Source organism: Salvelinus namaycush, chromosome 6 (assembly GCF_016432855.1).
Source record: "Salvelinus namaycush isolate Seneca chromosome 6, SaNama_1.0, whole genome shotgun sequence".
NCBI classification, from domain to species: domain Eukaryota; kingdom Metazoa; phylum Chordata; class Actinopteri; order Salmoniformes; family Salmonidae; genus Salvelinus; species Salvelinus namaycush.
In genome coordinates this window covers 44635909-44701518 of record NC_052312.1, presented here as the reverse complement: position 1 = coordinate 44701518, position 65610 = coordinate 44635909, and the positions used below count along the sequence as shown (strand labels likewise).

Here is a 65610-nt window from a genome sequence, read left to right as displayed (position 1 = left end):
CATCACCAACAAACTATCATGGTCCAAACACATCAAAACAGTTGTGAAGAGGGCATGACAACACCTTTTCCCCCTCAGGAGACTGAAAAGATTTGGCATGGGTCCCCAGATCCTCGAGACAGCCTATAGGGAGGAGGTCAGAGACATGGCCGTGTGGTGCCAGGACAACAAACTCTACCTCAACGTGATCAAGACATGGGAGATGATTGTGGACTACAGGACCGAGCACGCCCCGATTCTGATTGACGGGGCTGCAGTGGAGCAGGTTGAGAGCTTCAAGTTCCTTAGTGTCCACATCACCAACAAACTAACATGGTCCAAGCACACCAAGACAGTCGTGAAGAGGGCACGACAGCTGCATCATCGAGAGCATCCTGACTTGTTGCATCACTGCCTGGTATGGCAACTGCTCGGCCTCCGACCACAAGGTACTACAGAGGGTAGTGCGAACGGCCCAGATCATCACTAGGGTCATACTACCTGCCATCCAGGACCTCTATATCAGGTGGTGTCAGAGGAATGCCCTAAAAATTGTCAAAGACTCCAGCCACCCTACTCATAGACTGTTCTTTCTGCTACCACACGGCAAGCGGTACCAGAGCGTCAAGTCTAGGTCCAAGAGGCTTCTAAACAGCTTCTACCCCCCCTCTTTTACACCACTACTACTCTCTGTTGTTATCATCTATGCATAGTCACTTTAATAACTCTACCTATATGTACATATTACCTCAACTAACTGGTGCCCCCGCACATATACTCTGTACCGATACCCCCCTGTATATAGTCTAGCTATTGTTATTTTACTGTTGCTCTTTAATTACTTGTTACTTTTATTTCTTATTATTTTCCATATTTTTTAACTGCATTGTTGGTTAGGGGCTAGTAAATAAGCATTTCACTGTAAGGTCTACACCTGTTGTATTTGGCGCATGTGACTAATGTAATTTGATTTGAAAAATCAAATGTTGTCTATCAGCTATGTTTCTTTTAAAGGCAGTAAATGAGGCTGAATAAACTGTTTTGCTCCCAGACAAGGCTCCGCTGTTAGCCAGGTGTAGCAGTGGTAAGGTGTTGGGACTCTGCTGTTGAGACAGCTTTATGTAGGACCTAACAGTTTGTGGGCACCGTTTGTCACTGTCATAGTGCAATTCATATATTGTTTAGTGTTGTGTTGTGTAGTGGCTTTGCTGGCATGCATAATTATTATTATTTTTTTGTCCCATGAAGATTTACATGCAAAAATCACCACTGGAGAGAGGTAGAGAGAGAGAGAGAGAGGATAGAGTGAAGGAGAGAGAAGTAGCGAGAGAGAGGAGAGAATAAGACAGGACAGAGATCGTGCACGCTGACTTGCTTAAACAAATGTGGTTTCTACTCCCAATTGAGATGTACAAACTATGGCATAAGGGTACGATGAGCAAATAAGAGGAAATCTGTAAGTTCGATTAAGACATTCATGCGCGAGCTAGGACGGACGTAGTCAATATAGCTATTTGTTCAGCACCTTTGAAATGTACAGCGACAGAATTCAGAACATGGGCCGTTCATACTTTATTCTCCCTGTACACCAAGTCAGAACCGCAGGATAAATAAAGGGGGCATATAAGCAGACAATGAAAGCTCTTACACTATTCGATGATGACAGGAGCTGATCGTAGACTATCGGAAAAGGTGGGCCGAACAGGCCCCCATTAACATCAACAGGGCTGTAGTGGAGCGGGTTGAGAGTTTCAAGTTCCTTGGTGTCCACATCACCAACAAACTATCATGATCCAAACACATCAAAACAGTTGTGAAGAGGGCATGACAACACCTTTTCCCCCTCAGGAGACTGAAAAGATTTGGCATGGGTCCCCAGATCCTCAAAAAGTTATACTGCTGCACCATCGAGAGCATCCTGACCGGTTGCATCAACACCTGGTATGGTAACTGCTCTGCTTCTGACCGTAAGGCGCTACACAGGGTAGTGTGTATGGCCCAGTAAAACACTGGGGCCAAACTTCCTAAGACTCCAGTCACCCAAGTCATAGACTGTTCTCTCTGCTACCGCACAGCAATTTTGCCCAAAAGGTTCCTTTTGCTGAACAATTAATGAAAAGGCCACCTGGACTATTTACATTGACCCCCCCCCTTGTTTTTACACTGCTGCTAGTCACTGCCTTGTTTTTACACTGCTGCTAGTCACTGCCTTGTTTTTACACTGCTGTTAGTCACTGCCTTGTTTTTACACTGCTGCTAGTCACTGCCTTGCTTTTACACTGCTGCTGGTCACTGCCTTGTTTTTACACTGCTGCTAGTCACTGCCTTGTTTTTACACTGCTGCTAGTCACTGCCTTGTTTTTACACTGCTGCTAGTCACTGCCTTGTTTTTACACTGCTGCTAGTCACTGCCTTGTTTTTACACTGCTGTTAGTCACTGCCTTGTTTTTACACTGCTGCTAGTCACTGCCTTGTTTTTACACTGCTGCTAGTCACTGCCTTGTTTTTACACTGCTGCTAGTCACTGCCTTGTTTTTACACTGCTGCTAGTCACTGCCTTGTTTTTACACTGCTGCTAGTCACTGCCTTGTTTTTACACTGCTGCTAGTCACTGCCTTGTTTTTACACTGCTGCTAGTCACTGCCTTGTTTTTACACTGCTGCTAGTCACTGCCTTGTTTTTACACTGCTGCTAGTCACTGCCTTGTTTTTACACTGCTGCTAGTCACTGTTTATTATCTATGCATAGTCACTTTACCCCTACCTATATGTACAAATTACCTTGACTAACCTGTACCCCCGCACATTGACTCAGTACCCCTTGTATATAGACTCGTTATTGTTTTTGTTTTTTACTTTAGTTTATTTAGTAAATATTTATTGAACTGCATTCTTGGTTAAGGGCTTGTATCTAAGCATTTCACTGTTGCATTCAGTGCATGTGACAAATATAATTGGATTTGATTTCTCTAAAACAGGCTATAGGCTATATGTGCACCACCAACAGCTAACAGCTTACTACACAACATACACTTAGTAGTACTTTCTTAGCTAACGTATACATATCTCCCTGGCATATTACCTGGCGTATACATATCATTTATGCAGCAGCATGCAAGACATTTTTTGACTCACCTTGTTTTGTGGTGACATAGTGTGCCCATTAGTGACAGAACACTGAGACAATCCCAGCGCAACCAGAGAACATTACCAACCCCTACACTCCATATTGTCTGCTAGCTGCCCCACCACCACAGAAAGTACTGAGCTAGGGTGAAACACCTGTATTTTGGAGCTGCCTTACTCAAGAAAGCAAAAAATAGATCAAGTTTGTGTGTGGCTTTATTAATGCAATGATGATTATATATATATATATATATATATATATATATATATATATATATATATATATATATATATATATATATATATATATATATATATATATTATATATATATATATATATATATATATATATACAAATTACATTGTTTGCAAACTGACATGTGACACATATTAATGCCAAAATAACATGCAAAACAGGTGGGGCTCAAAACAGGTGGGGCTCTGCCCCACTTGCCCTGAATGAGGGGTTGCCACTGCCTCTCTCCTTCTCTCTCTGGAGCTCTCTAGAGCTATTTCTTACCGGCTGCCCATTAATGGTCGAAGTGTGGATTTCCTGTCAAATAAAGATGGCGCCCCCCTCCACGGTTTTGTTTCGTGTCCAAAACTCAGGAACACTTACTGGTTAAACAAAAAGCCCGGCTGGCTGGTACCTAAAAATGGGAAGGTTTCCAGCTGTGTTTGTCCCCCTCCCACTCGCTCGCCACACCAAGCGCAAAACGCCATACTGTAGATCCTGTCACTGTCACCCAAAAGTGCTCCCGATGGGATGCCGCCATGAAACCCGAAAGGCAGCCTGAAGCTACTGTCTATCAGCTCTTCATAAGTCGTTATGATGTGGGTCTGGGACTGAAATAACTGGCATGGCATTTTATTACTGACCCAGAAATCTGATGGCAAGCCATTGCTTTGGGGCAGCGTTCCAAGATAAAGGCGGCCTGCCTCCAACATTCCTGCGTTCTCATCTTCTCAGTCCTTACTATGTTCAGTTTTTTCGTATTTTGGGGAATTTCTGATGATTATCTTAGTACATGCTGCGATTTAGAATGTAAGCAAATAACTAAATGATTATTTTCCCCCACTCATATTTTGTCAAAAATATTGCTTTCGCTTGGACATATAAAAAAATAAAAAAAAATGTAATGGGGGAAAATAATAATTTAGTTCATTTGCTTACATTCTAAATGTAGAATACTAGAGAATATTGCAGCAAATGCCACAGATGCCACGAGACAAATACATATGTGGCATTTGCTGCAATATTCTCCAGTAGGCCTATATTATCACTCATCTATACCATTCATGAGCCTACCCTATGAGCACAGACTTTTAAAAAAGTTTGAAAATAGGTTACGTCGTTAAAAATACTTTGAAAATACATATTTCAACTAATTTTGCTCACTGGGTACATTCATTTCACATAAGCTATAGCCAACTACTTTATGGAACTTGCATTCCACAAATTCTCAATTTCATTTTGGGGAAGATAATTTAATGTGTTCAGGATTTTTTTTAAAGCACCGTCTTTGTTTTGGGTCACAGGAGTTACCTAGACTAACCCCCATGCGTTTAGGTGCAAGGCGGTTTTTTGCGCATTTTGCCAGCACTTAGGTCATTAGGGGCCTTAATCAATGCGCTGATTAAAGTTTCTACATGCATGTGCAAATCATCCCAGTTTATTCTGCAACTTCAGCCAAAAGTCGGAAAAGTGTGTAGGGGGGGGGGGGGGAAGGGGACAAAGGGGAGGGTCAAGCCTACTTCTCAAACATTGTTTAATATCTTATCATCAACCCAGTCCCGCTGAAGCATTGGACCCGTACGCGTTCTGTCCAACTGTATTCAAATGTGCCACATGAAACCAAAATGCATAAAATTCTACGTATTAGCTCTCAGTTACAAGGGAAATTACATGTATCCGGTTTGGCATCACCCCCCAGCTGCTTAAAATAAACATATTGACAAACGCACTTTGCGTGAGGCTGTTAGAAACTCTCCTGAAGAAGGGACGAGAGTGCGGTTAAAGTGCTGGTTAATTGCCGTGCAGCTGGGGGAGGGGAACCGGTTTGATAAAGCGGACTGGGGGGTTGAACCAAGGACGGCTTCTTTCCAGTAAAGGGGGGCATCGCTGGCTGCACTGTGGGCTCTTCCTGTTAATCCCAGATCGGACCATATAAACAGGTATAACGCGGAGAGGACGTTCAATCAATCCACGCCGCAAACCTTGGATTAGGATAATACACTCTACTCCATCAAAAATGAAGGCAGATATCATCTGGATTTACAAACTTTTCTTGTGTGTTGTGCTCGCTGTGAATTCAGGTAAATCTTACTAGGCAATATGACCTAACGGTAAACTATGTATAGCCTACATAGCCCGTCATTGATATTCGGTTTAGTGGCTGTGCGTATAGGCTATATCATTTTCATAGGCATGAAAGGGAACGAGTTCTCTAAATATATCACACAGATCAGAAGACTTGTAAGTGAAATGGATTGAAGTGTAGCACTTCCATAGACCATTCATTTATAACCTATGTTTAACTGGCCTACAGACTTACTTTTGCGCAGAAATATTGCATATGTCATGAAGACTAAAAGGTTTATTTGTATTGGTAGCCTAAACGTAAAACATTATTACATTAGTGGTTGATACATTGATACGCTGCAACATCTATCAAAATCCACAGTGGTGATCAATGGTCTGAATTATTTCGAGGAATTTGATACTGGTTGATATTGTAATTGGAATGTGGCGTGGTGGCCATGTCTTTAGTTTGTCCCTATGTGTGCATTAGCAGGCTGGTGCGGCAGGGAATGCGCCTTGCGCTTTGGCATGTAGGCTAAGGTAACACGATGATGCTGCTTAGTAGAGAGGATCATTTGTGCAACACTGATTTTTGGTCAAAATTTAACAGATATTCTCAGTTTCAGAGATTTTCTTTAAAAAAGAGGCATATGTTGAATTGAACAGATATTCTCGGTTTCAAATATTTTCTTTAAAAAAGAGGCCTATATTGATCGTTGCCTATATCAGTGTTAGGCTATATTCATGAAATGGGCCGAGTGGTTCAATTGACTCGTAAGAAAATGTGCATGTCAGTGAGAAATTACTTTATGTTTTCACTGTCATAAATACCTAATGTATGTAGGCCTCATGCATGCGTTATGCGCGGCCATCTGCGTAAAGGTAACTATAGTACACGTCAAAGAGTTAGACCCTCTGCGCTGCAGTCATGTTTTTGAAGTGCGTCTGCTGGCGATATAACTGCTTTGTCATTAACATTTTCTATAGGTCATGGTCATTTATGTAATAGGCCCTTTACTGTCCCTGGAACGATAAATGCAGCTACTGAAATAATTTCGTGCAGCTATCCACGCAACTGATATGTTGATCTAATCAAGCTAGACTGAAAACACCTAAATAGACTTATAACTAACTGCTCAGGGAAAATTACTAATTAACTTTATTTTAATTCCTGAGCTCAGTCAAGGTAAATTGAATTGCTCTGGTTAAACCCAGTGGATGTTGTGCGCATGCCCGAATAGTCAGATTGGGAATCCCGCGTGTGCGCGCAGAGGTGAGCTGCACTATAGCCACATCTGGACGCAGAGCCGAGTTCCATTAACTCCCTCGCAAATTTTCACTTACACAGATGTAATGCGTATGCAAATTCGATACCGAGACGCACCTTTAACCGGTTCCTTTGCTGTTTAAAGAGGATATGCGTTTTATTGGATACAGGTCCTCTCCACTTTGGAAAAAGGAACGGAACCCCTCATCCCACATTGACATGTTTAACGTTATTGCAAAGATAGTGGACTAAAACCTAATCCGCTAATACCAAACCGAAGTTTGTTTTTTGGCATCACTCCCCCAAAAAACTCGGACTATACCTGACCAAGGTTGGTCAACTTAAAAAACGAATACGCCTAAATCTAATATTGTGTTATTGAGAAACGGAATGTTTCTTTCTCTCTATCTGAGGGAGAGGAAGAGTCTAAGTGAAGTGTAATTGCGCGGCGTGAGGAGGGATGCATGTTAGAACAACAGCGTGATGAGTCCCAGATCTAGTATTAATGCCGCCCAGGCATTGTGTCCTCCAGAAACCATTCCGACCACGGCGAGTCCCACAGACAACACAGTGAGCTGCAGAGTTACAGACACAACGAATTGTCTCTGATGTGGGCGCATTAACATGTTTCTTAAATTCAAAACTCCGAAGCACTTTTCAATTGAGAATTTTTCACTCTGGCCACAAATGATGAACGAAAGATTGCACCACTAAAGTATATGCTCTTTAAATACTTTATTTATGGTTTTCAATAATGAGAACTCTGAGAGACCATGTGATAACAAGTTTATTATCTTCAGTCCTATAAACCCCTTCACACCAAAAGTATGTCTAGTTGTAACTTCTCACATGTTCAAATGAGGTCCCTGTAGCTTTCTTATATGTAACTTAATATCTGCCAGGAGACATTAACAACCCTTAAAAGTCTAAGCCGTTGGGGAGGTCTACTAAGCTAACATATGGAATTGTTTTAAGATGGTCATACCATGCATCATTTAGCTATTTGATTTACAATTTTAGGACCCCTATAGGTATCAACAACATATATTCAAATATTTAATTTGGCCTCTACTACTATAGCCCATAGAAAGACATTGAATAACACATTCATAAATGGCAAAACCAACAGTCAAAAAATAAATCATAAGGAATAAGGTTTTGAAGTGTCTGTCATATATCTAAGAGATATAAGAAAGCTCAGGGTGCAGACGCCTGGAGTGTGTGTGTGTGTGTGTGTGTGTGTGTGTGTGTGTGTGTGTGTGTGTGTGTGTGTGTGTGTGTGTGTGTGTGTGTGTGTGTGTGTGTGTGTGTGTGTGTGTGTGTGTGTGTGTGTGTGTGTGTGTGTGAGAAATTGAGGAGATATTGAGAAGGTCAATGATCCCAAAAAACTTAGTGGACTCAGCAGTGCAGTCAAATACATTTGAGGGATGATGGTTCGTTGGTTCTTGCCTATAAACTGCTGACTTCACTTTTTTAATGTTTAATGATGGGGCAGCTCTGGGCTTCATACAAATTGATTGAGGGAAGCGGAGTTAGTGTGAGTGTGTGTGTGATTGATAGCCAAGATTCTGTGTGTGCATGTCTGTCTATTCTCTTTCATGGTCTGTTCACCGACTCTGTCCTGTCTCAGATTGCAGGAAGCAGTCGTTACAGAAGTACCATCTCTGTCCTGTCTCAGAGTGCAGGAAGCAGTCGTTACAGAAGTACCGTCTCTGTCTTGTCTCAGAGTGCAGGAAGCAGTCGTTACAGAAGTACCGTCTCTGTCTTGTCTCAGAGTGCAGGAAGCAGTCGTTACAGAAGTACCGTCTCTGTCCTGTCTCAGAGTGCAGGAAGCAGTCGTTACAGAAGTACCGTCTCTGTCCTGTCTCAGAGTGCAGGAAGCAGTCGTTACAGAAGTACCGTCTCTGTCCTGTCTCAGAGTGCAGGAAGCAGTCGTTACAGAAGTACCGTCTCTGTCCTGTCTCAGAGTGCAGGAAGCAGTCGTTACAGAAGTACCGTCTCTGTCCTGTCTCAGAGTGCAGGAAGCAGTCGTTACAGAAGTACCGTCTCTGTCCTGTCTCAGAGTGCAGGAAGCAGTCGTTACAGAAGTACCGTCTCTGTCCTGTCTCAGAGTGCAGGAAGCAGTCGTTACAGAAGTACCGTCTCTGTCCTGTCTCAGAGTGCAGGAAGCAGTCGTTACAGAAGTACCGTCTCTGTCCTGTCTCAGAGTGCAGGAAGCAGTCGTTACAGAAGTACCGTCTCTGTCCTGTCTCAGAGTGCAGGAAGCAGTCGTTACAGAAGTACCGTCTCTGTCCTGTCTCAGAGTGCAGGAAGCAGTCGTTACAGAAGTACCATCTCTGTCCTGTCTCAGAGTGCAGGAAGCAGTCGTTACAGAAGTACCGTCTCTGTCCTCTCTCAGAGTGCAGGAAGCAGTCGTTACAGAAGTACCGTCTCTGTCCTGTCTCAGAGTGCAGGAAGCAGTCGTTACAGAAGTACCGTCTCTGTCCTGTCTCAGAGTGCAGGAAGCAGTCGTTACAGAAGTACCATCTCTGTCCTGTCTCAGAGTGCAGGAAGCAGTCGTTACAGAAGTACCGTCTCTGTCCTGTCTCAGAGTGCAGGAAGCAGTCGTTACAGAAGTACCGTCTCTGTCTTGTCTCAGAGTGCAGGAAGCAGTCGTTACAGAAGTACCGTCTCTGTCTTGTCTCAGAGTGCAGGAAGCAGTCGTTACAGAAGTACCGTCTCTGTCCTGTCTCAGAGTGCAGGAAGCAGTCGTTACAGAAGTACCGTCTCTGTCCTGTCTCAGAGTGCAGGAAGCAGTCGTTACAGAAGTACCGTCTCTGTCCTGTCTCAGAGTGCAGGAAGCAGTCGTTACAGAAGTACCGTCTCTGTCCTGTCTCAGAGTGCAGGAAGCAGTCGTTACAGAAGTACCGTCTCTGTCCTGTCTCAGAGTGCAGGAAGCAGTCATTACAGAAGTACCGTCTCTGTCCTGTCTCAGAGTGCAGGAAGCAGTCGTTACAGAAGTACCGTCTCTGTCCTGTCTCAGAGTGCAGGAAGCAGTCGTTACAGAAGTACCGTCTCTGTCCTGTCTCAGAGTGCAGGAAGCAGTCGTTACAGAAGTACCGTCTCTGTCCTGTCTCAGAGTGCAGGAAGCAGTCGTTACAGAAGTACCGTCTCTGTCCTGTCTCAGAGTGCAGGAAGCAGTCGTTACAGAAGTACCGTCTCTGTCCTGTCTCAGAGTGCAGGAAGCAGTCGTTACAGAAGTACCGTCTCTGTCCTGTCTCAGAGTGCAGGAAGCAGTCGTTACAGAAGTACCATCTCTGTCCTGTCTCAGAGTGCAGGAAGCAGTCGTTACAGAAGTACCATCTCTGTCCTGTCTCAGAGTGCAGGAAGCAGTCGTTACAGAAGTACCATCTCTGTCCTGTCTCAGAGTGCAGGAAGCAGTCGTTACAGAAGTACCGTCTCTGTCCTGTCTCAGAGTGCAGGAAGCAGTCGTTACAGAAGTACCATCTCTGTCCTGTCTCAGAGTGCAGGAAGCAGTCGTTACAGAAGTACCGTCTCTGTCCTGTCTCAGAGTGCAGGAAGCAGTCGTTACAGAAGTACCATCTCTGTCCTGTCTCAGAGTGCAGGAAGCAGTCGTTACAGAAGTACCATCTCTGTCCTGTCTCAGAGTGCAGGAAGCAGTCGTTACAGAAGTACCGTCTCTGTCCTGTCTCAGAGTGCAGGAAGCAGTCGTTACAGAAGTACCATCTCTGTCCTGTCTCAGAGTGCAGGAAGCAGTCGTTACAGAAGTACCATCTCTGTCCTGTCTCAGAGTGCAGGAAGCAGTCGTTACAGAAGTACCGTCTCTGTCCTGTCTCAGAGTGCAGGAAGCAGTCGTTACAGAAGTACCGTCTCTGTCCTGTCTCAGAGTGCAGGAAGCAGTCGTTACAGAAGTACCGTCTCTGTCCTGTCTCAGAGTGCAGGAAGCAGTCGTTACAGAAGTACCGTCTCTGTCCTGTCTCAGAGTGCAGGAAGCAGTCGTTACAGAAGTACCGTCTCTGTCCTGTCTCAGAGTGCAGGAAGCAGTCGTTACAGAAGTACCGTCTCTGTCCTGTCTCAGAGTGCAGGAAGCAGTCGTTACAGCAGTACCGTCTCTGTCCTGTCTCAGAGTGCAGGAAGCAGTCGTTACAGAAGTACCATCTCTGTCCTGTCTCAGAGTGCAGGAAGCAGTCGTTACAGAAGTACCATCTCTGTCCTGTCTCAGAGTGCAGGAAGCAGTCGTTACAGCAGTACCAGAAGAGTGAGGACACCAGGCTGCTGTGTCCAGACTGCCCCCAGCCCTCCATGGTCAAGAACAGCCGCTCGCTGGAGCACTGTGCTCGCAAGTGCAGCAAGAACAAGAAAACCTTCACCTGCAGGTGCATCTCACACAAACAAAGAAGATGGTCATAGAGACAGATGCATGCAAAACAAAATGCACAACTGTTTCACACACGTCTCACTCACTCACTCACTCACTCACTCACTCACTCACTCACTCACTCACTCACTCACTCACTCACTCACTCACTCACTCACTCACTCACTCACTCACTCACTCACTCACTCACTCACTGTTTCTCCATCTTTCTCTCTCTCCAGTGACCTACATTTTCCCTCTGTCCCCCTCCTCCCTTCATACAGCCTTCATATTTCTTATCACCCAGTGCTCATCTCTCAACTACTTCCTGTCTGTTCTTACAGGGCATTCTACTTCGACCATCAAAACAGGAAATGCCACTTGCTTCCCTTTGACCGCTTCATGGACGGTGCTCACAGGGAACACAGGGTGAACTTTGACCTTTATGAGAAAAAAGGTAAATATAACTGTTGACTTTAGCTCAAACATTACATTTTAGCCTTACGTTGTCGCTTTTCCCCCGCCAAAGCTTCATAAAATGTTGTCTTGGGAAAAACGCTGCATAACCGTTAATGTTGACTTAGCGAGATCTGCCTCAAACGTGGCATTATACACTCTCTATTTTCTCCGAAACGTTCTGAAATGTCAGTGGAAAGTTTATAGAAGTTTATAGCAATGCAGATATGTTTGTTTAGAGTGATGGTTCTTGTGGTGTGACGGATCCTCCGAGGTTGACTTTCTAAGGTTTAAGAGCTCTCGATGTCTGTTGACACAACAACTGCCTTCCCGCTCTAGTTATGTAACTCCAGTGGCCAGAGATGTGCACACAAACATGCGGTGAACCAACCAGAGCATAAACAACATGGCCGCTGTTTACAGTTTGGACCCAAGGGATTGTTTAAGCTGTGGAGTCTCGCGCTTGAGAATTGACAAAACGCCCCAAAGTGACATTTAATTAACTTTAGGGAGCTATATCTTCCATGCGAATAATGACAGTGTTTTGCTAACTTTGACGTGAATGTTTGTGTCTCTCTCTTTCTCTCTCGTCTTGGCATTTTTAGATTATGTGAGGGAGTGTATCATCGGTTCCGGGGTGAACTACAAAGGCAGGAGGGCGGTAACCAAGGACAAGATTCCCTGTCAGTCATGGACTGAATCCTTCCCTCATGAACACACGTAATTTTCTCTATGTTACTTAATTTTTAAATGTTATTTTTCTGTGGGGTATGCACATTTGTCAGTCTGTGGTTTTTCTATGGCTTTGTTAGAGCGTTGGGCATTGTAGGCTAAAGTGGGATTATTGGGTGATATACTCTGATGGTTAATGAGTTGAGCTACTTCAGTGTAAAACTCTTTGAGACAGAATGTCTCCCCCTCTTCTCACATCAGTGAATGGATGAGCCAAACACTTATACATCACTTAAACACTGTAGCGTTATGACACATACACATCTAACACCCACCCACCCACATCCTACCCCCCTGGACCTATCCTGTCTTACATCGCTCTAGTTAAACAATGACCAAATTGTCAGAGAGGGAGGGAGGGCTGGCAGAGAGGAAAGGTCATCAAGTACAGTAGGTACAGCAGGAAAAGCTCTCAGGTTAAGCTAAGCGAGACCAGTGAATATCTAATGATGGTTTGGAGCCAGGTTCTTGTTAGCACTGCTCGTTAGCCACAAGACATTTTACCAGCAATGTTTGGGGTTGGAGAGGAAGGAGAGAGAGAGAGGGGGGAGAGAGGAGATAACGGAGATTACATTAAAGAAGAGTGGAGAGAGAAAGAGGGGGTGAACGAAAGAGAGAAAGCAGACAGGGAAAGAGGGGGAGAGAAACAGATGGAGAGAGATGGAGAGAGAGAGAGAAAAAGAAAGAAACATAAGGAAGGAGAGAGAGAGTGAAGAGAGAGTGTAGAGAGAGTGTAGAGAGAGTGTAGAGAGAGTGTAGAGAGAGTGTAGAGAGAGTGTAGAGAGAGTGTAGAGAGAGTGTAGAGAGAGTGTAGAGAGAGTGTAGAGAGAGTGTAGAGAGAGTGTAGAGAGTGTAGAGAGAGAGAGTAGAGATGTATAGACTGAGGTCATGTTCTATGTGCTCTCCAGCTGAGCTCACTAAGCCACAGACATGAGAAAAATGCAAGCCTCCAACCCAGATGAAAATACAGGGCCCACTCTCACCTCCCCCAGGACACCTTGACTCTCCCCCTCCATATGTGAATGAATCACATATACACAGACAGACAGATATGCACACAGACCCCAGCACAAATGGACAGATGTACAGACACATCTCTCTCTCTCTCACACACACACACACACACACACACACACACACACACACACACACACACACACACACACACACACACACACACAGGGATAGAGTAAGAGACACCGAGAGAGAGAGACACAGAGAGAGAGAGACACAGAGAGCGACAAAGAGAGAGAGACACAGCGAGACACAGTGAGAGAGACGTAGCGGGACAGTGATGGATGTGGAGAGAAATAGGGAGAGGTCCAAAGAGAGAGCCAGACCTATGTGCATAGTGTCTGCCTGCAACACCATAGGGACCCCTCCTTGACAAGGAGATGAATAGTTGGCTAACATCTGTTAGCCCAACATCATTACTTTCTTTCCTCCTCTATACCGTACAGGCAGACAGGCAGACAGGCAGACAGGCAGACAGGCAGACAGGCAGACAGGCAGACAGGCAGACAGGCAGGCTGGCAGTAAATATTATTACTGGCTCCTCTCTCTCCTCATGTGGAGCTGGGGGTGCAGCTCACCAGATAAAGCCTTTAAAAAGCCTTAAAGTGAAATCCTGTATTTTTTTAAATGACATTCTGATAGACTTTTATGACATTAAAGGAACATGTCAATATGTTAATGAGTAGGACTCAACTCATGGTGTATTTGGCTGTTGGCAGGCAGTCGGTCAGGTCCAAGTTGAAGTCTGGCCCTGTCCAAAATAAGCTCCTAGCTCCTTGGTACTACATGTGGATGCAACTTAATGCTATAGGTGCAAGTAATATGGTCAGATCTACAATAGTGTCTAGGGGGCTTCTGGGCTTGTGGTTGTCTCTGGACTGGGCATTGGACTACCACGTGGATGGAAGGGTTTTGGTTCATAGCAGACTGGACTCCCACTATTTCGCTGAAGACTCTCTCGGTCTAAGTTAGATCTCTGCGTTTCCTCTGGCAATGGGATGAGTGATGTTGTGCATTAGTGGAGTTCGATGGAGGCCGGAGGGCACAGGGGGGAGTGCCGAGCCAGCTCTCCCCCAAGAAAGGGCCCTGCCGTTGGGGTTGAGGGCTGAGCCGAGCTGCTGATAGAAAGGCCCCTCTGGTTTTCTTTCTCTTCATTTTTCTCTTTCCTTGTCTCCAGCAACTCTTCTGATGCTCTCCTTCCATGTCTCAGCATCTCTTCTGTTGCTTTCTTTCCATGTCTTAGCATCTCTTCTGTTGCTTTCTTTCCATGTCTCAGCATCTCTTCTGTTGCTTTCTTTCCATGTCTCAGCATCTCTTCTGTTGCTTTCTTTCCATGTCTCAGCATCTCTTCTGTTGCTTTCTTTCCGTCTCAGCATCTCTTCTGTTGCTTTCTTTCCATGTCTCAGCATCTCTTCTGTTGCTTTCTTTCCATGTCTCAGCATCTCTTCTGTTGCTTTCTTTCCATGTCTCAGCATCTCTTCTGTTGCTTTCTTTCCATGTCTCAGCATCTCTTCTGTTACTCTCCTTCCATGTCTCAGCATCTCTTCTGTTGCTCTCTTTCCATGTCTCAGCATCTCTTCTGTTGCTCTCCTTCCATATCTCAGCATCTCTTCTGTTGCTCACTTTCCATGTCTCAGCATATCTTCTGTTGCTCTCTTTCCATGTCTCAGCATCTCTTTTTTTTGTATTTTTATTTCTCCATCTGTTTCACTCTCTTTCTCTCCCTCCATTATCCCTCTGTTTCTCTGTTTCTCTCTATTTTTCTCTCTCTATCTCCCTCCCTCTCTCTCGCTCTCTCACTCTCTTTCTCCCACCTTCTTCTGTTGCTCTCTCTCAGTTGGTGGGAAGACAGTGGCTGTGGTAGGGCTGAATACGGAGGTGTTTAAAATCCAGCTTTTCATCCTCCACGCTTTTCAGAATATATATATTAGTGTCCATTTATCTGGCATGGCCCCATTGTTACAGGCTATATACTTCACATGGTGCTTTTACTCCCAAAAGGTGTGTGTGTGTGTCCATGTGTGTCTCCCCTGACTCTTCTGCTGAACTAGTGTACAAAGCAGAAGAAATAGATTGTTTCAATTTGTGAAGTTGGCGATAATAAGAAATGCTTGAGCTGCTGTTTCTGATTCGTAGTTGTGTGGTGAAATACCTGTTGTGAGACTCTGTGCATGTGTAGCAGTAACTGGCTGACTTACAGGTCAGACTGGAAGCATTTACTGGTAGATTGGCCTGAGGGCATGGAATGAATGTGAAGGGATGATGTACTAGGAGATAATATTTTCCATTTTCCATACATTTTTATTACACTTTGTCTATATTACCATGGTCCAAGATAATGTAGCTAAGTTAGCATGTTACGACTCTACCAACTGTCTTTGTTTTTGGCTCAGTTTTTAGCGTGCTAGCCTTCGGAGCTAAGGGCCCCCAATTCACGTCAATATCTAAGAAACCTACAGAAATCCCATCTTAAACAAAATGAAGTTCTACAACTTTATGAGTCCTAAAACAGCAACTCCTTTCGTGCCTGTCACACACATTTAGTCATTCCCACTTTATGCTTAGTAGTGTTTTTCTCCACACTTTCCCTCAGCTTCCAGCCAGCGAGACTGGGCAAGAAGGACCTGAACGGGAACTTCTGCCGTAACCCCAAGAACGAGAGCAGTGGGCCCTGGTGTTTCACTACAGACCCAGAGGTCAGGCACCAAGAGTGTGGCCTGCCTCAGTGCTCCCAAGGTAACACCTCAACCAGCAGAGTCCAATTACACGTTGGGGCCAGTTTCCCAGACACAGATTAAGCCTAGTGCTGGATTTAAGAGCACTTTCAATGGAGATTATTTTTAGTCTAGGACTAGAATTAATCTGTGCTCGGAAAGCTGGCCCTTTGGTTTGCCCAACATAGACATCTTTGGAATGTATGAGGTGGCCCACATTGATATGTCATTTACTGGAGTGAAGCTGGTTTGTTGGTGAAAAGTAGCCCTGTTTTTGGAAGTTTTTTTCAACTGTACTCTGCTTGCTAATAGTGTACCACTACAGTCTGATAACAACCCTCTGTTATCCTGATAACAACCTAGAAAAACATATCTTGTGCTCTTGTAGCCGAACAACAATGTTGTTTTTGACGCACCAGGGAATCCCAATTCACTACCGTGTCAAGAAATGTTTAGTATGCTAGTATCTTAGTTCTCATTGAATATTGTACAAAGATTGAGAGATAAGCATGTTGCTAACGTTATTAAAGTGATCAACTTTACAATAAGATAAAAGTCAGACTGTTTAGTCATCTTTAATCGTGTTTCCCTCTTTAATATAGTGTCGAAAACATGTTCTATGCCATTGTGGGAAGGTTGTGCTAACGTTGTTTTTGCGTTTGCAGTGGAGTGTATGAGGTGTAACGGGGAAGACTACAAAGGGCCGATGGATCACACAGATAGTGGGAAGGAGTGTCAGAGATGGGATTCATCCAAGCCCCACAGACACCCCTACCAACCTAAAAAGTGAGTAAGGAAACCCATAGCCTTATGTATTTATAGCACAGTAAGTTATGGCTAACGTTACTTACTTTTAAATGAATTATTCCTTTTCATTACTTCAAAGTCAATTGTTTGTGATCTTTGGATTAGCCCACTGCTGTTAGTTAGTCAACCTTATTGTATGCAGTGAATGTGGTGAAGGTCTGTGGATGAAAGCCTGAGTGACTCTCCCCCATTGACGTGTATATGTATAGTCAGACCAACCGCACTGCAGTCCCTCATCAAGTTCTACACACACACACACACACACACACACACACACACACACACACACACACACACACACACACACACACACACACACACACACACACACACACACACACACACACACACACACACACACACACACACATACACAGCTGCACAAACACTCCCTCTATCCTAATACACAGGAGATGAACCCATGTAGCATAACTCTCTCTCTCTGTCTTTTTCCTATTTTTCCCTGTCTTTCTTCACAGGTACCCTGATAAAGGGCTGAATGACAACTACTGTCGGAATCCGGACAACCGTCTGCGTCCGTGGTGTTACACCCTGGACCCACAAACACCCTGGGAGTACTGCAACATCAGTGTGTGTGGTGAGTGTGTGCACTTTCCTACTGTCTTCCTCTTTGTCCCAAACAGTGAAAACTGTCTAATGCTACTGGGATGGCATACCAACGCTGAGAGTGTGGAAGGACAGACATGTTAGATAATCAGTCTGCTTTTGTGTTCTCAGTGTTCTGTTGGGTTGTTTTGGGTTGTGTTGTGTTGTGTTGGGTCGAGGTGGAGAAGGAAGCACTCACATAGTAAAGAAGAATAATGGATGGTACACATTTTCCTACACACACCTCGTCCGGATCCTCATTAATGCGATGTCACAGCTCCCTCTATGAGAGAGGGGCCCCCTGTCCCTCCCAATACTTTACCATTCTCTCACATACATTCCCTATTCCCTTTCAATAAACGATATATTCCCACACAACTTCACTAAACAAACCATCTCCCCATTAGTCCTTCATAGCAGCGGAATACAATACTAGACTCCCACAGAATTCAATAGAACTCTTCAATATTTCGATGTATGTATCTGTATGGGGATTCTACTGTGATCAGAGGGGAAGAGAGTGGACCACACTGAGTCTGTAGCAGGGCTTTCTAACTTTATTTAACCAGGAAAGAGCCTGGAGGTTAGAAACCTCTTTTGCGAGGGCAACCACTGTGATTGAAGTGGTGGTTTTAGGGAGGACCGAGTTGTGGTTTTGGGAGTGCCAAAGTTTTTTTTGGTAGAGGGGCCACAATGGTGGTTTTGGGGGATAACGAGATAAGTATAGGAGCCTTCCAAAGGAGACAGGGAGAGGCTTTGTTTGGGATATTTAGTGTTTCATGTGGCTCTAAGCTGAAAGCTATTTACCTCAGTGAGGACAAGTAGGCTGTGTTTGTCAACTGTAGGGGAGGGAGAGTTTGACGGTTTAAAACGCTTAATTCAGATCACTCAAACACAACAAAGCACTATGAAACTTTTATTATTGGTCAAATCCTAACTTCCACTTCAAATTTGTACTAAGGCTGGGTTTACACAGGCAGCTTAATTCTAATTGGGCAAAAGATCACAATTGGGTTGCTTGTGTAAACTCATCTGTAGTCATGCATTGATGTCAATGGAAGACTAACTAGAAATGTCCCTTTTAAGTGGACATTAGGATTCAGCCTTATGACATATATTAACTGTAGGGGAGTAGCCAAAATGGCTCAATAGCTACTGACACAGATAGTTCCAATAGATTGGGAGGCATTGGGAGTAATGTTCATCATCGTTATCAACAGAACACACAGGCGCCATAGTTGTAACACCATGGATGTTGAAACCATAACAGATTGTCAGAAGTGTTGTAGAAAGCAAGGCCCACTGAAACCCTGGCACTACAACTGAGGACTTGACAAGATGGGAGGATGGGAGGGCGTGCTAGTGTGTTGGGGGGTTCGCTGTGTGTGTGTGATGAAAAAGAGGATAGAAACCACTTTTAGACAGTTTGATATTCTTCATCCAAAGGGATGTTCAACACTGACCTTGAGCCCACGGCCCCGCCCGGCTGAGGACCGTGATTTACAACCGGGGAGTAAAAAATAATTTGTCCAGATGGATTCTGCACTGCCTAACCTGTAGATAACAAAGGTGACCCGACGTTAGATGCCGGCATGCATTACATCAAGCCAAAAGCACATCCTCCTTCTGTCCTCCTCTCCAAACATTCCCTTCCTTTTTGTTCTGACCTCATTTATCAAACAGTATAGAAACACAAATCCCTCAAATCCGGAGGGGTTGCAGAAATTCCAACAAATCCGTCCCTGTACACTGTAACATAAAAAAGCGGAGTTCTGAGATTTTTCGGGATCGTTTTTTGGAGACCAGAGGGCCAGGAAGCCTTGTTAAGCGGGCTGAATGCAGGGTTGTTTTTTGGAGACCAGAGGGCCAGGAAGCCTTGTTTTTTTTTTTTTTTTTTTTTTTTTTTTTTTTATAAATTTTATCCCCTTTTCTCCCCAATTTTCGTGGTATCCAATCGCTAGTAATTACTATCTTGTCTCATCGCTACAACTCCCGTACGGGCTCGGGAGAGACGAAGGTCGAAAGCCATGCGTCCTCCGAAGCACAACCCAACCAAGCCGCACTGCTTCTTTAACACAGCGCGCCTCCAACCCGGAAGCCAGCCGCACCAATGTGTCGGAGGAAACACCGTGCACCTGGCCCCCTTGGTTAGCGCGCACTGCGCCCGGCCCGCCACAGGAGTCGCTGGAGCGCGATGAGACAAGGATATCCCTACCGGCCAAACCCACCCTAACCCGGACGACGCTAGCCCAATTGTGCGTCGCCCCACGGACCTCCCGGTCGCGGCCGGCTGCGACAGAGCCTGGGCGCGAACCCAGAGACTCTGGTGGCGCAGTTAGCACTGCGATGCAGTGCCCTAGACCACTGCGCCACCCGGGAGGCCAGGAAGCCTTGTTAAGCGGGCTGAATGCAGGGTTGTTTTTTGGAGACCAGAGGGCCAGGAAGCCTTGTTAAGCGGGCTGAATGCAGGGTTGTTTTTTGGAGACCAGAGGGCCAGGAAGCCTTGTTAAGCAGGCTGAATGCAGGGTCGTTTTTTGGAGACTCTGTCTGGCCAGGAAGCCTTGTTAAGCGGGCTGAATGCACGGTTGTTTTTTGGAGACCAGAGGGCCAGGAAGCCTTGTTAAGCGGGCTGAATGCAGGGTTGTTTTTTGGAGACCAGAGGGCCAGGAAGCCTTGTTAAGCGGGCTGAATGCAGGGTTGTTTTTTGGAGACCAGAGGGCCAGGAAGCCTTGTTAAGCGGGCTGAATGCAGGGTTGTTTTTTGGAGACCAGAGGGCCAGGAAGCCTTGTTAAGCGGGCTGAATGCAGGGTTGTTTTTTGGAGACCAGAGGGCCAGGAAGCCTTGTTAAGCGGGCTGAATGCAGGGTTGTTTTTTGGAGACCAGAGGGCCAGGAAGCCTTGTTAAGCGGGCTGAATGCAGGGTTGTTTTTTGGAGACCAGAGGGCCAGGAAGCCTTGTTAAGCGGGCTGAATGCAGGCTTGTTTTTTGGAGACCAGAGGGCCAGGAAGCCTTGTTAAGCGGGCTGAATGCAGGGCTGTTTTTTGGAGACCAGAGGGCCAGGAAGCCTTGTTAAGCGGGCTGAATGCAGGCTTGTTTTTTGGAGACCAGAGGGCCAGGAAGCCTTGTTAAGCGGGCTGAATGCAGGGTTGTTTTTTGGAGACCAGAGGGCCAGGAAGCCTTATTAAGCGGGCTGAATGCAGGGTTGTTTTTTGGAGACCAGAGGGCCAGGAAGCCTTGTTAAGCGGGCTGAATGCAGGCTTGTTTTTTGGAGACCAGAGGGTCAGGAAGCCTTGTTAAGCGGGCTGAATGCAGGGTTGTTTTTTGGAGACCAGAGGGCCAGGAAGCCTTGTTAAGCGGGCTGAATGCAGGGTTGTTTTTTGGAGACCAGAGGGCCAGGAAGCCTTATTAAGCAGGCTGAATGCAGGGTTGTTTTTTGGAGACCAGAGGGCCAGGAAGCCTTGTTAAGCGGGCTGAATGCAGGGTTGTTTTTTGGAGACCAGAGGGCCAGGAAGCCTTGTTAAGCAGGCTGAATGCAGGGTCGTTTTTTGGAGACTCTGTCTGGCCAGGAAGCCTTGTTAAGCGGGCTGAATGCAGGGTTGTTTTTTGGAGACTAGAGGGCCAGGAAGCCTTGTTAAGCGGGCTGAATGCAGGGTTGTTTTTTGGAGACTAGAGGGCCAGGAAGCCTTGTTAAGCGGGCTGAATGCAGGGTTGTTTTTTGGAGACCAGAGGGCCAGGAAGCCTTGTTAAGCGGGCTGAATGCAGAGTTGTTTTTTGGAGACCAGAGGGCCAGGAAGCCTTGTTAAGCGGGCTGAATGCAGGGTTGTTTTTTGGAGACCAGAGGGCCAGGAAGCCTTGTTAAGCGGGCTGAATGCAGGCTTGTTTTTTTGAGACCAGAGGGCCAGGAAGCCTTGTTAAGCGGGCTGAATGCAGGGTTGTTTTTTGGAGACCAGAGGGCCAGGAAGCCTTGTTAAGCGGGCTGAATGCAGGGTTGTTTTTTGGAGACCAGAGGGCCAGGAAGCCTTGTTAAGCGGGCTGAATGCAGGCTTGTTTTTTGGAGACCAGAGGGCCAGGAAGCCTTGTTAAGCGGGCTGAATGCAGGGTTGTTTTTTGGAGACCAGAGGGCCAGGAAGCCTTGTTAAGCGGGCTGAATGCAGGGTTGTTTTTTGGAGACCAGAGGGCCAGGAAGCCTTATTAAGCAGGCTGAATGCAGGGTTGTTTTTTGGAGACCAGAGGGCCAGGAAGCCTTGTTAAGCGGGCTGAATGCAGGGTTGTTTTTTGGAGACCAGAGGGCCAGGAAGCCTTATTAAGCAGGCTGAATGCAGGGTTGTTTTTTGGAGACCAGAGGGCCAGGAAGCCTTGTTAAGCGGGCTGAATGCAGGCTTGTTTTTTGGAGACCAGAGGGCCAGGAAGCCTTGTTAAGCGGGCTGAATGCAGGGTTGTTTTTTGGAGACCAGAGGGCCAGGAAGCCTTGTTAAGCGGGCTGAATGCAGGGTTGTTTTTTGGAGACCAGAGGGCCAGGAAGCCTTGTTAAGCGGGCTGAATGCAGGGTTGTTTGGCTTGGCGGTGAGTACCACATCCATCAGGCCTTCGTTATAGTAACCTACCCTTACAGTCACACATGTAAGAGGCCAAGCTACCCAAGCAATAGGGATCTAGCTAGGCTCAACCCACACATGCACGTTCTTCCTGCCAAAACCTGGTATGGTACACTGTACACCATGAATGAGGCCAGTACAGTATAGGATAGAGGGGATTCGCAGATGCTAGATAGTAGAGATTCCCTTTTTGTAGCCCTTTGTAGAGCTTTGAGAGCTATGTTTGAAAAGTACTTAAGTATTTTAGTACTTAACGGATAAAGATATTAGATACCCAAACTAAACCTGTCTAAACTCCCCCAAAAATCTGTTGGATATCAGAAACTCAGATTTTCAGATACTCTTCATCTGTTTTTATACCCACTTTGTCCTGACACTCAGATATGTGATACCCAATACCCTATAACCTACCCTGGCTGTCCAGTCTGTTTGTGCAATTAGCCTACTACTCTCTTTGTTCGTTTATTGAATGGCATGACAGATATAGAAGGGTTGGCTACAGCCCATTCCCATTAGTCTGATAATGGAAGTCTGTGGTCTGTTGTAGTGTTGGTTTCGGTATGTCTCGTGGTGGGGCACCACTGTTTTGGATAAATAGACAGATTATAGACCATACAGTACTACAGATATAGGATGTTAATTTGATCACTCTTATTTTGCTGAGAATTTTCCTGCACCGTGGAAAATGCAGAGGTTTGTGATTTACATAAGTTCAATGAAAACTCGCACACACTGTATATTAACAGTATTGCACTTTTCATTTAGCTAATAGCCTAACCACCGATCAAGCAACATTATGGACTGAACAGGATGATTTTGCTTCGATAATGCTGGTCAAATTAAGATCCTACATCTGGACTGACTGTTTAGGATCATTTGTCTCTAGTCTAAACATGACCGATTCTCTGTGAGATTCATCTTTCTTTTCCCTCTCTCCCTCTTTTCTTTCTCCCTTCTTCCTGCCTCTCTCTCTCCCTCCTGTCTTCTCTGTCTGGTTTCTCTCTATCTCTCCCTCCTGTCTTCTCTGTCTGGTTTCTCTCTCCCTCCTGTCTTCTCTGTCTGGTTTCTCTCTCCCTCCTGTCTTCTCTGTCTGGTTTCTCTCCCCCTCCTGTCTTCTCTGTCTGGTTTCTCTACCCCTCCTGTCTTCTCTGTCTGGTTTCTCTCCCCCTCCTGTCTTCTCTGTCTGGTTTCTCTCCCCCTCCTGTCTTCTCTGTCTGGTTTCTCTCTCCCTCCTGTCTTCTCTGTCTGGTTTCTCTCTTCCTCCTGTCTTCTCTGTCTGGTTTCTCTCTCCCCCTCCTGTCTTCTCTGTCTGGTTTCTCTCTCTTCCTCCTGTCTTCTCTGTCTGGTTTCTCCCTCTCTCTCCCTCCTGTCTTCTCTGTCTGGTTTCTCCCTCTCTCTCCCTCCTGTCTTCTCTGTATGGTTTCTCCCTCTCTCTCCCTCCTGTCTTCTCTGTATGGTTTCTCCCTCTCTCTCCCTCCTGTCTTCTCTGTCTGGTTTCTCTCTCCCTCCTGCCTTCTCTGTCTGGTTTCTCTCTCCCTCCTGCCTTCTCTGTCTGGTTTCTCTCTCTTCCTCCTGTCTTCTCTGTATGGTTTCTCCCTCTCTCTCCCTCCTGTCTACTCTGTATGGTTTCTCCCTCTCTCTCCCTCCTGTCTTCTCTGCATGGTTTCTCCCTCTCTCTCCCTCCTGTTTTCTCTGCATGGTTTCTCCCTCTCTCTCCCTCCTGTCTTCTCTGTATGGTTTCTCCCTCTCTCTCCCTCCTGTCTTCTCTGTATGGTTTCTCCCTCTCTCTCCCTCCTGTCTTCTCTGTATGGTTTCTCCCTCTCTCTCCCTCCTGTCTTCTCTGTCTGGTTTCTCTCTCCCTCCTGTCTTCTCTGTCTGGTTTCTTCCTCTCTCTCCCTCCTGTCTTCTCTGTCTGGTTTCTCCCTCTCTCTCCCTCCTGTCTTCTCTGTCTGGTTTCTCCCTCTCTCTCCCTCCTGTCTTCTCTGTCTGGTTTCTCCCTCTCTCTTCCTCCTGTCTTCTCTGTATGGTTTCTCCCTCTCTCTCCCTCCTGTCTTCTCTGTATGGTTTCTCCCTCTCTCTCCCTCCTGTCTTCTCTGTATGGTTTCTCCCTCTCTCTCCCTCCTGTCTTCTCTGTATGGTTTCTCCCTCTCTCTCCCTCCTGTCTTCTCTGTCTGGTTTCTCTCTCCCTCCTGCCTTCTCTGTCTGGTTTCTCTCTCTCTCTCCCTCCTGTCTTCTCTGTATGGTTTCTCCCTCTCTCTCCCTCCTGTCTTCTCTGTCTGGTTTCTCTCTCCCTCCTGCCTTCTCTGTCTGGTTTCTCCCCTGTCAACGTCTTTACATTCTTCTTTCTGTCTATCATCTCCCCTCATCTTATCTATTGCTCATCTCTCATCCTAAATCCTCTTTCTCCCTCTCTCTGTTTTCATACCTCTCTCTCAACTTCCTTCTTCTCCCCCTCTCTGTCTCAGACCCAGGTAATGACTCTGATGTGGATGCTACATCGTCGTGTTTCAGGGAGCAGGGACAGAGTTACCACGGTACTGTGAGCGTCACCCCGTCGGGCGTCACATGTCAACGCTGGGACTCCCAGTTCCCCCATAACCACACCTACAGCCCGCAGAATTACAAGTGCAAGTGAGTGATGATGTCATTCAATACCCACATGGGTTTTCTTTTGTTTCTGTCACTGGTACGAGAAATATAGGGAAACGGACACATACAGTCATATTATTACGTATGTCCACGTGGGAAGCAGCTATTTAACCAGTGTGTACGTATCTCTCTCTTACATCACAGAGACCTGAGAGAGAACTACTGTCGGAACCCAGATGGTGCAGAGATCCCATGGTGCTTCACTACAGATCCTAACCAGAGACTAGCCTTCTGCACCAATATACCCCGGTGTGAGACAGAGAACATCGACACAGAAGGTGAGACACAGTTTTGTTTTCCAGTTGACATGATCCTCCAACCCGGCACCCAAAGACTTTGATGGAAGGACTATTGTGTTGAGCATGCCAATTATTGATTCTACTGAGACACAACACCACACAGCACACTGGCCCCATACAATACATCAGAATCACCACCACCTTTATTCACTTAGTACACCCAGAATTACATGTTGCATTATGGTTCTCCCACAGTAAACAGACTGAATAGGCAGCTTCATTTACATGAATAATAATATTGAATTTACAAAAATCCACATGCAGTATGTACACATTAATCAGCAAAAAATGTATATACATTTGAGGTCGGAAGTTTACATATACCTTAGCAAAATACATTTAAACTCAGTTTTTCACAATTCCTGACAATTAATCCCTGTTTTAGGTCAGTTATGATCACCACTTTATTTTAAGAATGTGAAACGTCAGAATAATAGTAGAGAGAATGATTTATTTCAGCTTTTATTTCTTTCATCACATTCCCAGTGGGTCAGAAGTTTACATACTGAATTAGTTTTTGGTAGCATTGCCTTTAAATTGTTTAACTTTGGTCAAACTTTTTAGGTAGCCTTCCACAACCTTCCCACAAAAAGTTGGGTGAATTTTGGCCCATTTCTCCTGACAGAGCTGGTGTAACTGAGTCAGGTTTGTAGGCCTCCTTGCTCGCACATGCTTTTTCAGTTCTGCCCACAAATGTTTTATGGGATTGAGGTCAGGGCTTTGTGATGGCCACTCCAATACCTTGACTTTGTTGTCCTTAAGCCAATTTGCCACAACTTTGGAAGTGTGCTTGGGGTCATTGTCCATTTGGAAGACTCATTTGCGACCAAGCTTTAACTTCCTGACTGATGTCTTGAGATGTTGCTTCAATATATCCACAGGATTTTCCTTCCTTATGATGCCCTCTATTTTGTGAAGTGCACCAGTCCCTCCTGCAGCAAAGCACCCCCACAACATGATGCTGCCAGCCCCGTGCTTCACGGTTGGGATGGTGTTCTTCGGCTTGCAAGCATCCCCCTTTTTCCTCTAAACATAACGATGGTCATTATGGCCAAACAGTTCTATTTTTGTTTCATCAGGCAAGAGGACATTTCTCCAAAAAGTACGATGTTTGTCCCCATGTGCAGTTGCAAACCGTAGTCTGGCTTTTTCATGGTGGTTTTGGAGCAGTGGCTTCTTCCTTGCTGAGCGGCCTTTCAGGTTATGTCGATAGGTACAAAAGTATCTATATCCACAGTAAAACGAGTCCTATGTTTCCTCCAGCATCTTCACAAGGTCCTTTGCTGTTGTTCTGGGATTGATTTGCACTTTTCGCACCAAAGAACGTTCATCTCTGGGAGACAGAACGCGTCTCCTTCCTGAGCGGTATGACGGCTGCTTGGTCCCATGGTGTTTATACTTGCGTACTGTTGTTTGTACAGATGAACGTGGTACCTTCAGGCGTTTGTAAATTGCTCCCAAGGATGAACCAGACTTGAGGAGGTCTAAAAAAAAAAAATCTGAGGTCTTGGCTGATTTCTTTTGATTTTCCATGATGTCAAGCAAAGAGGCACTGAGTTTGAAGGTAGGCCTTGAAATGCATCCACAGGTACACCTCCAATTGACTCAAATGATGTAAATTAGCCTATCAGAAGCTTCTAAAGCCATGACATAATTTTCTGGAATTTTTCAAGCTGTTTAAAGAAACAGTCAACTTAGTGTATGTAAACTTCTGACCCACTAGAATTGTGATAGAGGGAAATAATCTGTATGTAAACAATTTTTGGAAAAATGACAAAGTAGATGTCCTAACCGACTTGCCAAAACTATAGTTTGTTAACAAGAAATTTGTGGAGTGGTTGAAAAACGAGTTGTAATGATTCCAACCTAAGTGTATGTAAAGTTCCGACTTCAACTGTATGTGCATGGTGCGGATGTTTAAACAATATACTGTATGCTATTTGAATGACTACATATGTGGTGTAATCGGGTGTATGGCTTGCTATGTACTGTATTTGCAATTGACCTCTAAACTTCAGCTGCAATATATTGAGAATGAGCTGTGGTCGCTTACTGAAACAGACTACTGGCAGTCTTTTGGGCATGGTTGGTTTTGGTTTGGTTGCCCTTCAAATTCATTTTCCTCAAATTACAAAAAGAAACAACAAATGGTCAGACAGCAATTCCACGTTTGCTGGAATTTTCTCTCTCATACATGTCTATGCTTTGCATTTCAAAAGAGCTTTCTGGAGGAAGAGAGAGTGCTTTGGTCACTACAGGTACCTCTGGTTCTGCTTAGCAACAGTCGATATGGGGGAGAAATCTTCCTGTCTCTTTTATTCCATTTGGGAACCACCAATTCTAGATTGGCCCAACATGTTAAATTGATCCAAACCACAAATTGAGCCCAGTTTCAACATGCCTTTTTTACGACGGCATCAATATCAGAATGTTGTCTCTCAGTGGACCTACGCACACAAAAACATGTTGATTCAATGTACAATTGTAAGGCAACCGGCTGCAATAGGATTGTGAGTTTTGCTCAACAACATTTCTGTTGAACAAACTAACAATCCTATTGCAGCTGGTAGCCTAACAATTTTACGTTGAATCAACATCTTTTGTTCTACACTGTGGGTATAGCTGTGTTCTACACTGTGGGTATAGCTGTGTTCTACACTGTGGGTATAGCTGTGTTCTACACTGTGGGTATAGCTGTGTTCTACACTGTGGATTTAGCTGTGTTCTACACTGTGGCTATAGCTGTGAGCATAGCTGTGTTCTACACTGTGGGTATAGCTGTGTGTGTGTGCATGCGTTCGTGTCTGTGAGAGAGAGCGAGAGAGACTGTAGATGGTAATCTCAATAAGACACATATAGGGTCGGTTTAAGACTACTCAGTGTTTTATTTTCTCCTTCTCTCTATCTCTGTCTGTCCCAGATTGTTATGAGGACAATGGAGGGAATTACACAGGCAATTTATCCAAGACCAGATCAGGAATTCCCTGCGGACTGTGGGCAAATCATAGCAACAGGTAAGGTAAACCTCATACATTACACACACTTACCAGCCATACACAACTGGAACTTACCTCTCAATCCATATTCACATGAGAAAAAGTAGAACTATGGGTTCAAGAAATGTATGTGAAGGTTTCTTTGACATTTTCAAATTCTCTGTCTTTTTTGAATAACTGTTTATTGACGAGGTATTTCCCGTCGCTTAGAGAAAATCCCCTTGTAAATGAATAAAGCCACGCCGTGAAAACAAACAACGACAGGAAATCAGGGGCCCCACCCGGGTCAGTCCTGGGCCTGCTATTATTTGTCTAGCTGACAGAGAGGAAGCCTTACGGTGCTTTCAGAACTTCCAGAACAAGCCACCCTGGAGGGGCGCATAGTCTGCCCCTCTCTCCACATCCGTGTGTCCCCATGCTAAAGTACCGTAGCTAACGTTGGCCCTGGCTGTTAGAATTACTTCATTTAAAGGAATTTAAAAGCCAAAATGGCAGCGACAGATGGACATGTGCCAGAGCTGACCCGTGACCCCAGGAAGTGCTTTCTCGGCCCGGCAGATCAAAGCCAATCAGCTTCCCTCATGTGGCCCGCAGCCAGTGAGTCTGCCCCTCGCACAAGGTCAAGGGGTCGGCGCAGAAAAATGGCGGAAAGGTTACGGCTTGTTTAACATTGGCGGGGGAAGTGAAATGATCTTCACACTGGCTGACAAATCGGTTTCCCCCTCTCCTCACATTGTGTTTTTCTGAATCCTGATCCAAGCCCTCCAACAAATTGATCATATCTAAAGATATTCCAAATATTTTGAATGTATGAAGGATTGGAATTGCTGTTTAAACAAGACTTCTGAAGGCATCTGTTTAGGCTCGGTTTAGTCTATGTGCAGTGAAGTATACGACCAGATCTTGAGTCCACGTTTACAGTGTTTGGACTGTATCTTTGAGTTGAGTCTGTAGCTTCTTCCTTGTCTGAACCGTGGTGATTGCTGGGATTGCATATTTTCATATTCCCCGGAGCACTCTTCACAAAACTCCTTTGCTTCCTTGTAAGGCCTCTGCATAGCTGGAACTCTGAGGATTCACTGCCCCGATAATAACAGCTGAGTCAAAGTTTCCAACCTGAATGCAGTTATGGTGTCAGACTTTTCCATGTGTATGTATGCATGTGTGTGTGCCTACGTACAGTATATGTGTATCTACAGTATGTGTCTCTGTGTGTATGTGCTTATGCATGTGTCCTCATATATGTTGTGTTTTCCAGTGGAGAATCCAGCGTGGGTTTGGAGAGGAACCTGTGCAGGAATCCAGACCAGGATAAGCACGGTCCCTGGTGTCACACTACGGACCCCTCTATCCCATGGGACTACTGCAAGCTCAAACGCTGTAAGAATACAAAACACTGTCTTCATCCAATCTCTGTCTCATCCCCTATACACTCCTACATCTACCCTTCACATACCCTTCATCGACCCTACATCTACTCTTCATCTAACCTACATCTACCCGTCATCCACCCTACATCTTCCTACATCTACCCTACATCCACCCGTCATCTACCCGTCATCTACCCGTCATCTACCCTTCATCTACCCGTCATCTACCCTACATCGACCCTACATCTTCCTACATCTACCCTTCATCCACCCGTCATCCACCCGTCATCTTCCTACATCTACCCTATACCTACCCTACATCTTCCTACATCTACCCTACATCTACCCTGCATCTACCCTGCATCTACCCTTCATCTACCCTACATCGACCCTACATCGACCCTACATCTACCCTACATCTACCCTACATCTACCCTTCATCGACCCTACATCGACCCTACATCGACCCTACATCGACCCTACATCTACCCTACATCTACCCTACATCTACCCTACATCTACCCTACATGCTTAGTAATCAATAATGGAGATGGTTGAGTCAGCCATGCTCGTGTGGTGAGTAACCTCGTCTTGTGTTAGCTCCCTGAGCTAGTGCCTAGGCTTTAGCTCAGACGGTTAACATAGTATTGTCGTGCACAGGAGACCTGAGTTCCGACCCAGTAGGTCTCATCAGCGGCCCAATCATCAGATGATGCTTCGTCTTCAATTACATTTCATTTGCTGAATGTCATTGAAGAAAAGTCCAGTGAAAAGTCCAGCTACACTCATAACTTTCATAGTGTTGTTCAATCGATCTCATGTGACATCAACAACACAGCAATGATCTTAGTTCCATGAGTAATACAGCTATCGCTTTGTTTGTGACGTTTCCGTTGACGTGATTATTGCACATTTGTAATACTACAATGAATTACGTAGTCTAACGACTGAAATTTGCCGCAAAGCTTCACTTAGATCACTTGTTACAGTTATGTTATGGCTTAGTGCAGTGGTTTCGCTGAGCTAACTGGCACAGAACGGACACACTCTAACTCCAAACAGATGTCCAATCTCATCCAGACCGCTTTTATTATTTGCAAAGCCATTCACTGATTCAGAGTTTAGTGATTTGTTTTTGTTGTACCCTATATCATCTTTGGCGGACTGTAATCGGTTCACATTGATGGGGAGCTTTTTCAAGTGGCCTCGCGGTTATATCTCCGTAATGTAAAACATGTCGATCTGTGAAGTTTTTGGGTGCTTGGCTGGAGGAAATGTATTTGCTGTGGGTTCAATTCAATATAGCCGCCCAACTGCAATGCAAATAGATGCAGAGATCATTTGAGCTAGGACTAAATGGTAGGAATAGTTTTGAAGAGGGGAGTTGAGGTTGCATGCTTTGTATGTTAATGTTGAGTGGGTTCATGTGAAATATGTCATATCCTGTCTTTGTGAGGTCCGTGTGTTGAATTGTTGAATTGTTTTGTTTCAGGTGATAAGTCTCCGAACATCTCTGCCCACCCAAGAAGTGAGTGTCATATTAATGTGTCTCTTACTTACTATTCACCTTCTCTTTCTGTTTCTCTTTCTGTTTCTGTTTCTCTCTTTCTCTCTCTCTTTTTCTCTCTCTCTCTCTCTCGCTCTCTCGCTCTCTCGCGCTCTCGCGCTCTCTCTCTCGCGCTCTCTCTCTCTCGCTCTCTCTTTCTCTCTCTCTTTCCCTCTCTCTCTCTCTTCCTCTCTCTCTCTTCCCCTCTCTCTCTTCCCCTCTCTCTCTTTGTATATCTCCCTCTATTCCTAACTTTCTTTTATAGCTGTACAGTTTATTTATTCCCTGAGTTCATGCTTGGCTGGACAACTGATCACTCCCGCTGCCATTCAATGAAGTTGAACCTGGACCAAGCATACTCTATTCTTTAGTAATAATAGAAAGTTAAAATATTTCACCAGAGTCTAACCCAGATGAGTTGTCTTCTCTCTTACCCCAAGGCATCTCTCTCGTGTCTAAGACATCCTGTTTCATCCACAAGACCACCCGGATTGTTGGAGGAGCCCAGGTCCACAAGGCTAAGGATGGTAGTTGGGTTGTCAGCATCCAGAAAGGGTAGGAGCCCTCCTCACAGGAACACCACTGCTGACGGCACAGGAACACCCCTACTAAATGCACAGGAACACCCCTACTAAATGCACAGGGACACCCCTACTAAATGCACAGGAACACCCCTACTAAATGCACAGGGACACCCCTACTAAATGCACAGGAACACCCCTACTAAATGCACAGGGACACCCCTACTAAATGCACAGGAACACCCCTACTAAATGCACAGGAACACCCCTACTAAATGCACAGGAACACCCCTACTAAATGCACAGGGACACCCCTACTAAATGCACAGGAACACCCCTACTAAATGCACAGGGACACCCCTACTAAATGCACAGGGACACCCCTACTAAATGCACAGGGACACCCCTACTAAATGCACAGGAACACCCCTACTAAATGCACAGGAACACCCCTACTAAATGCACAGGGACACCCCTACTAAATGCACAGGGACACCCCTACTAAATGCACAGGAACACCCCTACTAAATGCACAGGGACACCCCTACTAAATGCACAGGAACACCCCTACTAAATGCACAGGGACACCCCTACTAAATGCACAGGGACACCCCTACTAAATGCACAGGAACACCCCTACTAAATGCACAGGGACACCCCTACTAAATGCACAGGAACACCCCTACTAAATGCACAGGGACACCCCTACTAAATGCACAGGGACACCCCTACTAAATGCACAGGGACACCCCTACTAAATGCACAGGGACACCCCTACTAAATGCACAGGGACACCCCTACTAAATGCACAGGGACACCCCTACTAAATGCACAGGGACACCCCTACTAAATGCACAGGGACACCCCTACTAAATGCACAGGGACACCCCTACTAAATGCACAGGGACACCCCTACTAAATGCACAGGGACACCCCTACTAAATGCACAGGGACACCCCTACTAAATGCACAGGAACACCCCTACTAAATGCACAGGAACACCCCTACTAAATGCACAGGGACACCCCTACTAAATGCACAGGGACACCCCTACTAAATGCACAGGAACACCCCTACTAAATGCACAGGAACACCCCTACTGAATGCACAGGAACACCCCTACTGAATGCACAGGAACACCACCACTGAATGCACAGGAACACCACTACTGAATGCACAGGAACACCACTACTGAATGCGTGACTGACCTGGGTTTGAACCCACATCTCTTGCGCAGGACAGTGTTAGCCAATAGAGCTAAAATGCATTAGGTATGGGAGCTAACATAAGTCTTAGGTTAGCCAGCTGAGCTGAAGTCTAGGCATTGAGGTCTCAGGCCAAGTGACTCATCACATAAGCATGGTACACCTAGTTTGATTCTTCTGTTGGTTTGCAAGGCAAACAAGTGCTCCTGCTATATCATTTTACGCTAAACACTTTTCAGCAAAGTGCCATTTTGTTATTGCTCTGAAGAGGAAGTCCTTAAAGGGTATTAGTTTTGGCAGCTCTATGTTTGTGCTAGAACACAGCTGTACATTCTTAGAAAAAATGGTTCCAAAAAGGTTATTCGGCTGTCCCCGTAGGAGCACCCTTTTTGGTCCCAGGTACAACCCCTTTGGGTTCCATGTAGAACCCTCTGTGGAAAGGGTTCTACCTGGAACCAAAAGGGTTCTACCTGGAACCAAAAAGGGTTCTGCTTCTGAAGAACCCTTTTAGGTTTTAGATTGCACCTTTTTTTTCTAAGAGTGTACTGAACTTTGTTGTATGAAAGACTTGACATGCCCATGTGTTTTATGTGCTGTATCTGCATCCTTCTGTTCAAAGACAAATAGAGGGAAGACATTAATATAAAAACATTGATGGAAGTTGAAGACTCACGTAACATAGGCAGGTTAAACTTGGACTCACTTGAAAAAAATGAAATAATAACAAAAAATAAACCACAGAGACAAAATGATTGGCTGCTGAGCAAATGCATGTTTCCACGTTCAAACTACCCATTTTACCGGATACTTCAACATCAATCAAAATACTTCTGCTGCTGTTTCATTAGCTTTTTGCTCTGGAACCCTTTTCCACCTCTCATTACTTAGAGTCATACTCTATGTCAGTGGTGACCAAACTTTATTGAGCCGAGATCACTTTCTGAGTCAAAATGCAGGCTGAGATCTACCGCTCAGATTCAGTTTTAAACATGACTTTAAAAAACGAAACGCTATTCAACATGAACCTATTAAAAACAGTCCAAGGAATGCCTTGGAGATCGACCAGTCCAGGGGCGAATTGGCCATCTGGCAATTCTGGCAAATGCCAGATGGCCTGAACCAGTTTTTGGTCGAAATGGACACATATTATCAAAAACAAAAACTGAAAAAGTGACATGGCCACCGGCCCATGGGCCTGTTAAGATTTTTTTTTTAAGATTTTTGTGCAATTTCTTTTTTATACAGTGGCCACTTTACCAAGATGGGCCGGCCCGGTTTTCTGATAGGCTGTGCTACGGTCACAAAAACTCACATTCAAAGTCAAACGCGGCATCAACAAAGAGACCTGCTCCTCCCCGGGTGAACATTTTGTTTTTTTCCCTAGCACTACCAACTCATCATAACGCTGTGATTATTTGAACCAGCTGTGCAAAAACCAAAATGTTCCACAGGACCGAGTGGGAAACCATGAGGTAGACAGCCAAGGTCATGGATCATAAAAAACAAAAAGGGTGCTTAAAAACGTAGAAAGAACATATTCTACATTCTACATTCTACATATTCCTCACTCAAAATGTCCTATTTTTTGGGGCGTCTAAAACCATGATTTGGTCAAACAGTAAAGTGCTTTACATTATCCTCATGATTCCTGTAGTAAAAGTATCTGCCATGTGTCTGTTTTGCTGTGATGAGCGAGCCATCAGAGGAACAGTTATAGTGGTGAGTTGTATCTCCAGACAGAGGAACAGTTATAGTGGTTAGTTGTATCTCCAGACAGAGGAACAGTTATAGTGGTTAGTTTTATCTCCAGACAGAGGAACAGTTATAGTGGTTAGTTTTATCTCCAGTGGTATTTTTTACATACAGTTGAAGTCGGAAGTTTACATACACTTATGTTGGAGTCATTAAAACTCGTTTTTCAAGCACTCCACAAATTTCTTGTTAACAAACTATAGTTTTGGCAAATCTACTTTGTGCATGACACAAGTCATTTTTCCAACAATTGTTTACAGACAGATTATTTCACTTGTAATTCACTGTATCACAATTCCAGTGGGTCAGAAGTTTACATACATTAAGTTGACTGTGCCTTTAAACAGCTTGGAAAATTCCAGAAAATTATGTCATGGCTTTAGAAGCTTCTGATAGGCTAATTGACATAATTTGAGTCAATTGGAGATGTACCTGTGGATATATTTCAAAGCCTACCTTCAAACTCAGTGCCTCTTTGCTTGACATCATGGGAAAATCAAAAGAAATCACCCAAGACCTCAGATAAAATATTGTAGACCTCCACAAGTCTGGTTCATCCTTGGGAGCAATTTCCAAACGCCTGAAGGTACCACGTTCCTCTGTACAAACAATAGTACGCAGGTATAAACAACATGGGACCATGCAGCCGTCATACCGCTCAGGAAGGAGATGCATTCTCTCTCTTAGAGATGAACGTTCTTTGGTGCGAAAAGTGCAAATCAATCCCAGAACAACAGCAAAGGACCTTGTGAAGATGCTGGAGGAAACAGGTACAAAAGTATCTATATCCACAGTAAAATTAGTCTTTTATCGACATAACCTGAAAGGCCGCTCAGCAAGGAAGAAGCCACTGCTCCAAAACAGGCATAAAAAAGCCAGACTACGGTTTGCAACTGCACATGGGGACAAAGATCGTACTTTTGGGAGAAATGTCCTCTATTAAACAAAAATAGAACTGTTTGGCCATAATGACCATCGTTATGTTTGGAGGAGAAAGGGGGAGGCTTGCAAGCCGAATAACACCATCCCAACTGTGAAGCATGGGGATGGCAGCATCATGTTGTTGGGGTGCTTTACTGCAGGTGGGACTGGTGCACTTCACAAAATAGAAAATTCTGTGGATATATTGAAGCAACATCTCAAGACATCAGTCAGGAAGTTAAAGCTTGGTTGCAAATGGCTCTTCCAAATAGACAATGACCCCAAGCATACTTCCAAAGTTGTGGCAAAATGGCTTAAGGACAACAAAGTCAAGGTATTGGAGTGGCCATCACAAAGCCCTGACCTCAATCCCATAAAACATTTGTGGGCATAACTGAAAAAGCATGTGCGAGCAAGGAGGCCTAGAAACCTGACTCAGTTACACCAGCTCTGTCAGGAGGAATGGGCCAAAATTCACCCAACTTATTGTGGGAAGCTTGTGGAAGGCTACCTGAAAAGTTTGACCCAAGTTAAACAATTTAAAGACATTGCTACCAAATACTAATTGAGTGTATGTAAACTTCTGACCCAGTGGGAATGTGATGAAAGAAATAAAAGCTGAAAAAGATCATTCTCTCTACTATTATTCTGACGTTTCACATTCTTAAAATAAAGTGACATTTCACATTCAAAGTGGTGATCCTAACTGACCTAAGAGTGCATTTTTACTGGGATTAAATGTCAGGAATTGTGACAAACTGAGTTTAAATGTATTTGGCTAAGGTGTATGTAAACTTCCGACTTCAACTGTACGTGTCAGTGCTACTGCCTGTGTCTAAGTAGGGTGTGTTGGGTCAGGGTGTAGGGGGTATGGTGTGTTTGTGCATAGCTGGTGGCCCACCGGGGAGGGGCTGAGTCGGTGGCATGCGCTGTGATGTGGGCTGCTGTAGATAAAATACCAGAGACAAATTCTTGTTCCTGTCCGGCCCCTGGACCTGTCGATCACGATCAACCTTTTGGTGACCTCTGCTCTGTGTGTATGCCAACTTTTCTATTGGTGCCATGCAGGATAACGATCCATCTACTCCTCACAAGTTTCGTTCCAAACGGCAGCCTAGTTGCGCTACTTTTGACCAGAGTCCTATTGGCCCTAATCAAAGGTAGTGCACTAAATAGGGAATGGGGTGCTGTTTGAGACAGATCCATACGCATTATGAAAGAATGTCCAGACGTTGAGGAGGACCGCAAGATTTGACTGTATGACTTGACATGGATGGAAGAGGGCGGCAGGTAGCCTAACCGAAACGTCAATGTGGACAATCTGTTGACGTGTCGTTAAGCAAGGCATCTAACCCTAATTTCTCTAGGTTGCTTTACTACTTTGGCTGACCCTGTAAAACAACACATTTCACTGCACCTGTGTGACCGTAAAACATATGTATTTTTTTCTTAAGAGTTGGATACAGTACAGACTGTCTATAGAGCATGGGACTAAGCTCATGATGATGTCCTGTGTTCCCTACCCAGGAACACTCACTGGTGCGGGGGCTCGCTGATCCGAGAGGAATGGGTGCTGACGGATCAGCAGTGCTTCTCCTCCTGGTAATCTCTCCATCCATCTTTTTCTCACTTTCTTTTTTCCCTCATTCAAAGCAGAGGTGAAAGACAGCAGGAGGCATAGGGAGAAGAAGAGAGAGAGGAGAGAGGAGAGCAAGTGTTGAATGGAAGTTGAAACAAAGACCTGGGGAGTCTGTATAATACGTTCTCTCTGCTTCTCTATCAGTTGCTTATTCTTTCTCTTCCTCCTACTCTGTCTCCATCTTTCCCTCTCCCTACTACTCTCTCCATCCCTCTGTTGATCTCTCTCTCCCTCTATCTGTCTATCTCTAACTCCATCCCTCCCACCCTCTTCCCATATTTCTCCTACCCTCTTCCCTTCCTCTCTTTTCCCCCAATCTAATTGTAAGTGAAGATGCAGCCTGCCCGTATCCTGTTTATGATAGAGCTAGTGACAGACCCTCTGCCCCAGCAGAGCTGAGATATGGCCCAGGATGCTCCAGCCTCTACAGATCTGTTTATCGTCTGGACCCGGACAGTGTCACTGTGTCCAGATCTGCAATAGCAGTTTGAATGAAAAGCTCCTTGATCCATGTAGTGTATTAATGGATGTATGGGCTTTACATTATGTTTTTGCTTTTCACCCATTTTTTCAATAGGTTTTTGTTACTTTTTGCCGTTATTTCAATCATAGTACACCAGAAATATGAGGTTGGGCCAGGAGTTTTTTTTTCATACAGGCAGTCAGAATGTTTTTGAGCCCGAGTTATAGGCCATAACAAAGAATTGGCAAGTAATAATAATAATTATTAAAAACATGTGATTTGTATAGCGCTTTTCAAGAACCTAAAGACACTTTACAAAGGAACAGGGTCTGTGGTTAATAATATTATGGTCAGGAAAACTCCTGTGCCTTATGATGACACACTGGAATAAGAGGGTCATTTAGAAGGAGCTTTAATTCAGTGAACTTACAATCACTTCATAGTCGTTTGAGAGACATTTTGGCAACAAATCAAGCCAGGCCTCATCCACAGAAAATGAAAAGGCTTAGTTGCAGGAATCCAACTTTAAGATGAGTCTGTCAATCGGATAAGACCTGGACTGTTTCCTCCCCATCTAGACTGTGTTAAACTCCTAATGCATTCTTATCGTTCATGCTTGGTATTCTAGTAGTGAGTGGTTTAGTTGTACTCCTAGTGAGTGGTTTAGTTGTACTCCTAGTGAGTGGTTTAGTTGTACTCCTAGTGAGTGGTTTAGTTGTACTCCTAGTGAGTGGTTTAGTTGTACTCCTAGTGAGTGGTTTAGTTGTACTCCTAGTGAGTGGTTTAGTTGTACTCTAGTGAGTGGTTTAGTTGTACTCCTAGTGAGTGGTTTAGTTGTACTCCTAGTGAGTGGTTTAGTTGTACTCCTAGTGAGTGGTTTAGTTGTACTCCTAGTGAGTGGTTTAGTTGTACTCTAGTGAGTGGTTTAGTTGTACTCCTAGTGAGTGGTTTAGTTGTACTCCCAGTGAGTGGTTTAGTTGTACTCCTAGTGAGTGGTTTAGTTGTACTCCTAGTGAGTGGTTTAGTTGTACTCTAGTGAGTGGCTTAGTTGTACTCTAGTGAGTGGTTTAGTTGTACTCTAGTGAGTGGTTTAGTTGTACTCCTAGTGAGTGGTTTAGTTGTACTCCAAGTGAGTGGTTTAGTTGTACTCCTAGTGAGTGGTTTAGTTGTACTCCTAGTGAGTGGTTTAGTTGTACTCTAGTGAGTGGTTTAGTTGTACTCCTAGTGAGTGGTTTAGTTGTACTCTAGTGAGTGGTTTAGTTGCACTCTAGTGAGTGGTTTAGTTGTACTCTAGTGAGTGGTTTAGTTGTACTCTAGTGAGTGGTTTAGTTGTACTCTAGTGAGTGGTTTAGTTGTACTCTAGTGAGTGGTTTAGTTGTACTCCTAGTGAGTGGTTTAGTTGTACTCTAGTGAGTGGTTTAGTTGTACTCTAGTGAGTGGTTTAGTTGTACTCCTAGTGAGTGGTTTAGTTGTACTCCTAGTCAGTGGTTTAGTTGTACTCCTAGTCAGTGGTTTAGTTGTACTCCTAGTGAGTCGTTTAGTTGTACTCCTAGTCAGTGGTTTAGTTGTACTCCTAGTGAGTGGTTTAGTTGTACTCCTAGTGAGTGGTTTAGTTGTACTCCTAGTCAGTGGTTTAGTTGTACTCCTAGTGAGTGGTTTAGTTGTACTCCTAGTGAGTGGTTTAGTTGTACTCTAGTGAGTGGTTTAGTTGTACTCCTAGTGAGTGGTTTAGTTGTACTCCTAGTGAGTGGTTTAGTTGTACTCTTAGTGAGTGGTTTAGTTGTACTCCTAGTGAGTGGTTTAGTTGTACTCCTAGTGAGTGGTTTAGTTGTACTCCTAGTGAGTGGTTTAGTTGTACTCCTAGTGAGTCGTTTAGTTGTACTCCTAGTGAGTGGTTTAGTTGTACTCCTAGTGAGTCGTTTAGTTGTACTCCTAGTGAGTCGTTTAGTTGTACTCCTAGTGAGTCGTTTAGTTGTACTCTTGTGAGTGGTTTAGTTGTACTCCTAGTGAGTTGTTTAGTTGTACTCTAGTGAGTGGTTTAGTTGTACTCCTAGTGAGTCGTTTAGTTGTACTCCTAGTGAGTCGTTTAGTTGTACTCTTGTGAGTGGTTTAGTTGTACTCCTAGTGAGTGGTTTAGTTGTACTCCTAGTGAGTCGTTTAGTTGTACTCCTAGTGAGTCGTTTAGTTGTACTCTTGTGAGTCGTTTAGTTGTACTCCTAGTGAGTGGTTTAGTTGTATTCCTAGTGAGTCGTTTAGTTGTACTCCTAGTGAGTGGTTTAGTTGTACTCTTGTGAGTGGTTTAGTTGTACTCCTAGTGAGTCGTTTAGTTGTACTCTTGTGAGTGGTTTAGTTGTACTCCTAGTGAGTGGTTTAGTTGTACTCCTAGTGAGTGGTTTAGTTGTACTCCTAGTGAGTCGTTTAGTTGTACTCTAGTGAGTCGTTTAGTTGTACTCTAGTGAGTGGTTTAGTTGTACTCCTAGTGAGTCGTTTAGTTGTACTCCTCATGCCGACATCACAGAACCTTGCTTCCATCAAGACTGTGGCCATTGGCATCAGCATTAGTTCAGTAGCTTGTTGCTGACTATGCAATGTGCTGTATATAGGTCATTGAACACAGTTAGTTGAGGAGCCAGATTGAGTGAGTTTGTAGAGTGCATGCTGAGGCGTTCTATAGTCTATTGTCAGTTTAGTGATGCTGGTAGCTGTGGTTAGTATGTGGCCAATGATAAGTGTTCATACAGAGAATAGAGTAGAATACTGCAGTACTGTATTTTACTGTATTGTATTATAGTGTTTATACAAGCTGTGGCCAATCTTTTCTTCAGCTTATACCTCTTATACTATGTTCAGTTTATACTGACTGGTCAATGTGTGGTCAACCCTATTTGGAGTGTGTCTGACAGTAGTCTCTGTGGTCCTCAGTGTTCCAGACCTGAGTGAGTACAGTGTACAGGTGGGCCTCCTTCACCTCAACTCGTCCTTGGACCACCCCAGGCTCCGCATCGCACACGTGGTCTGTGGCCCGGAGGGATCCAACCTGGCCCTGCTCAAACTGGCCAAGTAAGAATAGCATTCATTCATTCAGTGAGACAGTCAGTCAGCCATTTTACTTACCTGGTAAAATACATTTTAAAAATATAATCAATCCATCCATTAATTCATTCTCAATCATGCATTATAGGCACAGCAACCATTTATTTATTCATTCATGTGTTTATGTGTCCACGCCTAGGCCTGCCCCTCTCTCTGAGCATGCCTTCACCATCCAGCTCCCAGTAGCAGGCTGTGGTGTCACAGACGGAACCAACTGTCTCATGTACGGCTGGGGAGAGACCAAAGGTACTGCCCTACATGACTGTTCCTGTGTTGTGTCTTATCCCTGGGTTGTGTCTTATCCCTGTGTTATGTCTTATCCCTGTGTGGTGTCTTATCCCTGTATGGTGTCTTATCCCTGTGTGGTGTTTTATCCCTGTGTGGTGTCTTATGTATTATCTATATACACTCAGTGGCCAGTTTATTAGGTACACCACCCCATTCACAAAAATGGTTTGCTCCTACAGACAGTGAGTCACGTGGCCGTGGCTTGCTATATAAAGTTACTATTCGACTGAACGTTAGAATGGGCAAAACGAGTGACCAAAGCGACTTTGAGTATAGTATGATTGTTGGTGCCAGGCGTGCCAATTCCAGTATCTCAGAAACGGCTGGCCTCCTGGGCTTTTAACCCACAACAGTGTTTACTGAGAACGGTGCAACAAACAAAAAACATCCAGTCAGCGGCAGTCCTGTGGGCGAAAACAGGTCGTTGATGAGAGATCGAAGGACAATGGCAAGAATTGTGCAATCTAACAGGCGGGCCACAAACAGGCAAATAACGGCACAATGGTGTGCATAACACCATCTCGGAAGGCACAACTCGTCGGTCCTTGTCACGGATGGGCTATTTGCAGCAGACGACCACACCAGGTTCCACTCCTATCAGCTAAAACCAAGAAGAAACGGCTCCAGTGAGCACGCGATCACCAACACTGGTGAATAAGGAGTGGAAAAACATCATCTGGTCAGATGAATCCTGGTTCCTGTTGAGTCATGCTAATGGCAGAGTCAGGTTTTGGCGTAAGCAGCATGAGTCCATGGCCCCATCCTGCCTGGTGTCAACGGTACAGGCTGGTGGTGGTGGTGTAATGGTGTGGAGACCGTTTTCCTGGCACACTTTAGGTCCCTTGATACCAATTGAGCAATGTTTCCAATTCCCCGAAGAATTGATACAGTTCTGGAGGCAAAGGGGGTCTGACTCGGTACTAGATGGGTGTACCTAGTAAACTGGCCACTGAGTGTATTCTGTATGACCTCTGTTTCATGCTATGGTGTGGTGAAGATCTGGGGGGATATTGGATCGAGAGATCCTTGATATTGTAAGAAAAGAGACCTTAGGATATCATGTATCGAATGTGTGAATAAAGTCCCCCACAATGACATCATATAGACAAACATGTTATCCAGGATTATAGGTTTGGAATATGGTGTTTGGACAGTAGACTGACTGTTTCCTGCTTTATTTCCGGCTACTTCCTGTCCAGGGACAGGATATGAGGGGGCACTGAAAGCTGTGAGTCTGCCCATGGTCAGTAACGACTGGTGTTCTGAGCTCCACGACAAAACCCTGCCTGTCACCGACAGCAAAGTGTGCGCCGGGGGCAAGACAGACCAGGGAGTGTGTGAGGTGAGCTTCATAAACATTACTCTACATTATCTGAAACATGCATTGACTCGACATTGCGTGACTCAGTTATTACTTCAAACTATTCGTATAACTACCATAATGCCTTTTGATTGGCTGCATGAGCACCACGCTAACCTGCTATTGGTTCGTCCCTCACAGAGAGACTACGGTGGCCCGTTGGTGTGCCAGGAACGAGAGAGCAAAGTCATCGTGGGCGTGAGCATCCACGGCCGGGGCTGTGCCCTGGCCCGGCGGCCCGCCATCTTCGTCAATGTGGCCTACTACTCGGGGTGGATCCATAAAGTCTTCATACACTACTCCAGGTTGGAGGAAAAACTACTGGAAGAAGCACAGACCAAACCACTCCATTCAGGACTGTACCACTAGCATGCAAGAGGAGGGATGGAGCATTCAGGACTGTACCACTAGCCTGCAAGAGGAGGGGTGGAGCATTCAGGACTGTACTACAGCACTGTAAGAGGAGGGGTGGAATATTTAGGACTGTACCACAAGCCGGTAGGATGGAGAATGATCTGTCCAACAGAGGATGCCTAACTAACAAGACGGTTGGGATATGTAAGAATGAGGAAACTGACTTTATGGGAAGCAGCCATTTTGGGGCTTCGTGGCTGGACGTCGCTTCAGTTTTTGGAGGGAAAAAACACCATGAATGGAAGAGATATTTTGGGATGTTCAGAGGCTGGGAATACATTGACATGTTCAGAGAGGCTGAAAAGGATAAGAAGGATTCTTATAATATGCAAATTGATTAATGCAGGACCAGGTTGTTACGCCTTGATCACACTGATAGCGTCATTGCGCAAAGTAGTACCTAGCATCATTTGGATTGTGTGCAACAAAAGTTCAACATTCACCTTCTGCTACCATTTCTGTCAAGCTGTCTACGCATACAATGTGATGCATACCTTGATAAATCCAAGGTATGCACCACAAAGAACACACTGCAACTGCTTCTGCAACGCAATGCTGCAAGGCAAATGCAGCATTCCATTGGAAATGAATGTATTTCTGGTGTACCAAAATGTATTGACGCTGTCTTTGTGATTGAGGCATTAGCTTTAATAACATTTCTAAACAATAGTTTCTGGCACATGGACAGCTTTTTTTTTGGTGAAATATATGAATACTCTTAAGCCATAAAGAGGGGTGAATTGTTTCGTTCTCTCACTCTGCCCACAAGACAATAGGAATGGTATGGATGACTCAGTATTGTCTCCTGGAAAATACTTGAATTTGATCAGAACCAAAACCAGAGCCATGCGAGGAGGGATCCAGACAGGACTTGGTACGATCCGTGGCTACTGGGTCACGTTGAGGGCACATGATGTAATGGCTAAAGGTTCAGTCATTCAGAAGTTACCACTTGGTGAGTGGTGGGAATTAAAACCTGTCTAGAAACAACCTCTAGCTCATAGCCGTAAGCTCATAGCCCTACTCCCCAGGTACTGGTGTAGAGCACTGTATACCAACTCCAGTCCTCCAGTACCCCCAACAGCACACACTTCTGTTGTAGTCCCGCAAAAGCACACCTGATTCAATTTGTCAGCTAATCATCAAGCCCACCTCGAGTTGAATCAGGTTTGTCCAGAGTTACAACACAAATGTATGCTGTTGTGGATACTGGAGGACTGGAGTTGGTATACACTGCTCTACACCAGTACCTGGGGAGTAGGGCTATGAGCTTGAGGCTATGAGCTAGAGGTTGTTTCTAGACAGGTCCTAACTCTCACCATTCACCAAGTGGTTGTTTTTGGAAAGACTATTCAGTAACTGTTCCCTAACTAATGCTAATGCTAACAGTTACTTAGCCAAACGTTAGCAGTTAGCCTACATGGCTAACATGTCTCCAGTTTTGGAGGGAACTCTACACTAGCCCCTGGTGGGCTGCGTGTGCGTTATGTGGTCAGAGTACACATTTAGAAGTTTCTTATTGAGTGTATTTCTGTCACTCTGTGTTATTTAATAGGTCTTATAGATCTGGGCCTTTCCTTGGCTCACTCACACCAGACGTCAGTGGAGTTGCTTCCTCTCTACTCTCTGTGTTTTATATTTAAACGGATTAGAACGTAGTGTGCAGTCTTATTTATTTGTATACATCTGGCCCTCGCGAGAGGGCGCCAGCGATTGATGTCGACAAAGCGACACGTCTCGCTAATAGAAGAGGTGAAGATTATGACGTCTTTTTATTTGATACATGTTCTAAACTCAGTGTGTCAATCATTATTATTGGAGGTACACTGAATGGCAATACGGATTACATGAAAAGTATGGGTTGTGTTCCAAAACATACCACTTTGTCAGTCATTTGTCTTTTAACAATACTGACATGCAGTAAGTGTAATGACATAGGAGAATGTAATAATAGCTTTCTTTCAGTGCTGAAAACCAGTCATGACATCAGTTTTATCATCACAGAAAGCAGATGTGTATGTATGACTAATGATCTCTTCAAACTGGGCCCCTAAGAAGACTTATAATTTCACCCAATTTCTATATCCTAAAATATTGCGTGTGATAGTTTAACACTATGTCACAGTATTTGACCTGTTCAGTGCCTTTTTTGTAGGTGGACAGGAATCAATAGTGTACAATAGAATTGGCGCAGAGAGCGGTGAGTGTATTTTACTGTTATGTAAATAAGTGTGTGTAAAACTATTTTCCACTTCCAATGTCTTATTTACATAGTTTTTTTTAACTTTATATGGTCACTCTGTTTATAAACTTGTATACTGTAAACTCTATATCAGCTGCTATTTTTAAAGGGTCAGGTTGGGTCTTAATATTATATACTATATGATTTTGTTATATTCACGTTTTAATATTACATTTACAGTGTACATTACAGCTTGTTTCACTCTTTTCATACGTCTGTCTGTCTGGCACTCTCTCCTAAAGTAAACCTTCAGACAAAGATTCTTGCAGCAATACAATTTTCTGCAACGCATACTCTCTCAACACAATTCAAGATACTCTGGGTCAAGTTCTTACTCTGGGTATTATTTTCCCACTTCCCATGTCAATTATATCAATAAGACCTCAGTCTATGGGTTTTGGATGGCCACTGTCCACCATGACCCAGTTCCTGACCAGAGGATGAGCGGAAACGTTCGGTTAACGTTTGGGCAGCGCTAGAGATGTTAAGATTACGCTTAGACAGCAATTGGGCAACACTAGACACCGTGGCATGCTTCCTCCGTCATGTGGGGTTCTCATTTGATACATGACTCCTCAGTGCTGAGGAGAAAATGGCCGACCTGTCAGCGCTGACCTCAGCCTCATCCACGGTGGCTTGTCACGAACCAACCCCAATGCTTTGTGCCTCATCGTAAACGGGGCATGAAATAGCTTTCTTCCCCGCTTTTGCCGGACTAACAGCCCAACAGTCAATAGGTCACGTCTGGTGCTTCTGGGAAATAAATCCATTTAAAAGATTTGTCTGTTGGGGAAATTCACAGTGGAGTAAAGTATTTAAATTACTACTTAAGTATATTTTTGACAACTTTTACTTTTACTTCACTACATTCCGAAAGAAAATAATGTACTTTTTACGCCATACATTTTCAGATTACGGTATGAATGACACCCAAAAGTACTTGTTACATTTTGAATGCTTAGCAGGACAGGAAAATTGTCTAATTCATGTCCTTTTCTAGAGAACATCCCTGGTCATCCCTGCTGCCTCTGATCTGGAGGACTCACTAAACACACATGCTTCATTCGTAAATGATGTCTGAGTGTTGGAGTGTGCCCCTGGCTATCCGTAAATAAATAAAAATACAAGAAAATGGTTTGCTTAATATAAATAATTTAGACTTTTAATTTTACTTCTTATACTTAAGTATATTTGAGCAATTACGTTTACTTTTGATACTTAAGCATATTTAAAACCAAATACTTTTACTCAAGTAGCATTTTACTGGGTGTCTTTCACTTTTACTTGGGTCATTTTCTATTAAGGTATCTTTACTTTGACAATTGGGTACTTTTTCCACTACTGGGAAAAAAAACAACGGAAAAATCTTAATGAGAAATTATTCGGAAAAGGAATTTGTGAACCTTGCGCTGGACTATTCCCAAAGGCAAGAGCAACATTGTAGACACAATGGGATCCTCTTGCAAAAACCTTAATCAAACAATCAATCATGATGATTTATGTCATTTAAAAGCTTGTTGCAGTGACCTCAGAAATATGTAAGTGGTGCTATGGAGTTTATGCTCAGACCCTGTGTTGTGTTTATGTGTTGATCCTGCTCAGTCACCGTGCTGAAGTATGCATGCTCCCTTCCAAAGCCTACAAGAGAAGGCCATCTTAAAAACTGAACTTGGATCGCTCTCTGAGCTAATGGTTCTATCTCAACTCGTCTTTCTGCCATTCCTCAGGTATCTCCTCGCCTGCTCAACCTCAATACATTTTCAGAGAGGGTGTGGGTAATCAAGGAAAGATTCATTCTTAAAGAGCCACTGGAAAACCTCACAGAACTACAACGGTCTCTTGGCTTTGAGTGTTTTTGGGCAACTCTTTTGATTCACGGTTCCAGTGGAGGGGATGCAGTACAGCAGAGGTGCCCAATCTTCCTCCTGTAGAACTACCCTCCTTCAGACTCTCGCTCCAACGATCATTTAACCCACCTGACTCTACCAATTAGCTGCTCACTAGGACCTTGATTAGCAGAATCACTGTTGTAACATCTTAGTCGGAGCAACAGACATTCATACCGTAATCTGGGCCCCAGGGTATACCATAGTCTTGGCCCCCAGGGATACCGTAGTCTGGGCCCCAGTGTACACAATAGACTTGGTACCCAGGGATACCTTAGTCTGGGCCCCAGGGATACCTTAGTCTGGGCCCCCAGGGATACGTTAGTCTGGGCCCCCAGGGATACCGTAGTCTAGGCCCCCAGGGATATCGTAGTCTGGGCCCCCAGGGATACCTTAGTCTGGGCCCCCAAGGATACCGTAGTCTAGGCCCACAGAGATATCATAGTCTGGGCCCCCAGGGATACCTTAGTCTTGGCCCCCAGGGATACCGTAGTCTGGGCCCCCAGGGATACCGTAGTCTGGGCCCCCAGGGATACCGTAGTCTGGGCCCCCAGGGATACCTTAGTCTGGGTCTCAGGGTATGACTATTTCTGGTGGAGATACTGAGCACTGACAGAAAATAGATACCCCACTGCACTGTCAGCATTCTTCTTTCTGTCAGAGAGATTGTGTGTTTGAGATGGATTTAATTGCAGAATCACTGATCTACCAAGCACCTTGCATCCAAAATAACTTTGCATTATGTGATCAAGATTAGCAATTCTGTGTCCGCTCAAACTGATCCCCCTCAAACAAGCTGATTAATTTATCTGGCAGCGAGAGAAAGAATGTATCCATAGGACTCTGTCGCCCTCTCCTGCCTAAAGATGGTAGTCTCAACTCTTCAAAGATGATGATATGGTACAATTCAGTGGGTATATCAAGAAAGAACTAATAACAACTAATACAAACTCGCTTTTTATTACTGAAAATACTTTTCAAAACAGAACAACTCATCAATTTCACTGAGATATGTTCCAATAGCCTGTAGACATGTCATTTTAAACACAGGTCATGATTGGAATGTCTCTGTACTGACTCTGTTGCATACCCTGCCCAGTAGTAATCAGCAGAGCCATAGAGGTGTGTGTGTGTGTGTGTGTGTGTGTGTGTGTGTGTGTGTGTGTGTGTGTGTGTGTGTGTGTGTGTGTGTGTGTGTGTGTGTGTGTGTGTGTGTGTGTGTGTGTGTGTGTGTGTGTGTGTGTGTGTGTGTGTGTGTGTGTGTGTGTGTGTATGTTTGGCTCTGACATTCACTGATGCGAGAAAAGGGGAGACACATTCTGTCAAATAAGCGATGGACCACCAGTCCTCTCCCTGTGATGAGCCAATAGAAACCTTTCATCTGTTTGGTGATGAGCCAATGGGAAATCTGACCCATCATCCCAATGATAGTTCAGTGAATGTCCCATCCTCTCAGTCTGATGAGCCAATGGGAAGACTGTCCTCACGTCTGTGTAATGATGAGCCAATGGGAAAATGAACCTCTCTGCATGGTGAGTCGATGGAGTCCTCTCGTCCTGGAGATGGACCAATGGGAACATGGTGCTGCCTGAGTATTGAGATGCTGAGGATGGAAGTGGAATGGAGATGCCTCTATAGCCCAACACTTCTGTTCCTCCTATACCTGTAGGTGAGGTAGTACATTCATTCACTCTTCACATTGTGTTTTATAGGTACATCTCTGAAATGGTTACAGCAGGGTTGGCCAATTATCCTGGAGCTCTGGTGATTGTGCAGGATTTTGCTTCGGCCCTCCCCTAACACACCAGATTTTGCTAGGTTCTCTTTGAGAAACGGAGCAGTTGATTTGTGGAGTTGGCTGAGTTAGGGCAGGGCTGGAGCATAAACCTGCATGGTAAGTGGCTCTCCAGAAGAAGGGCTTTGCCCCCTTCTTATAAAAAAACATAATAAACGCTTAATCACCTCTCTCTGTTGTAGTAGCTGGACCATATCTCTGGGAGATTTCTGAGCATGAAGTGTCAAACTGTACTCCCAAACTCTCCCTCTGACTCCAGTGAGTCTAAACACAGTTGAAATGACACCACAAACAAGATAAACATACCATTTAGTTAGTCAGCTGGTAACTTGCTACAAGGGTATTAACACTGAACTACACATGAATTGTTTTCAATTGTAGCGGTGTATATACTCAATTTGCATAACAATATGGTGTTAAAACTCCTGAAATGCAGTATGTTTCAGGGGGCTTAGCTTGTTTATGTACCTGTTGAGTCATTGAGTTGGTTGTTGTCATCGAATTCACTGAAGGGAAATCTTTGTTCTTTTGGTTCATCAGAAATGGAGCTTTTAAAAGAAAAGTGAACTGTTATTCTCTCTCTCTCAAGCTGCTATAGACCACCAAGTGCTAACAGTCAGTATCTGGATAACGTGTGAAATGCTTGATAATGTATGTGATATCAACAGAGGTATATTTTCTGGGTGATTTAAATACTGACTGGCTTTCATCACACTGCCCACTCAAGAAAAAGCTTCAAACTGCAACCAGTGCCTGCAACCTGGTTCAGGTTATCAGTTAACCTTCCATGGTAGTTACAAACAGCACAGGAATGAAATCATCAACATGTATTGATCACATCTTAACTAACGCTGCAGAGATTTGCTTTAAAGCAGTATCCAAATCCATTGGATGTAGTGATCACAATATAGTAGCCATATCTAGGAAAACCAAAGTTCTGAAGGCTGGGCCTAATATACTTTATGAGAGGTCATACAAGAAGTGTTGTAGTGATTCCTATGTTGTTGAGAAGAATATTTGTTGGTCTATGGTGTGTAATTATTTTACCTTTGTTTAACTAGGCAAGTCAGCCATTATTTTCAATGATGGCTTAGGAACAGTGGGTTAACTGTCTTGTACAGCGGCAGAACAACAGATTTTTACCTTGTCAGCTCAGGGATTCAAACTTGCAACCTTTCGGTTACTAGTCCAACGCTCTAACCACTAGGCTACCTGCCGCCCCAGTGTAATGCCAGTGTATTGAGGAGCAACCAGACGCTGCACTTGACACATTTATGAACTGGATTTTTCCAGTTACTGATAAGCATGGACCCATTAAGAAAGTGACTGTAAAAACAGTTAAATCCCTGTGGATTGATGAATTGAAACATTTTATGGTTGAGAGGGATGAGGCAAAAGGAATGGCAAATACGTCTGGATGCACAACCATTTGACAAACGTGGAATTCGATTCCACATCAGGTAACGTATGCAAGCAGAATAATCTTCTTCTTTTTTAAACAGATAAAAATACACCTTATGGAACAGCGGGGACTGTGAATAGACACACACAGACACACACACACATGATAAGACACGCACTCTACACACACATACACATGGATTTTGTACTGTAGAGATGTGATCGTAGAGTAGTGGCTTGAGGGAACACACTTAATGTCTTGTGAAAAGTGTTATTAAATATAATGTCATATATTTTAAATAGTATACAACTGCCTTAATATTGCTGGACCCCAGGAAGAGTAGCTGTTTCCTTGGCAGCAGCAAATGGGGATCCATAATAAACAAAAATACACACACTCACTATGTGCTCCGTGGACACTGCTCTTATACTTGGCTTCCCTCCTCCATTTTGCTCTTCTGTTTGAGAACCACACCTTCAAAGGGGAATGGCAATTAACACAGATGTAGCTCAGTGTTACAGGTCATTTTACAGGAAATGACATAGGTTGCATGCATAGTTTGTGTCATGTAACCTTGATGGTGTCCTCTGGAAGTTGGATCTCAGATGCCAGTTTTTCCCTGGTGAACATGTCTGCGTAGTGGCTCCGTGTGAATTCTGCTCAGTTTGGGAGGAAAAAATAGAATGAGAGAGCACTCAAAGGTCAGCTTGAAAGGATAACAACTTTTCCAACTGTTCTAAAACAAGCCTTGTTGAAATAGGAATAAGTCCAATCAAACTAAGTCGTTTAAGGCTAATCATTAATGTATCCACTCCACATAAACACACAGCCTACATGTACATAAACAGTTGTCGTAGTAAAAGTAGGACATTGTTCTGCCTAAAGTCCACTACTGTACAGGCCTACCTTGCTCTAACACTCTGCTCTGTTCCAAGGTGAAGGTGGTGCGGTTGCGATGCTGGGGCCCAGGAGGCTGGAGCTCATTCACCTCAACTGTCTCCATCTCCTCCCTCTCCTTCACTACTGACTGCGTTGGGGTCTCCACTAGAAGACCTGGAACGCATACAAGTAGACTATATGGCTTTGTTTTTCAAATTGCGCACAGTGTATGTGGCATAAATGTGTGTATTTCTCCCAGATCAAGATGTACGATGTGTAGCCTACCTGGGTATCTGGGGCGGTGCCCAGAAATCTCCACACTCAACATCGCAGAGTCGAGTTGAATCTTCCTGAGAATTCGGTTTACAGAGGACACCTTTTGACAAGGAGAAATTAATACTCAAATGAATCGAAAAATATAGTTATTTCCCTCACAGTTGTACACACTTTGTATCATTCTGGTGTAGCTTGTGATCTCACTTACACTGGGAACTTTGGCCGATTTACAGATTCTTTCGGCCGCGAGCTTTTTTCTGATTTCCCAGGCGAATATTGTTGGGTTTTTCGTCTTGCATTCGATTATTTTCGAGATGACTTCGGGGGTGAGGAGTCGAGGTCTACTACCTCCGGTCGCCTTCGGGTCCAGGAGGCCGGTTTTGTGGTACCTGCTCAAAATCTTGCTGACGCAGCCATTTGACACCTGCCAGCGTGGAGTGCACATTTGGGTTTTCATGAATTGACGCACGATTCATATCCACCATCAGAGCACAATAACAGAAGTACTACTAGATCATTGAAAGCACACCATTTAACAACTATTTAATGTATTAAATTAATAATAAAACAAATTATGCTTTTCATGTATCGAATAATATCGAATAGGGCGCAAACACGAGCTCCTATAAGCGTGCTGATACGCACCTGCAGAATTCTGGAGATCTCGCATGGGCGCACACCTTCCGATGCCAGTTCGATCATCTTCCTCCTTTTATATGCTGGAAGCGGCCTCCCGTTCAGAAACACCCCACCAAGCTGATTGACACACCCGCTCCCTTAGAATAGAACAGAATAAAATAACTTTTATAAGATTTAAACCTATTTTACCGCTTCATGCATCAACATTTCTTTGAATATTGTTGGAAAAAATGTCTCCACTCAATTCAATGATATAAGTAATATAAGTAATCTTCTAACACATTATAGTTAGTCCTTCGTTTGCATATAGACCTACCTTCGTTTGACAGGTCCACATTTGTTCCACACATGTCAATTGGTTCTTCAGAGCCGTATCAAATGAAACAACAAGATCATTCCTGTATACAGTGCTGATGTTCCTTTGATAAACAAGAGAATAAACTGTTATATGAGGAACTTCATCCCCAAAATGCACTGACCTGATTGTAAAGTGCATAAAACACCTTACCTGTAAAATGTGAATATTCGGAGTCTGAGGGGATGCCAATTCACACCTGTCTGTTGCACAGGTCGCCACTGACAGGAATCACGCGCGACTTCACAAATATATACCCTATTAGCCTTTTCTAGATGACGTAGTGGTCTGATAGGAGAAATGTCAATATTGCATGTAGGCCTACTGTACCTGACTCTCAAGTAACCCAGTCTATTCAGACTCGATTGTCTGGAAGTCAAGCTGCGAACCACAATATTTAACCCCACACATTATAGGATATAAATATGGATGACCCTTATAAAGTGCCAATGTAAAATTTGTTTTCAACGTTGTGGTCAAAATTATTGCCCCAAGATTTTTGTAAAAAAAAGTTTATTATGGGTTAACTAGACCTATTAAAACAGCTTTTGCAATTGTGAACTTGAAGCAGAAGAATGCAATGCCATGTAATAAACTGTAGGGCCAAAAGGGGACATTTTTATCTCACATGCAGTGTATTTACAGTGGACTACAGTGGCTTACATCTAGACGGGTTTCAAGTATAGTCCGTTAGGCTATTCAATTTCTGATAACTATTTGGTAAGGTACATAATATAAGGGAATAGGAAGCTCGCATCCACTGCTCTCTCTAGACAATTATGCGCATAATACAGTATTGTATCCTGAAGATGGACCATATGCTGTGTCAAGAACAATCTACATGTTTTCTGTTGGGCTAATGAATATACTCATTTGGCCTTTCAAAATCGAATTTCACACGTGACACCAAAGGTAAGTTAATTCCATTTACTGTATTCCATCTCCAAGCGACACGTCTCGGGTCACGTGACTTGAGCATCCTTTCCCAAGTCAGTGTTTAAGATTAGTCCGATCGAGTCTCCTTTTTTTAAAGCTAACATTTGAAAATCTGTCCCGATGTCGACTGCCATATGGTAAAGTGCTTCTGATAAATCATAAATCCATCATCCAGACTCTTTTATTACATTTTCTTTCAAGCATGAACAAATAGTCGGATAGGGCGAATGTGGGGGGACCAATTGGGACTTTCATTTAGAAAAAAAGGACGAGGAAAACCCTCGCAGATGTCTCTTGACCAGCCAGCAGATAAAATGCGCTGTAAACGTTTCAAAGGAAATATTTGACGAGCAAATATTAGCAAATGTGAAACCACACAAGGCTCGTCTTTTGGTCCTGTTTAATGACTAATTGGGCATCATTAGCTAGGTCCACACAGATCGAAGTGCCACTGAAATAAAGGGTGGATTTTAAAATGCCATATGGTCCAAATTATATATTAACCCACGAGTTAGCGCACGGTTATATTTTCTGTAGAGGACGCATTGTATATAGCTGATAAACAGCTCTGGACACCAGGGTCTCCTTGCCAACAGACAGAGAAGACAAATAACATATTTATTTATTACTGCACAGAGTTCATGCCCCGATTGATTTGGAGTACTTTATTGCATATTTTGTGTGTACAACCCAAGGTTAATAAAACAGTCACGCTGCGTGCACGGAAATGGTTAAACATTCTTGGTGCGTAAATATTCGCTGGGCTCACCAAAGGCGTCGGCTAACCTTTTCGGCCTAAGGAAGAATTCTAAACATAGATCGACCATATCTCAATGACACACAACATTGTATTTGGTTCTATCGACGTGAGTTTGTGCTTTATTGTGTCCCTAGGTGTAGAGAAACATTCACATTTTACCCGCGTAAAAGGGTACCATAAACCTATCCAAAGCGCACAGAGCTCCCTCATGCGTCTCAACGTGGGGTCATATAGCCTTCATTCTAGCGCATTTCTACACACTGAAGTATGACAAGAATCAATTTACCCTCACTTGGAAGGACTGTTAAAATTGAATATGCAATTCGATAAATATTAGCACAAAAGCACATTTAATGGTTTCCATGGTAGCCAACATCAGGCAGCGTTGAGCCCCAAATAATGCTTATTTAAGAAGTAGCCTATCATTTGTGTGAACAAAACTGTGCGTCTGAGACCACATCATCATATAGTTCAAATGCCAGTATGACTGAATCATTTGATCTGATTTGTGTACCCTACATTTGCTATATAACATATTTATCCTATATATTCTATATATTGCTGATGTATTATGAAGTTATTGTAATTCTTTGTTTGTAATATTATACTTGATTTACTGTATGCTTCTCTGTATCCTACAGACAACCAATTTGGGATGGAGAGGGCAGGCAACATGAGTTTGCTTGTGGATGGTTTTGTGAAATGATTAGCAAAATAAAAATAAAACAACTTGTAAATGTGTTCCTTGTCAAAGTCAATAAAAAACTATTTCAAATTCCCGAGTTTAAGGACCAGACATGGAAATGAGTTTAGAATATTTATTGAGGAAATTGAATGGATGTGAGAATGGACGGGATGAAGCCACGGGCTGCAGGTGAAGGATCCAGGGGATGGACTCCGTAGAGTTTGGCTTGGAGTCTCAGGTAGACATCATCATCAGGCCGTGGTAGATAGGCTGCTGTGGTGACGCCAATCCCCCCAGGAGATCTTTGGAAGAACGTAAGAGATCCTATAGAGAAGGTGGAGAAGGTGAGGGATGCAACACTTGATAAGGCTAGTAAGGCAATGTGGTGCAACAGACATGCACTGCAGAACAAAGAGGCAGAATGTTAGTTTGGTCAGGTTTAAAGGGAAACTTCGCCATTTTTCAACTTCATATTCATAATTTCTAGCATCACACCAACATCAACATGTGTGAAAATGGTGCGTTTCTATGTTTTGTAGAGGAAGATAAGTGTTTCCAAATACATCATCAATGTGCGTCATGTGATTTTGACCAATTGTGAGTAGATATTGACTACTTATTATCTACTAATCGGTTGATTCTATCATTGGAAACACTTATCTTTATCTTATTTTTTTTTACAAAACATAGAAACCTGCCATTTTTACATATGTTGGTGTTGCAAACAGGCGTGGAGGCTGATTGGCAACGAGTAGAAGCTGGTGCTTGTTGAGTTGCAAGGGAGTTGCGTTCAAGTCTGGTCCTCTCTCCTGAATTCTTGTTCATTCTTAACACCATTAAGAGTATGAACGTGGTATGAATCTGGATTGCTACAATGGGACCCACGTTGTTATAATAGTAGAAGCACACACTCTTCATGCCACACATAAGCTTGAAAAGACTTTCCACATAATATTCATATCATCATCACTTCAGGCACAAAGGTATTTCATCCATCATATTCAAACAGTCAATTATATCTTACACTAAACTAATGTGTCAGAAAAGGTTTTGAACCAAAATTGCATTGCATTCACATCATCGACAGACGCAAGATGTTAACAATGAAAGAATTACCCCCATTGTAGAACACATTATACAACTGCTGGGCAGTGTATGTCAGCTTTTACCCAATGAGCCAAAAGCCAAATTCTTAATCTATTACAGTACAACAATATCAATAATGACTGAGAAAGAGAAAGTGAGTGAATGAGTACACCGTTTCGTTATGACAGGAAGCAACCTTGTGAGTCATATCCTGTTTGCTTGACCTGTTTTCCTCATTACAGTTCATAATCATTTGGTTGGTGTCTATTGCTGGGACAGTGAAGATTGAACCCATGAGTCCTGATCCATTAACATCACCCTCAGAGTCATCCAGGTGTTCTGAAACGGCTTGTTCAACCAATGCATTGATGTAACAGAGTTCATATTGGGTATTCAATTCTGCTAACAGGAAAACTAGGCAGGTAGCCTAGTGGTTAAGTGCATTGGGCCAGTAACTGAAAGGTTGTGGGTTTGAATCCCTGAGCTGATTAGGTGAAAAATCTGTTGATGTGCCCTTGAGCAAGGCACTTCACCCAAGTTGCTCTGTATAAGAGTGTGTGTGACTAAAATGTAAATGTCTTGTCATTATTGTGCTTGATTGCGTAAGTCAAGTGTAGTGTCTACTTTTGAGCAGATCTTTATTAGCCCTTGTGAAAAATGCACAACAAAGGGCCATTTGGGATGGGCATATGGTGTATAGATCCCAGTGAGAAGGAGAGACAGTTGTTGCTGCTGCAGTTACAGATCAGCTGGAGAAAATATCTTTAATTAGCTAAACTAAATGAAGATGAGATAAACTTGTATTAGTCCTTATGAGATGGAAGTGCTTTTTTATCCAACCTCTCCGATATACACACACAGACGCACGATCACACATTGGGTTGGAGAGGCACCTGAGATATTGATGCCAGCAACCCTCAGGCTCCCTCCCACATGATTTCCCCCTCTGTCAGCACTGGGATGGAAACCATTCACATTGTCATACATAAATGAAATCAGTCACATTGTCATACATAAATGAAGAAAAGGATTTCAGTCAAGATTCTTGGATATAGGCTAGGGATACTCTCAACGGTGGAGGCTGGTGAGGGGAGGACAACTCATAACAATGTCCGTAATGGAGTAAATGGAATGGTATTAAACACATGGTTTTTCAGTACAAACTGTTCCACAACATAGCAAACATTCAAGCGAACAGAACGCACCTCAGGGCCTTGGTGATGTTAAGACTAATGACAGTGGCTCCTTTGAATAATTAATGCAAAGCATCATGGGTATATCATTTAAAATGGGTGTTATTTGGCTACAACACAGAGAGAGGCCTCTTGTGGCCTTATCAGCATGAGCAGCGCCATTGAGGGCTTCCAACATTTTAATGCAGTCAACTGGGTGGGACTTCCAACGTCACTGGCTGATCCCTTCTGGTGACCCTGTTGGAGTCATGTCCAACCGGGTCATCAGGAGGGATCAGCACTTGTGAAGAAAACTGACTACTTCAAAATGGAGATAGCCTCAATGGTGCTGCCCATGCTGTCACGGACACTATAATTGCAAAGAAGAGTCCTCTAGCTCTATGTGCTACCATGACTGTAAACACTAGTCATCACTATACATGAGTGTTTTAGAAAGCTATTATGTATTGAAATATAAGTTATGCCATGCAAAACATATTGACATTGGACAATTTCTACAAGAACATTTTAATATTACTGCCACGACTCCCACCGAAGGTGATTCCTCTCCTTGTTCGGGCGGTGCTCGGCGGTCGGCGTCGCCGGCCTACTAGCCATCACCGATCCATTTTTCCTTTTCCATTGGTTTTGTCTTTGGTTCATTCACACCTGGTTTTCATTTGCTTTAATTTCTGCGTGTTTATTTACCCCTGTTCCCCCCGCTTAGGTTTGTGCAGGGTTATTTTCTTGTTGCTCGTGGAGGTTTGTTCCTCAGTTTATTCACATGTGTAACGTGTGTTAAGTATAGTAAGGAGCGTTGTTTTACTCCTTCCGTGAGTAACTGTGTGTTCTATTTTGTCTTGGGTGTTTATGGACATTGTACCTGTACCGTTTTGGTACTTGCCTAGTAAAGACGCTACATTGACATCTCTGCTCTCCTGCGCCGGACTCCTTACCTACCTTCAGTACGATTACGCAACAGAACCCCGCACCCGAATTATGGAGTCAGCAGGAGCAGATATCTATGGAGGAGCGGGTTCAACAACACACGGCAGTACTGCAACGTCTGGGAACAGCGATGGATCAGGTGATGGCGACGATGGATAGGTGGGAGAGAGGTGGCCTTCCTACACCTCCACCAGCCACACTACAACCACCCCCACAATCCTCTCATTCGTCGCCTGGATCCAGTGGTATTCGGCTCGGGCTCCCGAGGGAGTACCGGGTGCCAGGGGTTCCTACTCCAGCTGGAGCTCTACCTGGCAACCGTTCACCTGGCTCCTTCGGGACGTGAGAGCATGAACGCCCTCGTCTCCTGCCTCTCAGGCAAAGCCCTGGAGTGGGCCAACGCGGTGTGGAATGAGGCCGACTCGGCGAGGGACCACTACCCAGAGTTCACCCGCCGCTTTCGGGCAGTGTTCGATCACCCACCTGAGGGCCGAGCGGCGGGTGAACGTCTGTTCCATCTGAGGCAGGAGACGAGGAGCCCGCAGGACTTCGCACTGGAGTTCCGGACCTTGGCTGCCGGTGCGAGATGGAACGACAGGGCCCAGATCGATCACTATAGGTGCAGTTTGCGCGAGGACATCCGTCGGGAGACAGCGTTTAGTACCACATCCGGCCCTTATGAGTACCTCGTCATGCCGTACGGATTGAAGAATGCTCCAGCAGTCTTCCAATCCTTTGTAGACGAGATTCTCAGGGACCTGCACGGGCAGGGTGTGGTGGTTTATGTCGATGACATTCTGATATATTCCGCTACACGCGCCGCACATGTGTCCCTTGTGTGCGCAGAGTACTTGGGCGACTGTTGGAGCATAACCTGTACGTCAAGGCTGAGAAATGCTTGTTCTTCAAACAGGCCGTCTCCTTCCTAGGATATCGCATTTCAACATCAGGGTTGGTGATGGAGTGTGACCGCATTGCAGCCGAGCGTAATTGGCCGACTCCCACCACGGTAAAGGAAGTGCAGCGGTTTTTATGGTTTGCCAACTACTACCGGAGGTTAATCCGGGGTTTTGGGCAGGTGGCTGCTCCCATTACCTCACTGCTGAAGGGGGGGACCGGTGCGTCTGCGGTGGTCGGCTGAGGCGGACAGAGCTTTTGGTCGCCTGAAGGCTCTGTTTACCTCGGCTCCCGTGCTGGCGCATCCGGATCCCTCTTTGGTATTCATAGTGGAGGTGGACGCGTACGAGGCTGGGATTGGAGCCGTGCTCTCACAGTGCTCCGGTATGCCACTGAAGCTCCGCCCCTGTGCTTTCTTTTTGAGGAAGCTCAGCCCGGCGGAGCGAAACTACGACGTGGGGGACCGGGAGTTGTTGGCTGTCGTCAGGGCTCTGAAGGTGTGGAGAGATTGGCTTGATGGGGCTAAACACCCTTTTCTCATCTGGACTGACCACCGTAATCTGGAGTACATCCGGGCGGCGAGGAGACTGAACCCTCGCCAGGCAAGGTGGGCTATGTTTTTCACCCGGTTTAAGTTTACTATGACATATATACCAGGTTCCCAGAACACTAAGGCAGACGCACTGTCACGACTGTATGATACAGAGGAGCGGTCCATCGATCCCACTCCCATACTTCCGGCCTCTTGTCTGGTGGCACCGGTGGTATGGGAGGTGGACGCGGACATCGAGCAGGCGTCACATTCAGAGCCTACTCCACCACAGTGTCCAGCTGGACCGGTGTACGTTCCGTTCGATGTTCGCGACAGATTGATCTGGTGGGCTCACACGTCACCCTCCTCTGGTCATCCGGGCATCGGTAGGACAGTGCAAAGTCTTAGTGGGAAGTACTGGTGGTCCACTTTGGCCAAGGACGTGAGGGTTTATGTTTCCTCCTGCTCGGTGTGCGCTCAGTGCAAGGCTCCTAGGCACCTGCCCAGAGGGAAATTACAACCACTTCCCGTTCCACAGCGGCCTTGGTCACACCTGTTGGTGGACTTCCTGACCGATCTTCCGCCGTCACAGGGCAACACCACGATCCTGGTCGTTGTGGATCGTTTTTCTAAGTCCTGTCGTCTCCTCCTGTTGCCCGGTCTCCCTATGGCCCTACAGACCGCAGAGGCCCTCTTTACACATGTCTTCTGGCACTACGGGGTGCCTGAGGACATTTCTGATCGGGTCCCCAGTTCATGTCCAGGGTTTGGAAGGCGATCATGGAGCGTCTGGGGGTCTCGGTCAGCCTTACCTCAGGTTTTCATCCCGAGAGTAATGGGCAGGTGGAGAGAGTAAACCAGGATGTGGGTAGGTTTCTGCGGTTGTATTGCCAGGACTGGCCAGGGGAGTGAGCGACGTTCCTTCCATGGGCAGAGATGGCCCAGAACTCACTCCGCCACTCCTCTACTAACCTATCGCCCTTCCAGTGTGTGTTAGGGTATCAGCCGGTTCTGGTATCGTGGCATCAGAGCCAGACCGAGGCTCCTGTGGTGGACGAATGGGTGAGGCACTCGAAGGAGACCTGGGAGGCCGCCCACGGGTACCTGAAACGGGCCGAAGGGCGGCAGAAGGCAAGCGCTGACTGTCACCGCAATGAGGCCCCGGTGTTCACACCGGGGGACCGGGTCTGGCTCTCGACCCGAAACCTGCCCCTCCGCCTTCCCTGCCGGAAGCTGGGTCCGCGGTTTGTGGGGCCATTTAAAGTCCTTAGGAGAATAAACAAGGTGTGTTACAGGTTACAGCTCCCCTGATTATTGTATTAATCCCTTGTTTCATGTGTCTCTCCTCAGGCCGGTGGTGGCTGGTCCACTTCAAGAAGCTGAGGTGCGGGAGGTTCCTCCGCCCCCTCTGGACATCGAGGGGGCCCCGGCGTATGCAGTTCGGTCCGTACTGGACTCGAGGCGTCGGGTGAGGGGCCTTCAGTACCTCGCGGATTGGGAGGGGTACGGCCCGGAGGAGAGATGCTGGGTGCCGGTGGAGGACGTATTAGACCCATCGATGCTGAGGGAGTTTCACCGCCTCCATCCGGATCGCCCTGCACCTCGTCCTCCGGGTCGTCCTCGAGGCCGGCGTTAGCACGCTGCGGGAGCCACGCGTCAGGGGGGGCACTGTCACGACTCCCACCGAAGGTGGTTCCTCTCCTTGTTCGGGCGGTGCTCGGCGGTCGGCTTCGCCGGCCTACTAGCCATCACCGATCCATTTTTCCTTTTCCGTTGGTTTTGTCTTTGGTTCATTCACACCTGGTTTTCATTTGCTTTAATTTCTGCGTGTTTATTTACCCCTGTTCCCCCCGCTTAGGTTTGTGCAGGGTTATTTTCTTGTTGCTCATGGAGGTTTGTTCCTCAGTTTATTCACATGTGTAACGTGTGTTAAGTATAGTAAGGAGCGTTGTTTTCCTCCTTCCGTGAGTAACTGTGTGTTCTATTTTGTCTTGGGCGTTTATGGACATTGTACCTGTACCGTTTTGGGACTTGCCTAGTAAAGACGCTACATTGACATCTCTGCTCTCCTGCGCCTGACTCCTTACCTACCTTCAGTACAATTACGCAACAATTACTAATATACGAAATTGTTAGCTGTGATTGTCTGTCATAAATCTGCTATCTAGATTTGAAAATGTGTACATTGTCGTTTGTAGCAATTAATGTACTCCAGCAATGATATCAATTTGAAATTTAAACGTAATTTCCGATTGAGTCGAGATATGCAGCGTTTACCGTGAGTGCACGATCTGCTAACGCAAAAACATTGCCTTTAAATTTTAATCGCGCTATAGCTCTGAACTTCGGCGATACCGATTCAATCGAGTCCAAAGTTTAATAAAACTCCTCGGGTCCATACTCCCGAACGTTAGAAAAAGTTTACACATATGGCTGGATTCAATCTGTATCGCAAAAGTATCGCGTGTTATAGTGCAATTTAAAGGCAATGTTCCGCGTTTGGGGAGACTGCATTCACGGTAAACGCTGCATATGTCGGCTCAATCGTAAATTACCTTTTAATTTTTACGCAGATCTTCCACAATACTTTTACGATACGGATTGAATCAAGCTCTTAAACCTTTTCTCCATCTCAAAATCCGCATCAGCCAATTACTATTGTCAACATAGTTGCACGTGATAAAACACTACATGTAGCTTTTCCCATCAGGTAACCTAGCACACTAGTGGTGAGTATATCGCTAGCTAGACCATAGACTGATGGTTAAGTACTGTATATTTTGATAATCATAACTGATATTACATAGATAGCAGCAACTTCAATACATTTGATAACCGAATTGTGAAAAATCATTTATGTAGTAAACTGACATTATTTGTTGGTTATTTTTTACTTCTTAAACATATATTTACATTTAGCAGACACTCTTATTCAGAGTGATTTACAGGAGCAATTAGGATTAAGTGCCTTGCTCAAGAGTACATCAACACTTTTTTTACCTAGTCAGCAGGGGAATTTGAACCAGCAACCTTTTGATTACTGGATCAACACTCTTAACTGCTAGGCTACCTGCCACCCCATATAAAGTCCAGGGCATAACCTAGCCTTGTGGAACCAGCCTGACTGCTGTGTTCACCATTCTATTTCACGATATGAAATAGAAAGGTGAACGCAGAGATCAGGTTGGTTCCACAAGGTGTGTGTGTGTTTATGTTTGTGTGTGACCAACCAGTACCTTTGAGGGGCCAAGAGCTGGTCTATGCTGCTATGGCCATCATTGGGGCTCTGGCAAAGATCTCACCTCCAGCTTCACCTCTTGCCTGCTAACCAACAGTCGTCGATATGGAGAACAGAATTAGGTAGGTATACTTCAAACTTCAACATATACTGAGCAAAAATATAAACTCAACATACAACAATTTCAAAGATTTTACTGAGTTACAGTTCATAAAAAGAAATCAGTCAATTGAAATAAATTAATTAGGCCCTAATCTGTGGATTTCACATGATTGGGAATACAGATATGCATCTGTTGGTCACAGATTCCTTAAAAAAAGGTGATGGCAATGGAGAAATGGCACGGCAGTGGGCCTCAAGACAATGTGCCTCAGGCCGTCACAATATCTCTGTGCATTCAAATTGCCATTGATAAAATGCAATTGTGTTCGTTGTCCTTAGCTTGTCTGCCCATACCATAACCATGGGGTCGTGTGGGCGAGCGGTTTGCTGATGTCAACGTTGTGAAAAGAGTGCCCCATTGAGGCAGTGGTGTCACCATGGGGCACTCTGTTCACAACGTTGACATCATCAAACCACTTGCCCACACAACGCAAACTTCTCAAGCATGCCAGTGGCCAGGTGAACATTTGTCTACTGAAGTCAGTTACAACGTCGAACAGCAGTCAGGTCAAGACCCCTGGTGAGGACGACGAGAACGCAGATGAACTTCCCTGAGAAGGTTGCTGACAGTTTGTGCAGCAATTCTTCGGTTTTGCAAACCCACAGATTCATCAGCTGTCCGGGTGGCTGGTCTCAGACGATCAACAACTGCGTAGTTGAAGAAGCCAGATGTGGAGGTCCTGGGCTGGAGTGGTTACACATAGTCTGAGGTTGTGAAGCCGGTTGGACATACAGCCAAATTCTCAAAAATTACTTTGGAGGCAGCTTATGGTAGAGAAATGAAAATTTAATTCTCTGGCAACTGCTCTGGTGGACATTCCTGCAGTCAGCAGGCCAATTGAACTCTCCCTCAAAACTTGAGACAGTGTGGCATTGTGTTGTTGAACATTTTAGTGGCCTTTTATTGTCCCCAGCACAAGGTGCACCTGTGTAATGATCATGTTGTTTAATCAGCTTCTTGATATGCCACACGTGTCAGGTGGATGGATTATCTTGGCAAAGGAGAAAGGCTCACTAACAGGGGTAAGGTTATAAGGTTTTTTTGCATATTGAAAATGTCTGGGATTTTTTATTTCAGCTCATGAAACATGGGACCAACACTTTACATGTTGCGTTTATATTTTTGTTCAATGTAGTATATGTTTGTGTGCCAGATATCACCTAACTGCCATTGGTAATAGAACAGTGACTGTGTGTATTTGTGAGAGCCGGAATTCTTACTGGTTGGTAGGTGATCAAATACTTATGTCATGCAATAAAATGCAAATGAATTACTTAAAAATCATACAATGTGATTTTCTGGATTTTTGTTTTAGATTCCGTCTCTCACAGTTGAAGTGTACCTATGATAAAAATGACAGACCTCTACATGCTTTGTAAGTAGGAAAACCTGCAAAATCGGCAGTGTATCAAATACTTGTTCTCCCCACTGTATGAGAAAATCCCACGTTTTTGCTTATCAATTTTACACACATCAATGCGCATTTACGGAAACGTAGATAAAGGAGGTCTATACAACATTTAAGTTTATTATACAGCGTAAAATAAACCTTGTGGTCTTGTCCAATAGCTGTCATGTACCTCTATTAGTATTGTACTACTCAGTTGGTTAATTAGGAATCCACAGGGTACACTAATCGTGGGTTCGAGTCTCCCTTGTTTCAAGCTTCTTTGTTAAGGAAAAAACTGGAAGAGGTCGGTGTCCCAGGGCCCCAAATGCAGTAGATCCGGCCCTGTGCTTGACGGCAATTTGACAACAAAAAAAGATTATTTTTCTTATCCATAATAATCTAATCATGTAGTAGGCTATACCCACACTGTATCTGCTAGAGCAATGGTTCCCAAACGTTTTATAGTCCCATACCCCTTCAAACATTCAACCTCCAGCTGCATACCCCCTCTAGCACCAGGGTCAGCGAACTCTCAAGTGTTGTTTTTTGCCATCATTGTAAGCCTGCAACACACACACTATATGATGCCTTTATTAAACATGAGTGTGAGTTTTTGTCACAACCCGGCTCGTAGGAAGTGACAAAGAGTTCTTATAGGACCAGGGCACAAGTAATAATATAATCAATAATTTTGCTCTTTATTTAACCATCTTACATTGAGACCGTGTCTGTGCCTCGACCTAGGTTGGGCAAAACTAAACATGGCGGTGTTCGCCTTAGCAATCTCACTAGAATAAAGACCTCCATTCCTGCCATTATTGAACGAGATCGTGATACCTCACATCTCAAAATAGGGCTACTTAATGTTAGATCCCTCACTTCAAAGGCAGTTATAGTCAATTAACTAATCACTGATCATAATCTTGATGTGATTGGCCTGACTGAAACATGGCTTAAGCCTGATGAATTTACTGTGTTAAATGAGGCCTCACCTCCTGGTTACACTAGTGACCATATCCCCCACGCATCCCACAAAGGCGGAGGTGTTGCTAACATTTACAATAGCAAATTTCAATTTACAAAAAAAAAACAGACGTTTTCGTCTTTTGAGCTTCTAGTCATGAAATCTATGCAGCCTACTCAATCACTTTTTATAGCTACTGTTTACAGGCCTCCTGGGCCATATACAGCGTTCCTCACTGAGTTCCCTGAATTCCTATCGGACCTTGTAGTCATAGCAGATAATATTCTAATTTTTGGTGATTTTAATATTCACATGGAAAAGTCCACAGACCCACTCCAAAAGGCTTTCGGAGCCATCATCGACTCAGTGGGTTTTGTCCAACATGTCTCTGGACCTACTCACCGTCACAGTCATACTCTGGACCTAGTTTTGTCCCATAGAATAAATGTGGATCTTAATGTTTTTCCCCATAATCCTGGACTATCGGACCACCATTTTATTACGTTTGCAATCGCAACAAATAATCTGCTCAGACCCCAACCAAGGAGCATCAAAAGTCGTGCTATTAATTCTCAGACAACCCAAAGATACCTTGATGCCCTTCCAGACTCCCTCTGCCTACCCAAGGACGTCACAGGACAAAAATCAGTTAACCACCAAACTGAGGAACTCAATTTAACCTTGCGCAATACCCTAGATGCAGTTGCACCCCTAAAAACATTTGTCATAAGAAACTAGCTCCCTGGTATAAAGAAAATACCCGAGCTCTGAAGCAAGCTTCCAGAAAATTGGAACGGAAATGGCACCACACCAAACTGGAAGTCTTCCAACTAGCTTGGAAAGACAGTACCGTGCAGTATCGAAGAGCCCTCACTGCTGCTCGATCAACCTATTT

The 65610-nt window shown here is 44.5% G+C and overlaps 2 protein-coding genes across 4 annotated transcripts; one reads left to right on the top strand and one right to left on the bottom strand.

The window, feature by feature from the left end:
- The first annotated feature begins 5065 nt into the window (after positions 1-5065).
- hgfa (hepatocyte growth factor a) lies at positions 5066-45042 on the top strand. Of its 3 annotated transcripts, none has more exons than XM_038996707.1 (18): positions 5078-5421; positions 10897-11050; positions 11376-11488; positions 12093-12207; positions 15827-15969; positions 16613-16733; positions 17234-17352; positions 24420-24585; positions 24748-24881; positions 27823-27916; positions 29157-29278; positions 30761-30796; positions 31255-31369; positions 36741-36815; positions 40238-40375; positions 40548-40654; positions 41896-42038; positions 42198-45042. In XM_038996707.1, exons 1-18 carry the CDS (start codon positions 5358-5360, stop codon positions 42423-42425), a joined length of 2187 nt encoding a protein of 728 aa, XP_038852635.1. In that variant the 5' UTR covers positions 5078-5357; the 3' UTR covers positions 42426-45042. The 3 variants fall into 3 exon arrangements, with proteins under 3 accessions (XP_038852636.1, XP_038852635.1, XP_038852637.1); XM_038996709.1 differs by having other exon boundaries at positions 5087-5280; XM_038996708.1 differs by lacking the exon at positions 36741-36815 and having other exon boundaries at positions 5066-5421.
- A 2021-nt stretch (positions 45043-47063) lies between these two features.
- pax4 (paired box 4) lies at positions 47064-51939 on the bottom strand. The gene is made up of 8 exons (XM_038995375.1): positions 51906-51939; positions 51596-51726; positions 51159-51374; positions 50960-51050; positions 50702-50848; positions 50369-50451; positions 50197-50269; positions 47064-47140 (listed from the first exon to the last, which is right to left on the bottom strand). Exons 1-8 carry the CDS (start codon positions 51937-51939, stop codon positions 47064-47066), a joined length of 852 nt encoding a protein of 283 aa, XP_038851303.1.
- Between the last annotated feature and the right edge of the window lie 13671 nt (positions 51940-65610).

Excerpts from the sequence above, each read along its gene's own strand:
- hgfa (XM_038996707.1), top strand. The coding sequence starts at position 5,358 with ATGAAGGCAGATATCATCTGGATTTACAAACTTTTCTTGTGTGTTGTG. Across the intron at positions 11,051-11,375 it reads AAGAAAACCTTCACCTGCAG|GGCATTCTACTTCGACCATC; the intron begins GTGCATCTCACA and ends CTGTTCTTACAG. Across the intron at positions 24,882-27,822 it reads AGAGAACATCGACACAGAAG|ATTGTTATGAGGACAATGGA; the intron begins GTGAGACACAGT and ends TGTCTGTCCCAG.
- pax4 (XM_038995375.1), bottom strand. The coding sequence starts at position 51,939 with ATGTGTGGAACAAATGTGGACCTGTCAAACGAAG. Across the intron at positions 51,051-51,158 it reads AATCGGCCAAAGTTCCCAGT|GTGTCCTCTGTAAACCGAAT; the intron begins GTAAGTGAGATC and ends CCTTGTCAAAAG. Across the intron at positions 47,141-50,196 it reads CAGTGTCCACGGAGCACATA|ACTACGGTATCCCTGGGGGC; the intron begins GTGAGTGTGTGT and ends CTGGGGGCCCAG.